The sequence below is a fragment of the Orussus abietinus genome, unplaced genomic scaffold (assembly GCF_000612105.2).
Source record: "Orussus abietinus isolate OABI.00-Male unplaced genomic scaffold, Oabi_2.0 scaffold9, whole genome shotgun sequence".
Classification (NCBI taxonomy): Eukaryota; Metazoa; Arthropoda; class Insecta; order Hymenoptera; family Orussidae; genus Orussus; species Orussus abietinus.
In genome coordinates, this window is record NW_019396004.1 from 1,950,120 (window position 1) to 2,013,192 (window position 63,073).

At 52.1% G+C, this 63,073-nt stretch overlaps 1 protein-coding gene across 1 annotated transcript; it reads right to left on the bottom strand.

Annotated features, from left to right (window-relative positions):
• Positions 1-46,547: 46,547 nt before the first annotated feature.
• Positions 46,548-49,543, bottom strand: LOC105701066 (protein hairy). Its single transcript, XM_012427487.1, has 3 exons — positions 49,137-49,543; positions 48,225-48,320; positions 46,548-48,061 (listed from the first exon to the last, which is right to left on the bottom strand). Exons 1-3 carry the CDS (start codon positions 49,290-49,292, stop codon positions 47,219-47,221), a joined length of 1,095 nt encoding a protein of 364 aa, XP_012282910.1. The 5' UTR covers positions 49,293-49,543; the 3' UTR covers positions 46,548-47,218.
• Positions 49,544-63,073: the final 13,530 nt, after the last annotated feature.

Below are 63,073 nucleotides of genomic sequence, written 5' to 3' on the forward strand. Positions count from 1 at the left end.
AAAACCCGCGGCCAGAATGTCGCGGCCGCAGCCGTCGCGCCCGTAATGTAGGTCTCTGTGTCTCGGGTCGCTTGCGGTCTCGGAGGATCCGAGGACGGAGCGACTCCACCGGACGCGATCGCTCGGAATCGATTTCGAGGGTCGGGCACCTGCAGGATTTTTTTAAAAATGCACCTCTTCGAAAATGGCACAGGCGGGACCTTCGTTAGGTGTTCAGCGATTCGGTGGGTCCACTTTGGAGAAAATTTGTAGCCCTGGAGGTCGCTTTCACGTAAACGTATCGAGAAAAATCGACGGGCTGCGGTTCGGGTCCTCGACTTGGGGCAATGGTTCCTGGTCAGAGGTGAATCCCATTAGGGAAAGCGGCGCCGCTCGAGGTAACTGGGTAACCGGGCGACTAACGATGCCGGTTCCGCCTGATGTTCTCCGCTGCTCGTTGCCGGACCCCCCGATAATAATTCATCGGGAGACCCGGTCTCTGCGGTTTCACCGGTTGGGCCGTGATAGTCCGGGCAATTCCGCTTAGCCCCCGAGCCGAGTCCTCGCCGTTATTGCCGGCCGTGATTGCCGCTGCCGTGGCCAGGACGCGTGACCAACCTGGACCCGAACGTCTCTCTCTCCTCTCCGACTCGTAACCCAAAGTGCATCTCCATTTTTCTTGAAATTCTTCCCAGCGAAATTCTCAATTCCCATCGGCACGGATCTTAATGGCCATTTCTGGCAAGACCCTCGTTCAATGAGACCATTTACCACGTGAAGATTGGTACAGGTTCCGATGAGTTCCTGCGTCCATCAGTGTCCTTTGCACACCCAGGACACGATGGTATCCTGTCCGGGAATTAAACACACCATCGCGCCCCAAGCTTCCTGGACCAGATTCCGTTCTTCATTAACCTCGTCCATTAATCGCAAAGCGGCAGAGATCGATATCACGCGTGTCTTCGAAGCTCCTCCCGATATTTGCTTGTCGGCTAATTTGTCCCGTCCGCGAAAAGCATAAATATCGCCATTTGTCGGGTTTGTCGTCGAAGTAACTCACCGCGGGATTTATTAACGTTCCGTCTTCCCCGCTCGCGACCCGGTGAATCGGCGCGGTCGGCGGGGTTTATGGTCTCGTAAATAAGGGGACGTAAAACCAATACGTCTGCTTTTTTACGCGCGAAACAAAACCATCCGTCCATCTGCGCGTCGACTCGCGAACCGCATCTGCATACGAGACCGAGCTTATGCGCGAACGACCATCGATAAGACCCCCTCCCGCCATTGCGCCTAATTTATTACTCTTTTTCGCGGTCGTTGCACCTCTCCGTACCTCTTTTTAGCACGCCTTGTCGCCATTACGGCTGCGGGTAATTCTCCCGAATGTCCGGCGGTAAACGGCGCTACCGAGACGTCCCGGGACGTTTTATCCCGTTCGTTATATTAAATATGAGAAATACGCGTCATTATTTTATATCGGTAATCTGCAGAAAGGGGTACGATTGTGGCCCCCCAATAAAACTCGTTTCGAATGTGGACACGCACGATGATATCTTCCTCCGTGCCTCTCCGTACATCTCTCTTCCTTGGATTATGCCCCGCGTCGGGGCATTTCTTCCAAACGTCTCGGCGCTTGCGCAGTAACTCAGGGAGATTCACGACTGATCGAGCTCTCTATATTAATATTATGCGCAAACATTCGGCCGGATAGGTATTAATGTCCTCCGCCCGGAGTAACAGTAGGAGTTACGGACCCGGAGGTCGGCATCTGCGCCGAGTCGGAGGATATCTCCCGAGCCAAGGCGGATGACTTCGCGACCAGCAATAAATCGCTTCGGATTGCTTCCTCGCTATCGAGTCCCGTCCCTGGGCTCCGTGAAAAACGGCGGGCGATACCGTCCCCGATGCGTCCAGGACGAGCCTGGAAAAAGAGTCCTGCGCTTCACCCCACTTTTGCACCCCCTTAAGGTGATATGAAAGGGTCATTCTATCCGCTTAAAAATATTTATAAAACTTTTCTCCAAACTGTACATTCGAAACTCCAGGGCGATTATGAAAGCCCCTCGGAAAGAGCGTTTTGCTCATGAAATTTCATTAAAAGAAAAAAAATGTCCTTGATTCCAGTCTGGAATAAATTAACAAATTCTTCTTAAAAAATGAAATTTCACGACCTCAGAGCCTCCATAATCACATGCTGAAGTTTTCAACGCATCCAGTTTGGAGAAAAGTTTCATAAATATTTTGACAGTTTATATATATAGAATGATTTTTTTTTTCTTTTTCATATTCTCTTGACTGTAAAGTTAGTACATCTGGGGTTATATGGCATATCCCTTTTAGGGACTGGCGCCTATTTCGCGAGTTCTTTTTTATCAACGTACCCAGCGAGCGCAGAGTCAGTCAAGACTCGAGTGTTCTTCGCTCTAAGCGGACCACTCGGAGCCGGAGATTAGAATTATCTCGCGCGTGCTGACGAGGGGAATCTTGAGACATGCTCTCTCAAAGGGGTGCGAAAGGTCGGTATCGGAATGCTCGGCAGGGTTCTGCTTCTCCCGCGGTAGACAAGGTCGCGCGGCCATCGCGATCGAGCGTCGTTAATGCGCACGCCTATCGCTGCACTCTCGTAATAAGCGCCGGAGCTGCGCAATCCAAGACCCCACTGCATCCGTGTTCGAGAGTGTTCAACGGTGTTCGAGAGTGTTCGAACGCCCGTTCAGCTTACTCCAGGGGGCTTCAAGGAGCGCCTGAATGCCACCTCGAATTTTTCCCCGGCGAGGTACTTCCACCACCACTGAAAAAGATCAAGGCCGCACGTCCGCCGCGGAACCTCCGCGGGGTGTTGCGTTTTCTACGTGCCAGCCGATAATGAGAAGCGCGGTCGTGTACACCGAGTTCGTTAACGCACGTTATGCATATCGCCGTGCGTCGCGCCGTACGTACGTACCTGCGTATCGCGTTAAAGAACGCAACATACGCAATGCGTCCGCACGTACGCGAAACAATAACGCGTAGCCGGGATATACAAAGCTACCGGAGCTGATAAAAAGTGCTGTTTATACTTCCTGCGTCAGCCTTTTGTGCCGACGCGGCTTGCGCACGTTGCGAGTTTCAGCGGCCGCAATTCCGCCCCCTCGTATGGAGGAGAGCGATTGCGTTTCCGAGACGCCATTTTGGAAATTGGGGCGCAAAGAATTCTGAGATAGACCAAGGTCTTCTTCTTCTTCTTCTTTTTTTTTTAATCGGGTTGCCGATTTACTCGAAATTTGTCCACCGCGATTGGGCCGCAGTTTCGCGTCCCTCGGTTTCGTCGCTTTTTCCCCGGGCTACATGCAGGGCCCAGGATAATTCCAACCAGTCAACGTTGCTCCGTAAGTGACGATACTCGCGTTCTCACCCCGACTGATTATGGCCACGGGCGAGTGGCGCTCGTTAACCGCGGAACGAATTACTGCCGCGACTATTCCGGGACTCTCGTAAGCGGCCGCTTGGCGGATTCACGCTCGAAGCGGGAGCAATGCTTGACGTCTAGATCTCGAGATCTGTTTTTTTTTTCTGCCGGCACCATTTTCCCAAAAATGAGACGCCCCTTTTCCCACTGATTTCCCATGCACCGGTACGTGGTGCGATATGGCGATAAGCTGTTTAACGGAAAGGGAGAAAGAGCCGTCCACGTTGAGAAAAAAAAGAATTCTCAAGGAAATTTTTTTTCTTTTTCAGTGATATTTCTTCCCTATTGCGGGATCGTCCCGAATTTGCCCTCTTTTATTCTCGCAATTGGCATGAGATTAACAAGGGAACGATTCGTGGTCCATATATCCCACGTCCATGGACAAGCTCGCGCGCATACGCTCTGGAGGACGCACGCCTCGAGATAGGCCGGGCTCGAGGTCCGTCACTCGCGCGAGCGCGTTTGCCCTCTCGCCGATAAATAAATAAGTTTCTTTATTGCTAATGAAACGTCGACCGCTCGCCGAGAGACAATTGCGACAGGTTGCGAACATTCGTTCCCGCTCCCTCCCCGGCGTTGGCGGTGTGCGCGTGCGCCCCGGCGTGCGTCCGCACGTACGCGTGCGCCGAGGCCGAATCGAAGGCGAGCTCGGCACCGCTAACTGGAAGTCAAACATAACGGACGGCCGAGGGGACTGCGAGCAATCCCGCCGAAGCGACTTCCGAGTAAACTCGTTCCGAGTGTCGAGGCAGTAACGAGACGCGTAAACCGACCCGAGGCCGTAAGTTATGCTCGAATTGATGGAAATCCAGTCCTAGACCCCTAAAAATGCCGGCGACCGTCCTGAGAAAACATGTCATTGAGCCAATGAAACATTGTATCAAGTCGAAGAATAATTATTTCACGGGAATGAATCCGAATAAATCGGGGTCCTTGGGGTCCTGGCGAGGATCGCGGCGTGAGCCTAGACGTTCGACGGCGATCGCTCCTCGCGAGCTGCCGATCTATAAAATGGCGATTCCATCCCGCTCCCTCATGATGGAGCATGTCGATACCTCGACCTGGCGGTATCGACCGTATCGAGTGCTGGCGAAGACCGGGAAGCCGAATAAAACGAGTTCTTATCGGGCCGACGTGTCGGTAGCGCTCTGTTCCCGGGGCTGCGCTACCGGGAGGCGTGCCCCTTAATGACGTTGCCAACGCACGGAGGCGTCGGGAGAAATTAAATTAGATCACCGACACGTCCGGAACGTACTTAGGTGCGCGCACGTCTCCGCAAGTGGTACCTACGCGTGCGTAGCGTTGCGTACGTGCCTCCTCGAAATAGATTATCGCGAGGCAGGCTTTTTATTCGCCGCGGCATTATCGGAAACGAGGCCACGTGTCGACGGGTCTGATACCCCGGAGGAGCGATTGCGAGCCTCCGCTTCCGAATTTCTTATACGCAGGGTTGCGACCCTCGGTCCGCCGTAATTGCACCATTTCGCAATTGCGAAACCGACATTTACAACGGGCTTAGTAGAACGAGTACTTAGATGTACTCTCTGGGATTCTTGGGAAATGATACCGGACGTGGCGTTACCAGTTTGTTACGTGACTGCATGCGATTTTTCATTACGTTAAACCTCCGCCTGCGGGGGCGATTCGTTTTAAAATGGAACGCCGCGGTCCGCTTATCGATGAATTTCGATTAGCTCGAATCGAAGCCGACGCGACGTCCAGTGGACTTTGGATGTCTCGCCGGTGGCGTCGGCGGCGCGACTATTGTCACTTTCCTCTGGGCACTGTCGCGTAGCGTTTCAAAGGGCTCCGGGATATCTCATCGATCGAATCTTCGAATAAGAAGAAACATCGAATCGCTTGGTATCGTCTCCCTTAAAGCCTGAATAATCTGCACAGCGTTTCGAATTCGACGCCGAGGAGATTCCGCGCAGTTAGCCACGAGGCCGCGACGAAGCATGACCGAAAGAGCCTAGCCAAGTGTCTCGTGGATGAGATTATGGTCTCTTATATCACGAGTTAATTCGTCGTCGTCGTCGGGATCGGAAAAAAAATCCGCTGAATGCAGCGCACGAGCTACCGTAACCTTAACAGCTCGTCCGCGGCGTAGCGCACGCGCGTCATGATTTCAGCATTCTATCAATCCGCTGACGAATGGACATTCGCCGTACACGATTATCTGAAATTTCTTAAAAGCCATTTTTTTTCACCCACAATTCGAATCCTATTTTTCGTCCGACTCCTTCTCCATTAATCTTATCTCTCCGTCGCGAGGTCACGAATACCTCGTGGTCGAGTCTGGAACCGTATCAGAACCGTCGTCCTAAGTTTCGAAATCCGTATCGACGAGAAAGAGTTAAATCGGACCTAGGGTTCGTTATGCGGTGACGTCCAAAAAGGGGATCGCGATGGGCCGGAAGGAAGCAGGGCGCGTCGAGCGTGTCACGGGGTGGGAGTCGAACTGCTTTGTTATCGTCGTTATCGTTGCTCGCGGGCCCGTGTAATCCAGAAATCAGATTAAACGTCGGATATCCTGCCTGGGGTCGTCCCCGTTGCTGTTGGACCCCAGGAAGTCATTAGCGAGCTCGTTGCAGCCCACGATGCGACCGGCTCGCCGTTTCTCTCTTCCCCCGAAAGCTCCGTCGATCCGCGTTGCGGTCGATATTCCTCAGATCGGAAGATCCAGTTTCGGACAATGATCATGTCCTCCGATCACGAGATCCTTCAGGTGCACCTGGAGTTCGGCCGCCCCGGTGGGATCGTTAATTGTCCCACGCTTAATTGAGATATTACGGAGCGCGCAAGCGGTGTCGATCGTTCCAACGGCGCTATCGCGTCGGCGATATAAAGCTTATCTTAACGACGTCGTCGTTTATGGGGACCCGTGACGTGCGAATTATTACTCCCGCTCGCGTTAAAGTGTCTCTCCTCCCCGTGGGACTCCCGGCCGGGGAGACGTCGCCGTCCATTACGACGATAAGGGACCGCGTATCTTCGGCGAGGCTTCAGATGACAACCGCTTTGTCTCCGGTTGCCAAAGACCGGATGAATCCTTCCGGGTAAGAAGCGCCCTGGTCGATCGAAAATGTCCTCGATAAAGAGAGGGTCTTCCATAGGCTGGGGCACCGAGTGTTGGTACCCCTCCGATACAGGGAACTGGATCACTTCGTGATTTCTTAGCCGCATTATCAGGGCTATCCGAGGTCGCTATCGCTATCGCGACAGGTTGTTTGTCCTGGTCGAGGGGAGAATTCCTACCAAATGTATGCGGCGCGTCAACATTCGGCGCTCGCTGTTTGCTTGTTTGACTTTCCCAGGGAAAAGAAGAGGCGGTGGGCGCAGGAATATCTACCTGCAGCTCACGTTCTAAGGTCTCTCAAATGTTGTCTCAGGCGGGTTAGATACGTCCAACCGCACATCTCGAGCCGGATAAGAGAGGGTTCTAACGAGACCACGATGCAGTCTTGGCCTCCCTAGGAGACTGATTAAATATCCGCACGATTCACGAGGAGAGCCCAACCAAGGAGGTACGTGGCTGCAACAGGTGCGACGTCTTTTCTGTGTTTGGCCATTCCGCTCCTATTTGCTCTACGTGTGTCGCGCATCTTCCTTAGGGCCTGACTAAACACTGCATCTCGGTCTGCTGGGAAATCGAAGGAACGGAGTTCCAGGCTAACCTCATATCCAACGACCACCCCATTTCGCGAGGAATCCACGGAATGCTCCGAATTAACGAGAGCCCGCGGTAGCAGCCATTCCGTATCCCATCCGCGATGAGAAACGACCCTAAGCCTGCTCCTTGTTAAGGAGGCAAAGGCGGAGAGTCACCTCCGCGGTGTCGCGGAATACCGCCCCACAATTACGAGCGGCGATAAGCTAATCGCGGCAATAAAATCCGCGTTTACGATGACGCCTTGTCGCTGGGAATTCGCCACGGGAGAGTCCTCGTTAAAGACGCCATCTTTGGTGTCCCGTAATCGCGCGATAAAGGGGAAGCAGCATTTTGCACCACGCTGCAGCGTGGAGCTCGTCCATGGTGGTCCTGGCTCCCTCGAGAAGAGTGTCTAGTGATGAGCGAAATCGGTCCTGGTCTTGCATGTATGGCATCTACGCATTTTTTGCACGGCAAAGAAAGTATGGCCAAGACCGATTTTGCGGTAAGGGGAAGGAAGAGCGTCCTTGGCGACGCCGCTTCTGGGGGTTCCTTTGGCTCCAGCGAGCAAAGTGTCGCAAGAAGATCCGGGACGCCATTGTCGGTCGTAATGACCGACATTTTCAACGTTGTCTCGTCGAAACTCTCTTCCTGGGCCGGTGAAAGGTGTCGGGCAATCTCGACGGGGCTCGCAAAAATTTCTTAATTCGGGCGAAACGATCGGGATGGTCCGCCGTGGAGGATGATGAGGCCGCAACCCGGGCCGCACGGGTGGTCCATTACGCTCCTCAATGACAGCAGATTATCCGCGGCCCAATGGCCTCAAGGTCCGCCACGAGAGAGTATGCAACGGCAAACTCGTGTGCTATCGCCACACCGTCGGCTTACCGCTGAATTACGTCGCCCCTAATTTCCGTAAACTAACGTTTTTATCGCGACTCTCGGACCGCCTTCGAGTAATTGGGGACCGTTCGCGAAAAGTGCCGCACCGCAAAGCGATGAAGAATCACGGGTTTTTTTTTTAACGTCCTTTTCCGACTCGTGAAATAATTGAAAACCTCTGTCCGAAGCTTTCGAAATGTCTTGGCCCTGTTTTTAAAATTTCCTAGGACGATTTTTAGCTGATTTGTATTCCAGATGTGAGGTTGAAACTCGGACCACTGGGTGGAGGCGAAGGCCACCTCTGAGAGACGCCGGGTGGCGAGGCATCACAATTTCGCACAATTTAAGATTAGCCACACTCACCGTACAGGGATCCACGGAGACCCCTAATCGCTGTCAACTATCTTGTATCTCAATTCGCTGTAGGCCCGAACATTGATTTTTTGCCGGAACCTTAACGACCGAATATTGCCTCGCCGAGACGACGAGACCCTCAGGGAGCGGTCTCCAGGACAGGGATTCGAAGCAGCTCCTGTAATTTTGGGGGAATTTCTCTCCAAAAAAGGAAATCCGATTCGAGTGCTCCCATGTTTCAAGCATGACTTTATCCTATGCTTGTACCCGAGGTTTGCGTCCATGTATCCTGGACCGGAGGACGGAACCCTCCAGGGATGGACAAACTTCCTGTCAGGATTAGTCCTCGCTTATTCTTAAAATACCGATCCTGTGCCAGGTAACGACTCGTCGTTTAACGCCCGAGCTTGGAACGGAAGCCCGGATAGTCCTGAGAAATGACGGAGACTAGGTCAGCGTCGTTAGAGTAATCGTCGTCTTCCAAAAATAAGGGAAGCGCGGAATACCCGGAGGCTCGAAAGCCTGAAAAATTGAGCGAGAGTGTCGGACATCCCGGTTCACTTCGGTTGACAAATGAACCAGGGTGGAGGCGGCATCGAGGAAGCGGTTAAAACGGAAAACCACAAGGTTTGAGCGATTGCTCGAAGACAGGATCGAGGTCCTGGGGAGCTTGAAAGGAGGTGCCGCACACGGCAGAAATCGGTTGCGCCGCTGTTCTTAATGAGTGCGCGTGGCGGAACGCCTGCGTGTGGTGCGTACGTAAACTGGCCGGATGGAGGGTTCGCTGAATCGAGGGGTGGAATTCTTCCGGTTGTCGTCGCATCGGTGGGCATTAATAATAACGCTTCTTCGGTAGAAATCCGAAAGAGCTTCCCGACACCCAGTGGAGGCGAAAACAGCTGGGCAAATCTGACACACAACACATCCTGGTCTTACGAGATGCATCATCACTAGGGGGAAAGAAAAAGACACTCCTAGTAAAGCCGAAAATTGGTGGGAACATTTTTTTCTTATTATGGGGATAATTGGATTAATAGCTGGAATGTTTGAAATTCTGGCGGACGTAGGTGTGATCCTAGGTGGTGGACGTGGAACCTCTGATGTTTGGGCCGAGGTTTGCAAGGAAAGACAAGGGTTCCACTCGTAGCATGCGAAACGCTATGGGCCTTCCTTTGGTGGAGATGAAATCTGCGATTCATGAACCGAATCCGAGCCTCAGGGCCGCCTGCGGTCCGCAGCGTGGGCGCACGCAACGGCCTGGCCCTGCCGAAGAACGCACCGATGGATCCTCTCCACATTCCCACAATTACCGAGCGCCTCACCGGCAATCGACCTGGTTCAAATTCCGTTTTAACCAGGGATGATCACGTTTAATTGGTCCGCCGCGAGGGCCGCGCGTTGTCTCGCGTGTACCGCTTCCATAGCTCTGGGGTCCTGGCAACACTGAGAAAAAAATTTCATCCAACCAAGGAAATATACCTCTGAAGAGTACTGTTAATTCTGTTAATTCAAAGAAAAATTATTCAACCCGAACTCAAATAAATTCATGCAACGTTTCCCTCGGAATTATAACGAATTTATTTGAGTCTGAGTCAAGTAATTATTTTTTCAGTTGCCAAAATATTTCTCTGGTTGAATGAAATTCATTTTTTTCTCTCAGTGCATGAAGAGGGCATGCATGAAATTATTTACAAAACCCGAGAACGGAATCCTGCCAACAAACCTACATACGTTAACGCTTCTATCCTCTGAAGTGCTCTGCAAGCCCATCACTTCTAGATTTAATTGAACGGTCTCACGTGGTCTCGGAACCGTGCAATATGGCGGCTCGGTTTCTTTTCGACGAAATAAAGGAAAGCGAGCCAAAGAACGGCGTCGTTTTCTCCCCGGGATACGAATTATTTCCCTAGAATAAACGTCTCCTGTTTCTGTAAAAACGACACGACTCCTGCAGATGGTGTGGCCGATTCGCGATTATGGCCGCCCCGCGGCCATTTCGCGAGATTCTCGCTAATTGTACGAATAATCACTGCCATCTCGATCTCCCCGCGGTACTCTACGATTATGTCAACTTCTTAATGACGATGCAAATCGAGTGGATAGCCCTCACAGTAGGGCATCCGAGATCGTTCGAATTTCTTTCGCAATTCTTCGTCCCTGCGCGATGGTGATCATCGGACATTGCGCGACCCTGCCTTCGGCAATTCCGCAATTGTTGCCTTAGACACTGAAAATGCATCTTATTTAAACCCAGACACGTCATATTAAACTCAGACAATGATTGACCACATTTATCACAAATTTATTTATCGACTCCTTCCGCTGGAGGATAGAGCCGATCCCTCTTTTTTCAGGCGGGGAGTTAAAAATAGTCGTGTCCCGTCGATTCGAAAACAGGTCCTTAATTATTCTCCAGGATTCGCGAAACCCGGTCCTGAATCTTGTCGGTAGGGTTACACGCGTGTACAGGATGGGTGCTTCGGTCGGTCTTGCCGAACATGGTCCAGGTTCTTGGGCGTAACGGCGACAAATATTAATTAGCCATAAAATCTAAGGATAAATCCCCGCCGTCGTCCCCGGTGTAATAATAAATAATCCGGGAAATATGATTCCGCGATAAGGACTCGGTAATTAAAGGGCCGTGCGATTAAGGGCTGCGGTAAGCACGCCCCGGAATCCGCGCGACGTTCCTTCCTGTCTCCTTTCGAAGACCCGGCTCTCCTCGATGTTAATAAAGTCGGGCAAAGTCCCTATTGGGTTTGGATGATCTCCATAAATCACCGCGACGTGCCGTGACCGGGCAGATTCGCGCCTCTCTTAAAGAGTTAATAAAACCACCGGGTGAACCGGCGCGACTCTAACGCGCTCTCGACCGAGCTCGAGTATGTAGTGCACGCGGTAAATAAACCACCGTAAAGGCCATAATTGAAACCGGTATCGGAACAAATGACCGACCGCCACCGTGCGGACAAGGCTACGTTTCATATTTCCATACAATCATCATTAGCCGGGGCAAAATGACGAGTCGTTCCCTCTTAATTATTCGCCGAGAGTACCGTGGCGAATATTCCTCCGCAGTCGCGCGTGCGGGAGCGTGGCCCACCCAATTTTCCTCCTGTAGGTCCGCGTTTCGATTTCTAGAGATCGAATTATTATCAAATCGGGGATTATTAGAGAGATAGAGCGACCGATCAGGAGCTCGGGGTAATTGGATCGGACAGGGTGATCAGGCCGCATTGGCAGCGACGTAACTTTGCGAACAACGAGCCACGTAGGAATTATCGATGATTTATCGCGGGGCTGATGGAAATGCGGTAATTACTCGAGGCGATAGACTGCCCTTTAATTGCTCAATCCCGATCATCCTGGCAAATTGGCCAAACGTTATTCATCATCGAAATTTCGAGTGGCGCGGGAGAGAGGGAGCCGGTTTTAAATTTACGTACTAGCCCTTAGTCCCGCAATTAGCCTGCCTCGATAGAGTCATTAATATTCTCATTGAAGATTCAAGGCCGCGGGTGTAATTTAACGCAGCCGTCGCGTCCTCCGACATCGCGTCGATCGATCTCGCCGAAATCGATCGGCGCGCCCGCTGACTTTTCTGGGACGGGTTTCGACCATCGACCGGACGGTGCGACTCTCGAATGGCGACATCGAAATCGACCGTCAACCGGAACTTGGCAGAGCTTGCCACCTGTTCGTCCATCCCGGAAACGAGAGCCGGACGTCGCTTATGCGAACCGATTGCAGCGGACCGAGACTCGCGTGGGGAGCTTAACCTCCTTCGTCCGGGGATGATCATAAATCCGGGGGATCGATTATCGGACCGATAGATTGAATCGTTGGCGTTATGTTACGGTACCCCGAGGAGGAAGTTCCTGGTGTTGGCGAGTGGTGGTAATGCGGTTAGGAACGGTTTAACTCTTCGTGACCAAGAGGTCTATTGGAACGACCGCAGTCACGCTTCGCCGGGGCCGGCACTCTTAACATTTAACATTTAACATTTCCTGCACCAGGAAACCTCGGCCGAGTGGTTTCGGAGGGTGGACACCGACACGTTACGCAGCGCTCCTCGCACTTCCGGATAGCAGGTGCGTCACTTCCTCCGCGACTCGTTAAGGATGCGACTCGGGATTCGCGCGTGCGCCAAGGTGCGCAGGCAAACGACTTTTAACGACCGCCGCGTCTTTTTCGTCAAGCAGGAAGCGGAACTAGCGACAGGAAAATCAGTCCTGGTGGTTAAAAAAACTGCAAGACTGCGTGCAATAAATCTTGGACTTGCTAAAAAATGCCAAACCAAGACTACGACCAAAACCGATACTGCTCATCATTAGGAGTCGTTTATTCGATATCCGGAGATCGGGATGGAGAATTCGAGTAGATTCGGTAAGCTTCCCTCGATCGCGACCCCTCGGTTAGGATGACCCCCGTAATTGTACCGATTAGGCCTCTTTATTTGCAATTACGCCCCTCTCGAGGGATTCCTGAAGCACGGAACCGGTCGGGGAAAGGAATCGCAGGATGTGGTTAATTCCTCTAACCAACGGCTTGCCGTAAATTTCCTCCAAGCGTTTATAACTGGGATGAACGGTGGACGAGGTGTGCCCAGCAGGAAGTGCTGGAATCAACATTTCAATGGGCGTCGATAGACCGAACTAGATACCCAAGCGTACTCTGCCACTTCTGGCGTCTCGAGTTACCAAGAGGTCTCGTACAACCATGAGCTCTCCGCCAAGATAAAGGTTGGCGAAGCAGATCCGGGGTTATCGAGGCAGAGTGGAAGATGCGAAAGAAATATCGCCTCGCGATTAGATAAGCCTCGAGCATGCGAGGAAAGTCCGGAACGCGGTATCAGGAGTTCGAATGACCCTTCGTCGCGATAAGGGGGCGGAACTTCTCAAAATCGCGGCGGCCTTCGCGCCCGTGCATTTGTACTTGAATTTATTATATATTACATTACCATTATCAATAATTTAACTCAGATGCTGTATATTCCAAGCCAATGTCATTTTATTCCCATTTATAGTGGCATCAAAATGACCAATGGAGTGTTGTACATTTGCCCGGGCATTTTTATCAGTGCAGCTCCTTTGAGCGTTTCCCGGGCAGAGATCTCCGAGTTCTCGTCTGACCGTTGGCTATCTTAAACGGCGCTCTCTCGCACTTTCGATTCATGAAGCGGCGGAGTTGGCCGCGAAAGTGGCGGAGGTGCCTATCAGGAGAGCGCGGTACACGAGGCGGCCTTATCAGCGCTTTCGAGTCAGCGCTCGAGGCGGCTTGCGTGTGTCCGTATCTCGGACCTTCGACCCAGAGCCTCCTATTTCTCCGAGACTCGAAAAACACGGCATAACGGTCGGTGTTATCGCGTGCATGCAGGGGGCATCATCATGGCGTCTACAGACGGAGGCCGACGAGGGTCGTCGAGAAGAAGCCAAATTCTGCCCTCCTCGGTCGAACCTGACATTTCTGACAGACTTAGGAACGAGTAAAATCAATGTTGGGTGGTAATGCAATTTTTACAATTTTTTTAAAACCCGGGATTGCATTTTTGCTCGTCCCTAGGTGCAAGCAGTGCACTTCGCCATGCGACAGTCCACCAGTGGAATAGGAATGGACGCAAAGATGTCGCGGAGGCTCATCGATCCCAGCGATAAGTTTATCGACGGCTCGATCGAGGTATTACCTCGATCTGTTTGTTCCCCGTCGCGTCGTCGACGGCGAGGATGATTAATCGAGTCGTCGCCGGCAGACACGCGATCCGCGGGCGCACTTTGGATCTCGGAGGATCCAAAGGCCGCGGGGCGATTAAAAAGCGAGAGTAGCCAAGCGAAGGCGAAGGGGCCGGCAAAATTCGAAATGGTCGTCGCTCGCAAGTCGGGATATCTGCCGGTGTGGCCCAGTGGAGCGAACACCCGGAGGAAGCACGCCCGCCGGAACGTGGCACGCTCTGCAGTGCGTGCTACGAGCACGCATGGTCGCGGAGGAAGCCCCCAGGAAAACAAAGGGGAAGGCCGAGGAACGTGGAAGGACGATGTATCGTTCGGTCCGATCAACGAGATCCCCGAAAAAAAAAAAATAATTCTGAACGAAACCACGAGTCGACCCTCGGGAGGCGTCATGGACACATAGGACACCCGCTCCGTATCCACGTCACGCATTTCTCGTCCAGTGCGTTCACACGCCCGACCCTGTCACCTTTCGGGTTCACTCCTTCCAGGGCGAGGTCGCGAGTTAATCCCAAGTTAGAGATAGAAGAGGTCGAGACGTCAGGGGGTCAGGGGTCGAAAAAGAGCGGCTGCTAGACCGAGTGTCCGCGAGGAAGTAGGGACAGCTAGGACACTGACGACGCAAATCTAAGATTTGCTTCTCTTTAATGAACTCTAATTTCCTTCTCGAGGAAGGAGGAAGGAGCTTCTCGTTGTCCGATAGACGGATCTTGGATTTTTTAGGCGAAACAATGGACACTTCGACGCGCGAATGGAAGCTGGCTCTTCGATGGGGATGGTTGATGGACTCAGTTCCAGGATCGGGGTGGCGTCCCGAGGTCGAGGTCGCCCCGGAGCGGCCCTCTCGACCTCGGTCTCGGTGATTTCGACCGGTCGCTTTCACGACCTCCGATTAGTCGAGTCAGCCGAGCGGATCGCAGGGCTCCGGAAGGCGAGCGCCACGCTCGTCGACGATACTCGGTCGTGGCCGCGTTGCGGCGCACCCACGATCCTCGGTGCCCGAACCGGCAATTACTCGCGCATGCCTCGCCGGGAAGAGGAAAGAGGGCAGACTTCGCAGGGGGGAAGGAGGGCAGACCTCATGGTTTTGCCAAGGTGGGACGATTAACCTCGGTTTAGTCCGAGAGCCGGAGCACGTCGCGCTCGCGGATGCCAAGGACCTCGGGACTCGGCGTGGCGAATCGCTGTGAAATCCGATGATTGGACTAGAAACGGTTCCCCCAAGTCCCTGGAAACCCGCCGGCGTGCATGTCCGCCGTCGACACGGTCTCCAAAGGCGAGGCGAAATGACACCGTGCTTTCTCGAGCCGCGTTATTGTCTCGGGGACAAAAGACCAAACCGTGAGGGACCAACATCCTTGATAACCGTTCGCTCCTCAGCCCCGTTTGATCTGGCCCTCTCCATCCTCCCCAGCTCCCAGTTTTGGGATCGAACGATTAAACCCAATTTTACTCAATACTATTACTGGTTGCTGGTCGCTGGCGCGTGGTATCAGCTGGTATCAGCCGCTGTCAACCGGGGTCCGCGTCCAGCGCGACGCTCGCGTTGTCCTTCGCCGCGCCAGGCGATCCTTTGTTCTCCGAGGTTGGATAAAAAGAGAGGAATGGATGCATCCTGATTTTGAGCCGGAGCCAACGGTGCATCCAACCGCCACATAGTCTGGGGGTAATGAACGCGCCGAATGCATCGGGCGTTTGGAGGGCGCACTCGAAGCGTCACCGTGACACACACCCACACATCCGCACACATAGACGCACCGGAACGAGATCTGCGCCACGTAATTGCTGCAACTCGCCGAGTCGAAGTAACGCCACCGAGCACCCGAGTAGTGGGCGCAGCACCAGCCAATTAACCTGAATGTTAACGAGCCGAGCCCGAACTGGCCCAACGATCGATCGATCCTTGATCATCCTTGAGACGGATTTAGATAGGTGCATAGGTTTCCTTTCAGCGGTTTCTTGCCTGTGTCCGTTAAAAGGGTCGTTCAGAAAATGATTGCGGCTTTCGGTTCAAGACTCGACTCCGTTACCGCATTAGGTGATCGAGTGCACCTTGCACTTTGTTGCTCACCTACTCTATGTGTGGCTGACGTCCAAGTGCGTTGGCTTCGAACAAGAGTACGTACTTGCTCGTTTGGTGTGTGCACCGGTTGCATAAGTCGAACCAACTACCCGCAACCTGTTCCCCTCGTGACCGATTACCTAACGCACGAGTATGAAGGTTCGACACGCGGAGGCGTACAGTGCATCCGCGTGGGACTTTCCAGTGCGCGATTCGGAGCAGCAGCTCCCACACCTCTGCCGAAATCCGACTTCTTCCTGGAAAACTGGAAATTAACACCCCTAGGACCCGATCGGCATTTTTTCTCACGAGAGGCGTCAAACTCCCCGGTAATAACACGGTGCACCGACTAAGGTGGACGGCTGGGAAGACGGCGTTAAAGCGGTTAAAGGCTTAAACGTAATTAGTCGCCGGACGACTGAGGCCTTCCCTGGAACGATTGAGAAAAATGCCCCCGCGATGATTATTTTCACCCTAGACTAATTATTGTTATTAAGGGCCATCGACGCGGAGCGCCGCTCGCCGCGGGTTCTCCTTTGCTTCCGATATTACGATAGCGGGTAGCTCCATTAAAATCCCCGCGCGAATGCCGATGACTTTTTTGCGAGCAAGGAATTTTGTCGGGTTCTGATAGAGTCGGTGATTAGGGAAATGCCCACTGACTTTGCCAATGGCTGGGAACTCCGATTGAAGATAGGGTTGTAATGAAATGATACAGTTGTACCGCTAGAAATTTGTTGGTAGGAGGTGCTTCCGATTTTTGGCTAAGGGTATCAGGGTACCAAGATGGCGTCCTAACCTAGAATGCACCCTAACCTCTCGTGGCCTCCAATGCTCGTAATGGCCACAGTTGGGTTAGGTTCGCAAAGTACGGTCTTTCGTGGACGACAGCTTGCCGTGACCGCAACCTCCGGTTCCCACCGTGAGCCTAACATATTAATTACGAAATCCTTAGGGTTAAATTTTGTGGAACGAGCGGACTCGTAACGATCCCCGATGACTGCAGGAATTCCTCCCGACAATTATGTTGCGACCGCAACCTCTGCCTTGAGCACTTCGTCTCGAATTTCAGCTCTGCCTCTTCCAGGGGTTTGCTCCCCTAGCCGAGGTCTCGAAACTGTCTTGAACCATCAGCTAATTATTCTTAGAAATTTGCAAAATTTTTCAAACTACACCCACACAGAAGCCTGCCGCTCGTGCGTAAAAAGTCCGCAGTCACCGCTGCGGAATTCCACCAGCTTCACGGTATCGCGAATTCGTTCTTCCATGGGTACGTAGTTAGTGGGTGAAGAAGACGAGTTCCCCTTTTTCTTCGGAGAGAAACGCGTAAAATTACCCACGCTTCGAGGGTCGGACAAAGCGGCGTTTTGTCGCGCCTTTGTTGCTGATTAAAATAATCTATCGGCACCCGGCTCGCATCACTGGGTCCCTATTCTCAACCGACCTTAACGTCGAAGTGAATCTCCACCAGGAATAAATTCCCTGGTCCAGGATCATCGAAAATGAGAGTCGCCACTGCTTCCTTTTTTCCGAGGTTCGTGGTATACAACGCACGGAAGTAATATTTCCTCCGCGGATTTGTCAAATAATGGCGCATAAAGATAAAGATTCTCAGATTATTTAAGAATTATTTTAGTCGCCGGGGTTCCTTGGAATGGCGCCCGAACGTTTTGGGTTTCGTGGGGAAGATGGACGTCCTAAATCACGTCCAGGGAGTCTGGAATGGTCCGTTTAATTCGATGGGTTCCACCCTTTCGACGCTATTAGCTTTTGAATTTCCAACCTACGAATTCATCCCCAGAAATTAACAACCCAATTAAACTGGCTATTAACGTTCGGGCATCTCATTAGGCGCGGGCCGTTCGCAACTTTTAATGGAAAGGCCCCCGGTTTTTGTGAAACGACCGGACGGATGGATTCTCATTACAGAGAACTGCTTTATGATCGCTTCTTATCGCATCTTTGGGCCGGGTCGCATAGGTCCTGGTATCGTTTTGTTCATGGGCGACTCTTCTCAGGAGCGACAAGGATCGCCGAGGAAGAACCGCCGTTCCCGAAAAGAGCCTTCATGACGAAAATCTCTCCAGGAAATCGCTACCGGCTTCCAAACGGAGACTTGGAAGATATTCACCAAAGGACTATTTTTCAAAATGGTCCAGAGTGCGCTGGAAGCCGGATCGGCCATTTGTCCGCCCTAGACCCATCGCATTGTCTTAGGCCGAGCTACTTTCGCCCAGCCCTCTGGACCGTCCTCATTTTCCTCCCGGCTGCGTCGTTAAGCAATATTTCACCTCTCGCCACCAATTTCGCGATCCCTTCCACACACCACCCTGGGCATATTCGGTCTCCATTGCGGCGTGAACACTCTGCCCGCAGCCATTGTTTCGCTTTTACGGCCGATTTAGGAAATTTTCTCCACCCTCCACGCTCCAGCCTCCGAAAGACCTCAGGGATCGGATCCCTTCGACCCGAAGGTGAGGTCTGAGACCCAATTCCCGATTTCATTTGGACTTTCTGCGCATAAAAAATGTTGCATCGCGAGGTTGCTTCATTGGTAAACACCTGAAATTCCTATACGAAACTATGAATATTGATTGTGTAAACTCGAGAATCGGGTCCCTGAGGTCCAATGGTCCTAGGTCGAGATTCCGCAAATCGTCTGTCAGGACCAGACCTGGACCGGTCATCCGATAACGATAACTCCAGCTAGTTCTCATTAACGGTATCCGAGAGCGGTCAGTCCCGAACTCGATAACGCAAAGGGCTCGTTAGGTCCGCCTACGAGAGCAGAACTCGATTCTCGGCCGGGCGGTCGAATCGATTAGAGTGATGGACTGCTAAGTGGGTCTCGTGAGACTCGGACCTATCCTCGGAGGATGTAGTCTCGGGTGTCTCGGTCCACGAAATAAAGAGCGCGCGTGCACCCGGGCAGCTCATTTTCGGGACAATGCATCACCGGGTTCAGGGTGAACGCTTCATCACAGCGCTGCGTAATGAGGAATGTCTCACAATAGGGAGCCCGAGAGGTGCAAAACGGAAGACACGACCTGGACGTCGATTACTCGCGTCCGTCACGATAACGATCCCGAAGAAAAGCACCAAGAGAGTCCGGCTTTACCGAATTTTCCGTGGACCTCCAAACAACCAAAAAGCAGCAAAAACCTCATCGAGGTGGCAAGGACAGCATGGGCGGTTAGGACGGCTCCGAACACTCCGGCATTGTAGCCGCCCCTGCAGGAGGTTCGACACCCCGCGGTGTTCTCTCCACGCTAAATCACTTCGATTATACCCGGGTTCGACCGATTAAAGCTTGATAATTAAAGCCGAGCCCTGGGGACGAGGGTCTGCGTGAAGCCGCTCTTCGTCGTGGTGGACGTGTGCGAGTGCGTCGTAATCTCGGCTTCCCGTCTCCGGTTTACATGGTTTCCCTGGTTTCCCTTCCCGGTTTCGGTCCAGGGGACCGACGCAAAGTGGTTTACGGTATTGGGCCCCGTGTTCCGTGTTTTTCATTTTTCTCCCGGTTTTTCTTCTCCGGTGCTGACCGAAGAGTTCTGCCTAAACAATAAAGTTTACGGCCAGGGCCTGTGTCAGCGCGGCGTGGAAACAATCGACCTAAGGACGGAAATATCAAACAAAACTCGACAGGGACCTTAGTAGTAAAAACGGGGGTAAACAGACTCGACATTGACGCCGTTGCTAATTTTCGGGAGGAGAACAAAGGGTCTAGCATCTTAACGACGACGAATATTGGGGGAGACGTTAGTCGGTGATTAGAAGGACCCTCTAATGGAGCAGTGGTCCGGTGGAAGATAGCGCTTTCATTAGCGGGCACCTCTCACGCGCGGGAACGGATCGGAGTGGTTGATGCTCTTCGAAGGGAGATACCAGAAGGAGACAAAATACTCCAGTGGATTTTAGCTCCTCCGCAGGTCCTGAAACGATCCAGGCACGTGTCTCCTCGTAGCGGCAATCGGGGCCTTTGGAATGAACGGGACCCGAGGTATCGCTCGGGCGGAAGGTTCATTTTTGCGGGCGAAACTTTATCCAAAAAGGAAGAGGGGAAGCGCAGCTCCAAAGGAGTTACGAGTCGCGTGCTAATACTGGTTCTTTACGAGGAGCCGAGTGAAAAGGACCAAGCCGGCGGAGCTTTGGACATCCTCGGACACACCGGTTACCAGGGACCAGAGGGAGTCACGCTGGGCGCGAAATAAAAAAGACACGCGGCCAAAACAAATTGTGTGCCGCGCATGTGCACCACCACGCCCACCAAATGGCCAATTCGTGTTTGCAGATTGGCTTTATCTCGGCACCCTGTCGTGCCGGGGAGATTGCCGTTTCCTCTTTCCGCTCTGGAAGAAACAAGAGACTCAAGACCGGAGAAAGGAGATACTTTCGATTCGAAAAGGTGCTCTTTGATGACCTACTGATTCCCTTTTGGGGGGCTGCCCATGTAAAGAGTCTAAGAGATAACTTTGAGTGATCATTTTCATGAGTTTAATATCACTAGGTCCATTTCTGGCTGGCAATGTTTTAGGGGATGGAAAGAAATACCGGTGAATGACGTTTGGGGTGGGTCCAGACGCCGGGCGTAACGAGTCGCGGTATTTAGACTGCATCGGGACTAATGAACTCCGCGATGTGCCCCGGACTAAGCCAAAACGATTCGTGAAATATTTCTAAACACCCGGGTCCCGTGCCCTGCGAGCCAAAGCACGCGTATAATAATAGCTAATAAAGCGGGCCCTCAGTAGGGCCGGCCAGGGCAGGTGGACCCCTCGGCATGGGCGCACTCCGGTTACCCGGGCTGAAAACGCTCCAGGCACCGGCGAGCTTTAAGGCTGCAAATAGTGGGTTTTGTCTGGCCCGGGAACGACAAAAAATAACATACTGTAAAGATCATGGTCTTTTAAGCAAGCCCTCGCAAGTGCCTTAACCCTTAGGGCCCCGCGGTCACGCGACTCTCCCGAAGCCAGTGCGCAAAGTACGTCTACTTTGCTCTACTCTTCTCGACTCCTTCGTCCTTTCCCATATCAGTGGGCATAAAATGAATTTCCCAGATTCATCGGGATATTTTTTATAGGGTTTCGGTAAAATGCAGCCTTGCCACGCGACAACCTGTTGGTCGGTCGGTGGTCCCGATGGCCGCAAAGGCGCCCACGCCGCTTCGATACTTAGCGGCTCTCTAACTTAACCCAAAGCCGGTTATTAACGGTTATTACGTTACGGCCATTCGTCGATTAAAGCACAGCCTCGCGCGCCCCTGGTAGCTGGAAATCACCTGAAGAAGAGCCTCGGTGTTTGGCGCGAGCGGATTTCGACCAGAGGTCGAGGCCTCCTTGTCCTCTTCTCGCAAGAAGAGGACGCGTCCGCCATTGTTGGCTCCGCTGTTGGTTTTATGCTTCCCCGAGCCCACCCAGCCCATAAATATTATCGTATTAATATTTTAATGTCCTCCGGGAGGTATAAATTCCCAGCCGCGATCGTTACCGACTCCTCGAGTCTGCGCGGCGATTCTTCTACACCCTCGAGGGACTATTTTTAGAGCCGGAGTCCTGGCGAACGTGCAAGGACTGCGGAGGTGTTGACACTTTATATTGTAATTAGGGACCAAGGGATGAACGCATTTGCGTTCTGTGGCACAGGTCGACTCCTTGGATTTTCCCTGCCACGTAGGGGCATCGAAAACCACCGTTCTGCCGCGTGTCCTAATCAAGAAACTCGGTAGAGTATAATATTCTAAGTTACGAATTCTTCGGTGAATTCAGGGTCCTTTGAGGCCATTCCAGAGGAATCCCCTCGCTCTGGTCATCGTGTCCAGGGATGAACGGACCGTGTCTCGCGCCCATCCCACCCTTTGTTTCCATAAATCACCCCATGGCGTCGCTCCTCGAGAATGGGCAGGTGCTCGCGCGAATGCACCCACTGTCACGCTTCGTGCACCCGTGGCCGCGATTCTCCTCTCTCGTCTCGTCTCGTCCTTTCTCTCCTTCGTCTCTTCCTCTCCCCTTTCTCCCCGGGTCTTTCCCTCGCGCGGTCTCGGGCACCATTCTCTGCCGCCTCCTCGTCCCCTCGTTCCTCCTTTTAAGTACTTTTTTATGTGTTTTAAGCTTTTCGTTTTGACTTATTCCCCCCGCTCGCGCCGCGCCTTCGCTTTTAGGCCCGCGGCGTAATTACCGCGTCCTGTGGTTTGCTGGTGGTTTCGCCGAGGTGCCTACAGGTGGTCTCCGGACTCAGTGGTCCCTCCAGGATTTCTGTTCCCTCCAGCGACCGCACCCGGAAGGCCGATCCCGGGAACGGTCCCGGAAAACTCGCGGCTAATAGTTCACGGCGAGATCCCGCGGGTCCGTTCTTGCGGGCCGATTCCTCTCGGTCTCGGAACGCGATGCGCTTTAGCGGTAACGACGCCCATAAGAAATAACGACGATGGTAGCGATAATACAAAGGCGATCGTCGACGGTCGCCGGGAGGAGTTTCGCTCGTGCAAAAGGGGGTAACCCGATCCAGCGAGCGCTCGACGTGGAATGCGTGGAAGGCTGTGCGTTTCCACCGGGCGCTCTTGTGCGGCAAAGTAATCGGAGAATGCCGCGTCGGCGAGGCTCAAACTGGTTTGGCCTCTCCGGGACTTTCGAAAATCTGGCCGAGCGAGAGATTTCGAGAAATCCGCGGACTCGCCGATTACCTTAATCCGCTAACGCCGGACTTTTCGCGACTCCCCGAGGCGGAGCGAAACGTCGCCTCCGACCCGTGCCTCCTGTTCCCGAGGCACGGTAAAGACTCATAAAGGTCGTTTGCGATAAATCTTTCGCCTACCGAATAACGAGGCCCTGCACTTTCACATTCTGATCCGCCTTCCCCGTAACGCGAGATTCCTGTCGCAATGATTTTATGATTAACGAGCGATCGCTCGGTGTCCACCTCGGGAGACCTCGATGCCGACCTCGTAGGACTGTTTCTCACCACCTGGCGTCGTTTCGGCGGGCCAGAAAGCAAGATCGCGTGGCTCGCGAAAGGGCATCGCCGATTTATCGCCCGCCGGTATTTACTGCCAAACCGTATAAATATTCAGCCGGGTTTATTTTACGTGCTCGCCGCTTCCTTATGCGCCGGCATCGGGTCAGGGGTTAATGAAACTTGGCGAAAAAAGAATGCAAATAAGCGGTGCGCCGCGTTACGCGGCCGATAAAAATACCCACCCGGCCGTGAGAGAGGTCTCGCGACCGGTGGATGTTGCTTGAGCTTCTCGAAAGCCGATCGCCAAGGAAAGTCGGCGACGATTAGTCGAGATTTATCTCCGGTGTCACTTTGGGCGAGAACGAGGAGAGCCCCGACGGACGAGTGTACGTAACGCGGTAGTTCGTTTCCATCGACTGCCATATGGCGGTTTCGCCTCCTTCGCCGGAAATGGGATGTAAAGTGATGCTAATGAGATAGTCGAGCCACGTAAGGTACCTCGGACCATGAAGAGTCGTAAGACGAAGGAATGTAATTTTCTTACCGGATTCACCGGGAAAGCAAGGATCCCCTTGTTGTCCGGCGTCCACGTGCCCCCCTCGAAGATCGAGCCATTTCATCACCATGACCATGGCTTCTAAACTGGAGTCTCTGTAGGAGACCTCTTCTATATCCATCGATGGTGCCTAACACTCTGCGTTTTCGAGGTTCCATTAATTTACGCGGCATTTTGGTGCCGATGGCTCATCACCCGACGGACCCAACGTCTGCCGGCAGCCGGGAAAATTTTCGGTGAGACGTGAAATGTCACAAATAAGAGGGATAAATTCTTTTTGAGTTATTGCCTCGGGAAAAAGTAGGCCTCCTGCGCAAAGACGAGATGGGTAATCGGTTTCGGTAACTTCGGCTCGCTTAGCGAACCACTCGTAAAGTTCCCAGCTGGCCGAACGTTCGACAGCCGTAAAAAAGGGCTCGAGTCGGCGGTAATACGCCTTTTTGAGCAAGCATAATTTTCGGACATTGGTTTTTTCCACGATGGCCGAACCATAAATAAATGTTGTTTTTACGGCTGCCAAATTGGGCATTTAAAGTGCATTCGCGTTTTACTGGCTCGCGTCTACGCCAGGAGAGCGTATCCTGGCTGGCGAGAAAGTTTCGACCCGTTACCGTGAAACCCGGGCCGTGAAACCGCCGATTTAGGGTGAACCTGCTGCATCCCCGGGATTTCTATCTCGTCTTTTTCTTATTATATGGCATTACGCGCGGTGTACCGGAATAGAGTCAGGATTTATCGCCTAGAGACGCCGTGGCCATAGAAGCGGCCAAGGAACTCGTCGGCCACATCGGTAGGGGGCAAACTACGTGTGTTGCACCTGCGAACCACGGTACCTTCGCTGCGTTTAACCTGGCCAATGGGAACACCACTGACCCTTGAAAAGCATAACCATGGCATCCGAGGCATTCATGGTTTACGAAGTTTGAAGCCCGTAAAAGTCGAGGGGTAATCGCGTCCCCCAAGGCGCAGAAGGCGCCGCCATGTTTAAGGGCGGCGCACGCTCCGTTGCCCTCTGCCACGCTTCGACGTTCCCACTCGTGTAATTCACGTTGCAAACTCGCCGGATACTTTTGTCATTCCCTGTCGACCAAAGAACGACCAACGGAAGACCTTGGCCACTTTTGATACGGACTCGATTTTCCTGACCACCTCAGCGCCGCAAACCAAAAACGAACGCATCGGCGCGGCGCTGCCGAGCCGACTTTTCAATAGAGACGTTCTCTTTAGACGCGTCCGAAATCACGCTCTTCCGACACGCGACGCCCGAACAGCCGTAAAGGGCTCGCGTGAAAGATCCTTAAAGAATGTAACCGCTCGCAGAACACTGCAGACCGGCTCTTTGCGGGACTAATTTAACCCTACTTTACTCCCTTCTGTCTGCCCAGAGCTACGGGAGTTTCTTTCTTCCCGAGTCGTGGCCTTAGGGCGACCATCACGTTTCTCTAATGTTCCCCTCTTGATTTTAATGCCCCTCTCGTTGAAACTTTTACGATTCTTCATTTTCATTAGGCTTTACGCGCCCGGAACCGTTGTTCCTCCTAGAGTTCATCAGCGGCGGATTCGGTTCCGTCGTTTAGGAAGCATTTGCTGGGAATCCACTTTTTGCGAGTTTGCACCTTGCAAGATGGCCTGGGAGTCTGATCATCACGATTTGATGAGTGGGGTTTCCTTAATGAATTTCACTGTGAGTTAATAAAGAAGGTATATTCGATCCTGGTACCGATAATTGGCAAGACGCAGCTAAAGTACGTATCGATAATGTTCCTGGACCTTACCTGGACCTTCATCTCAAACCATCATAGTCGCTGGACATCAAAGTCCCTTCAAAGGCACTTTCCGGCGTTCCATGTCGTGTCACGAGTGTATAGATCACAAAACGAAGTGTTGGGGAACATTGCGTCTAGAGGCACCAGCTCAAGATGGGCTCGCATTCCCTCCTACGCACGTCGGGTGAGATCTCCGATTCGTTCTGTCCACTTTGCTCGCATCGCCGTATCTGCGAGATGATGCGAAACGCTCGAAAGCAAAAGGAAGAGCTTAATTGTATTCTTGTACCCCGATCCGTTATGCAGCCTTTAAAGGCGATGCCGAGAGATAAGTGAATCTATCGAGCGTCTATCTAGGATTTCCTTTTGTTCCGATAGAAAGCTTCCAGCAAAAGTGCAGATCCACCTTTTCGTCCATCATCAGCGGTGAGTGGCGGAACATTTTCATCACCGCTGATTGCCAAATCACGGTCGAGGCCTGACAAAGAGTCCGAATTCGGAGGTTGGAACGTTCCGTGATGGAATTTTCCTACTTCTTCGGCCCGTTTGTAGGGTCTGCTGCATTCTGGACAGAGGTGGGCGTGTTCGGATCTGCGAGATCCAAAGTGGCGAGCCGCGAGTAATCGTTCCCACATCGTTCGAATGCGAATGACTCGGAATGGCAGGTGCCCCATTACGGGCTAGGGTCTAGTTTCGGTTGCGTGTCGTGGGTTTTCTCCGACTATTTGCAGATTTGGTCGACGGCATTAGCGAGTCCCTCGGGGCACGTCCTGAGGATCCTAGGATTGGGCTTTTTTGAATATTTCGCCGGTCCAAACAGCTCCGCACCTGCCGGCCGAGAGTTCGCCCTAGAGTCGTCTAGACCGCCTCAATAGCTCGTCGTTTTTTGCCCCGCCGGCTAATTTGTTTCGCGAATCGTGTCACCTGCGAGTCCGACGGTCCAAATCCACTTTTTCCGAAGTTGGTCCCATTTCGCTCTCTCAAAGGCCGCTTTTCTAGCGAGCGCTTCTAATTAGGCGCACGCCAAGACCTGGCCCTGCATTCCTGTATTCCCGAGACTAATTGCCAAGCCTGCAGGAATGGACTTTGAAGAAGCCTGTGAAACGTCCCAGAGAGGGCTTCGTCGGTGGCCATCTTTGCGGGATTCGTGGACGGGAACTCGGGATTTGTGGGGTCGATCATCCTCGTCGGATAGCCCTCTCTAGGGTGCACTTAGCATAGGGCTCTGGGGTGGATTCTCTTGGGCTACGCATAACAAAGTGGGAAATCACCCGAGACGCTCTCCCGCTGTGCCAGGAGGTCCGAAACTTCGAGTTTTCCTCGTCATGCGAAAATAGTTCCAGCCGGGCAGGAGACGAGGAGTCGCAACCGACACGTGCGAGAATAGTCTCCATCGCTGGTGGCGACTATTCTCGGACAAACGAAATGCGCAATATTTCGGGAACGGTTGCCTAATCGAAATTCAGCGTTCCCTGCCCCGGCCGGGCTAACGTTCGAAGAAAAATCCCTGGGGCTCCTATTAATCTCGCCGAAGTGGACGATCATTAATATCGAAGCGAGGTCATTCGTGGGAGCCATATCTCGAGGAGGGATCGCCTTCGGACCGTGTCACTCGAGGCATCTATATTTCATTGTCTGCTGACACACTTTGCGGACAAGGAGACGTTCCTCGACCAGGAGATTACCCTGTAGTCGGAAAGCATCTCTAGACCTGGGTTGTGCGTCGACCTTCGTTTTCCTGCTCCTTAAGTGGAAGGTCCAAGAGGTTCCCCATCGCTGTCTGCTATCTACCCTGAAACTACGATCATCTTTCCCCTTATCTTGTACTCCCTCAAATGGCAAACGCAAAAGAGCTTCCGCTGCGTCCTACCCTAGACTTTAACGAGAAGAAGTCGTTCCGAGTCTCTGAAAAAAAAAATTACCCTTCCATCTTGCGAATCAGGAGTCGTCATTGGGTGACGTTAAGATAAACCGCCTCGGAACGAGTCGTAACAGCTCCGGCGTAAGTGCCGAGGGAGTCGGCGCCGACATGATAAACGGCATGCAAATAGAGACTTTCGAGCCGACATTTTGCCAGCCAAGAGACGCCCGAGACAGGCCGGTTACTCTTGGACCGAAAATCCGAACCCAAGTGACCAGGCTGCTGCAATCTTCCTACCAATGGAAGGGTCCTTTGATCCTCGACGCCTTTCCAGCGTCTGTCGGATACCTTTCCACCTCCACCATACATTATCATCTACAAGATTGGGAAATTAAATTGCCAAAGTCGTGGCCGTGTTCTTGAGGTTCCTCCTAAGGGTACCGTGGCATCCTTGGCACAAGTGGGCTTGGACATGTTCTGTCGGAACATTGAACCTGGAACAGGAACGGGATGTCGTGAAAGCGGGATGGTTCCAGGGTTCTTTAAATCGTGCTTTAACGAGAAAAGAAAGTTACGCCTCGGCCATTACCGATCCAGGAGGCGAGTCGCTGCAGCGTCTTCGGACAATTCGTTACGCCGGACGGTCATCGGCGCTGACGCGATAAACAGGATGCAAATAGAGACTTTCAGAGCCGAGAGACGAATGGTACCTCGGATGATAAATTGCGGAGAGGAATTCGCGATTTACGCCCGGCGACAGGCCGGCCGTGATTCGCGTTTCTTCGAAGCCGTTGCGCTCCTTCCTTTGCGATCGCGAGGGGTACCTGGAGTGGTACATCCTGCACCTCGGACAAGGAAAATAAATATCACCGGGAGGAAATAAACGTTTCCGCCGGTTCTACTTGGTTGACATAACCCGGGGGTGCTTATTCAGCGTTCGGTTGATATTTCATTAGCAGGTGTAGAAGACGAGCGACGCCATGATTAGTACCAACATTAATATCCCGGTTGACGCTATATTTTCAACTTACGTCGGTTTACGCGCCAGCGGTAAATTAATCGACACTGGTCGGCTGGAGAGATTAATTTACGGAATTAAAAACCCAGCGGGGCTCGTTCTCCGCGGGATCCCATATAAATTATCGCTGAAATTGGCCCAGATGGGATCGGCCGCGGTGCAGAAAAGGCACATAAATCTGTTTAATTCGCCATATTTATTCGAGCATGCGGTTCGATTACAAGTCGCGCGTTCGGCAAATAGGTGACTTTGATGAGTAAATCGGGTCCAGTTCCCGGAGATGACCATCCAGCCTCCAGGAGCGAGATAGAGTCGCCCGCGAGGAATGCAACCCCATTCACCGATGCTTCTTGCTCAACTTAGTACCGACTCGATGGAAATTCTTCTTTTCTTCCGAGAGCCGAGATGTCCCGTTTCCGCAGGGCGACGCCCCTCCGACGTCTTCTGGGCGCCTTTTCATCGATCCTGTTGCGACGACTAACGAGAGATTCGCGACAGCTGTAATGGGCCGCGGAAAAGAAACCTCGGATCGTGAGCACCTCCACGCCTCGTTATCCGGACGTCGCATGACTACCGGTCCGATACCGTTAATCGTCAATTAACCACCGATCGACCCGATCCTTGGCCATGATGCCTGAAGTAGAAACCTCGAATTCCCCGAAGAGGGTCTCTCCGGCTTTCCAATCCCTCTAACGACCGTCTAGACCGGCGACTGACGCGTTACTATTATCGATGCTATTAATTGTTACCTCCGACAACTGCGAATTAGAGTAGAGAAAGCGATCGACGGGCTTGGGGAGCCGCCAAGTCGATTGTTCTTCGCCTCGCGTGATTTACGAGATACCGGTCTCTCGCGAGTAGGCGAGATTCATCGATGGGGATCAAAAAGGCCACTGCCGAGGTAGACGCAATTCCGGGCCAGGAAGAAACCGGGTGGAGGCTGCGAAATTTCTACTAACGCGTCAAGGTGACGTCTTGAATTTCTTCGAATAGTTCACCGGGCTTTTCTGTCTGCGACCCAGATGAGGCGAGCCAAACGTGACGGGTGCCACGGGAATTAATAAAATTCGGGGCGAGTGGGGCATTAAAGAGCCGTCCAGTTTCTCTCCTGAAAGGTGATATTTTCGTTACGCGGATCTCTTCTCCTCTCTCGAAGGAACCGGCACACGACGAGTCCGATTTCTGAGGATTTCCGCGAGGAGCCTGAGCAAACGAGGGTCCATTTCCATTGCAAAAGACCCAATTTGCGCCGACACCGAGTCTCTCCCAGAGGGCAGGTCCGGCACTCATCGGGCACTCGTCGCTTTCGTTTCGTTAATTACCGCACCGAGTCCGCCTTGTCGGCTGATATCACTTTGGATCGCCAGGGGAGGGCACGACCCGTCACGCGTTCTACGCGAATTTGCACGTAGGTGGCCGTGTGTACTGGTTCCGGTTCCGGACCAGTGTGTTCTCTACACCAATTGAGAAACACACCAATTGAGAGCACACTATCGAGTACGGTCGCAGACGGCGACCCGTGTGGGCCTCCCTTATTGGCGACATCGACACACGCGGTCTTTGGTCATTATTCATGGCTCGCATTAAAGATTCGGTGGTCCCCTAATTCGACCGATATCTCCGTATCGACTGCCCCAAGGTGGTCGTGGCACATCTTCTCAAAGCATTTACTGGGTGGGCGGAATTAAATCCGCGACCCGCGACGCACAATGTCTCGACTACGTTGTAGCCGATATTCGCTTGGCCGGTTCGGATTCGTATGCTGGACCCTGAAGTGGGAAGTGGGACGTGGAAGATGGGCGAAATTTGATGACCGGATGCTAATTTCGTGGCTGCCTCGCGGAATTAATCGAACACATGCCGCGGGGTGTGTCCACGACCAATTTGTCAGGATTTTTTTGCGGCCCGAGTCAAAATTAATCCCGTAATCGCGAGGGCTGACATCTTGCGTTTCCTCCTCGGGCTTTTTTTGTACACCCTGAGCCTAAGGGCCAAATAAATTAGGACTCGCGATAATGTCGGGACACCGGATTTTCTGTCAAATTTTCGGCGAAGGAGTATACTCGTTCCAGGAATCGGGAAATCGATTTTGACCGGCCAGTTCGAGGAAGGGGGACCACCGAAAGGTTCCCGGAGGCCTTCGAACTCGGACCCTGAACTTCTCGGTCTCTCGAGTTCTCGAAAAGTATAAAAGTTACGTGGCGTAACTCGGATGAACGCGGTCCTTAAATCCCGGGCGGAGGCAGCTGGCGAAAGAGCATTTATTGCCACTCGCACCGGTTTACGGGGTCTTAATTCCTCGGCCGGCATTTTCTCGGATCTCTAGGGCTCAAGGATGCCGCCACCTCCGACGTTGAATCGTAACAATCCTTTCAGGGTTCCGAAGGAACGCGGTAAGGGCCTGTTACAGTGCCTGCCGACATGGGCTAGCCCCTTTCCCGAGTGCCGGTTGCTTTTCCTTCCTCTAAAAGCACGGATTTTTTACAAGGGATCCCATGCCGCTCCGGGTGGACTGACAAATATATAACACAGACACGAGACCAAGACCCGATAGAATAATCGGTCCCGAGAGAATAATCCTCCATGTCGTCCAATAAGTCGTACGAGGCAACCCGTGAAGAAGACATTATCGGGAGCGATTTTAGTGCTGGTGTAATTTCAGAGCAGTCTGCCTTCGCAGGCACGTAGGTAAAAGTCCGAGCACGCAACGCCGATCGCACGCCACGGACAAGCGGCGCACAGTAGTCGACAACGCGTCCAGAACCAGTGTAATCGATAAGTATCGGAATTATTCAATTTCGATTACCACACCTCCGTGCAGGGCGTTATCCAGCTGTCGCCGGGACCAGATCTCGAGGCGCGAGTGGAGGGCCTCGCCGCTGCGAGAAAGCGGCTCCGACATCTCCTGCAATCGGCTAATTATCGGGAAAGTAAAAAAGCCCGGATGCTGGGCACGAAAACGTTTATCCAGAAAAATTGGGCCGCCATTCCGGGGGTCGTTAGGCCGAGAGTGGTCAACGCATTACTCGCGTACACGTGCTTTTCTCTGAACGATAAAAGGAACGGTGATTACCGCCTGAAGACCTGGCCCGGCACAATGCGAATTCAATTTTATTATGCCAGCTGCAGCCCGCGGATAACCGCTCGCCGAGCTGCCGTAACTCACGCGGTGTCTTTTGGGCTGTCTTCACGGTGAAACTGTGTCAAATTGCCGAAATCCGGTCTCCATATTGGCGAGTGCGCTCGCATGGTATTGGCGAGGGCAAGGGGCTATTAACTGGAAAATCGGACAAAGCGACGTCCTTCTTTGAGAACCAACAGTCATTGATCTCGTATGATAAATACTGCAATTCAGTAGTACACTGATAAAAATGCCCATGTCAATCATTTGATCATTTGATGGCAGAATAAATTGCAGTAAAATTACATTGTCTCTGAAATCTCGCATTCAGCATCTAAGTTAAGTTAATGAATATTATAATGCAATGTCGCATTTAATTCGAGTGAAAATGCGCTAATACGGTTATGTGTATTTGTACATTTTCTAGTTTGTAATCTTTCCCCTTTGCGTTATTCTATGTGGAACTTCACTTATTAGGTGTGCAAAAGTGCATGCAAATTTGCAATCGAATTTTTATCAGTGTAAGCAACGTGGCATTGAAATTTCCGTTACGTCCTAATGATTTCCTGCTGATTTTATAGATATACGGTTAAGAGTCAAGGGGTGACGTCGACTGTCAACTGGTCCGGGTCGCTGTCAACCTTGACGATCGACACAAGTGGTCCGTCAACACATATAAGCTCTTCCGGGGTGAATGCGTGAATGGATGAACGGTGCAAGGGAAAGTGCCGAAGGCGGAGTGCGCCGACTCGCATTGCACTTTTCACCACTGAGATTCCAGCAAACTGGTTCGTCGATGCGGCCAAGCTGCGGCCAGGTTGTGGCGCTTCGTTAGCTCGGCATCCTTGGCCGGTGCACTCTTTCCGATGTCAAATCACCGCGAGGATTAATACCCACCGCTGGACCACCTGCTCCGCCTCGTAATGGGCGCCGCGAATACGCGAATACAATAATAAATAATTAAACCGCACCGGCCCTGTCGTTGCTTCTCTCCGCTCGAATTACTTTCCCCGGTGTCCCGAGGAGGTCCCGAGGAGGTCCCGTGTCGCCCGAGTTAATTACTTCGCATTACTTTAATGGAAGAACCGATTCGCCATTTATTGCCTTTCGGCAGGTGGCTGGACCCGGACCCGTCAAATGGCTTCCGATTTCCTCGGGCGATCGACCTGATGCACGGTGTCGGCTGTCGCCTTCTAAGATTGCATCCCGCCACCGGAGTCCTCCTAACGCAACCTCCGAAACGCAGCAAGCGAGTTTGTGTGGTGCGAGGCGTTATTTCACTCCCGGGGTACAGAAACGGATGAACATCCGGACCAACTTTCCTGGGGCGTGAGGGGGAACAAATCGAGCTTGAGCAAAGTTTGGGGCGTGCTCTGGACTGCCCACTTGTATTTTCCTGATGGTGGAGTAGCCTCCTCTCTCCCTTCTGGTTGCAGAAGGTGGGTGTAGGTCTGCTGGTGGCAGATCCTGGAAAAGTGCCGATAGGCAGTCAGGGTGGTCTCAAATTGTTAATGCAAACTATCTCAGAGACTGCCGGTGTACCTCGCGAAAATCACCCGTGGGCTTCGACGAGAGCTTTGAATTGATGATCGCGTCTGCTCAAAAAGTGTCGGCGTAGAGGCAAAACGGAGCGAGGACGCGACTCGAAGCGCGAACCATCTAAGTACAAAGCCGCCTACCCACCCACGCTTTGGCCCACGATAAAAAGAGAGGCCGCGACTGGGATTTATTAATACGCTAAGTTATTAATAGGGGACACGCTCTGAAATAAAAGGATAATAAATATGACAGGGCCGTGTGGGTGTTCGGTGGCCGCCCATGTCGATTGGCGTGCGGTCTGCCCCGAGTAACAATTTAATTACAGCGCCGACCTATATGTATACCAGCCACCCACGATAAATTGATTTTGCCACGGAATTAAGGCCGGACGTATCGCGATTTATAGTATACGACTCTGTGCCCGCCAGGGCTAAACGGTAGTCGAGGAATAGAGTTCCCCGACTTGTAATTAAGAAATCCTCCATAAGGAATTCGATTAGACGCGGACGGAACGCAGTTGATGCCGCGTTATGGGGCCCTGGGTTTTGGGTTTTACGGGGAACAAGAGCGCCGACCAGTTCGGTTCCTCCGAAAGGGTTCGAGTTAGGAGCTGGTCATTGTTTCGTACCCTGCCTTAGGAGACCGCCACCCATAACGCGCAACAATCACGCCCGGCGTTGTCTGGGGTTTCAACGCACGGGATTACGTTGCGGTTCCGGGCAGCATTGACCTCGCGTGCCTGTGAACAATGAACATCCGTGCCAACGAATACAAACGACGCATGCAGCCAAAATGTCTTCCCTTCGAAGAAGACGTCCGTAGCTCGTGCCCGTTTCCTACGACCACCCAAAGTCGACCGCATTATTCAAGCGCAGCTCCGAGCGATATCTGCCTTTCCTGCACGAATTGGCATCGCAAGCCATCGCCAGTTCGAAGTTACCTACCCTGAACTGACCACCCAAACTCGACTGTGTTTCGGTTTTCGAGATCTCGTGGGAGTCGTGGGCTGGTCCCAAGAGCTGATATCGGCAGTCATTGTGAGGCGGCCAAGAATGCTGTCCAGGGTAGAGTCTAATCCCCGATACCGGTCGGAACGATGCTACTTGCTTAAAGGGACCCGAAACCGACCATGTCGGGTCTGGGCGTCATGACACGACTCCGAGACGCCTGGAAAAAATTCGGCTCCAGAAAATAGTCGTTGTAAAATTCTAGTTCAACCCATGTCTGATCGCCGGTGACCGGAATCGCATTTCTAGCGCTCGTTTTGGGGGGGGTTTTCAAATTGGTCATGGGCCATTCAGGCCGAAAAGCGACGTCTCGGGCCGATCATTCGTTTCGCTGCCGACATCGCAAACGGAGAAATTACAGGTAATTTCGGGAGGGCGCCAGGCTACTTCGAAAGCTTGCTGGTACATTATTAGGCCCGGATGGGTCGGACTTAAGATTTTAATAAGCACCTAACCGCCGCTCGTCCGATGAGCCCCGAGACAAAACAGAAATTAAGCAATTACACGGCATCGCGATCCTATTCACGGGGCAGAGGGGACATTCATCAAGCGAAAGCTCGTCCACGTTAGCCGGAGTGGAACGTCTTCATCCCGTTTTAATCGCGGGCCAAGTCCAGCCCTCTCGTTGATGGAGCGAGTTAGTTTGTCTCGAGATGGCCACGCGAATCATCGATCTTGGCTTCTGCTTCACCTCGCAGACCCCCTTACGAAATTGCCTGCAGATACGGTGTGCCTAACCCTCCGGTCCAATTAGAAAATCCGAGTCCAGGCTCGAAGGTTGATCGGTCCAAGTGCTGCTCTATTTTCCACAACTTTCCGGACCCCGTTCGCAAGCTCGAGGTTCCTTCGAATCGCCTATCCCACGATCGAGTCGCGAATAGAGATTTCTCACGATCCTGGGATCGGCAGTTATAGGCGGATCGGGTCGGCATCCGGCATCATAGGCCCCTGCATAACCATCGACTTGGTCCGTTTGAGGGGAAACGTGATTCCAACTCTCGCGTAAAACCCTTCGTCGGTATCTTCGGGTGAGATCTCGAAGGGCCTTTAGCGGAGTCAGCGGTAGTCGTTTAACGATCCGGAAGATCTAAGAAACCGTCCTGAGCAGGTCCGTAACGCGATATCGAAACCGTGACTGGTTGGCCCCGCCGAGTGGTGTGCACCTAACGGACCCCGGAGATACGTCCTTCCTCCCCAATTATTTCTCGAAACTCTATACCCTGTAAATTAACCGAGGGGATGACCCGTGCGCCACCAGCGACCAAAGTTACCGTATACATTAATCCAAATACAACGGGCCAGATGCCTCCTGGATCCATCGGCACTTGTGCCGGTCACCAGCATCAGACGGGATTATTTTTCACCTTCATATTTAAATAACGACTCCTAGAATATATTCCGCAACCCTGGGTGGAAGTGCGTCATTGTAGGATATGTACAAGTGCGAGGAAAATTTCATTCGAGGTAAACCAACCAGGAATATCGGTGGACACCTGATTCCACAAAGAGGGGCAGGTGATCGAGTCGGAGCGGAAAGGTCGATTAATCGTTACGCGCCGATAATGCGATGATAATCCGCGTCGAAATCCGCGCGTCCGCCTGCTGCGCGATCGGCCATAAGACGTTAATTGGATTTTAATTTATGCCCCATGCAGGCCCGTTCCTTGAGTTGTTACGACGAAGAGTATGTAATTTCGTTAAAATCAAATTCTAATTTCGCCGGCCATTCCGCTCGCGTCGGCTGACCTTCAATTGCTCGTAACTGGACCTGCCCAAATTTGTAGCAGCCATTAAAAGAGTGCCATTAAGCGCGTTTCCGAACACTTAGCCTGCAGAGCCCGCTAAATGCTGACTAAACTTCGTTTAAAACCGTTCGGATTATAAGGCGGCCCAACAAACCCATAAAAATTACGTTTTCCATTTAATTAGCATATCGGCGTCGGAGCTGGTCGCGGCATTAACCGCTCCTTATGAACGGGGGCCTTGTTATAACGGCTTATCGTTAAAGTACCAATGCGGTGGATTTTTAAAAAAGTGCCCGAATAAGGAAACATTTCTGATAACTGCTCTGGGGCTCGACGATATAGCCAATGGCAGCTAAAGGACCACTTCAAGAACTGGGGAATCTTCGTGGCCAGAAGAGGATGGTGGTCCTCCGATTATCAACTCCCATACGGATTAACGCGCAAACATTTAGTCATCTTTATCCGTTTTTACGATAAAATTGAAACGAAAATCCGACTCCGGTTATAATGCTCGGCGAGCGGCGACTTCGAAGGAAACTTTGCAAGGGGAGTGAATTCAGCAACATTTGGAGGAAAAAAGGAACGGAACTTGAAGAAGGACCTACAGCGTCGCGATTCAAGTCGTTCGAGTATATTTACGTGTTTTCGGGCTTTATTATAAGTGGAGGTGCAGGGGAACTCTGGCCGGTAAGAAGGGCAAGTCGAATATCACCGGGAATTCGCCGAGAATTCGCAAAGGAATTCCAGGCTCCCGGCATCTCGGTGGACTTGCAACCTTCCTCACGACGCAATTAGCGTTTCGATACTCGCTGATTGGCACTTTGCTCGGCCGAGCCGGCGATAAAACTTAAATAATACGATTCGAGCATCGATGTCGACTTGGGCGGTCTCCTCCAAGTGTTCCGCTCGGCGGAGCAGATTTTGGAAACGTTCAGTTCGACAAGTCGGATAATTAAGCCGAGGTTTACACAAATATAGCCGAAATCGGGGCCGGAAATTTCGGGGCATCCCCTAAGTACTCCCGGGCAGTGATTACCGTGTAAGATGCTAATTATAATTTGCCTATACGTGCCGAACTGCCCAGGTGAAGCGAGCGCTCGGGAAACTGAATCGGCGTTTTTTTTAAGAGGACGGCGATTTGGTCCCGGGATTTTAAAATTAAGACCTTCCATTTAGGCTTCCTCCCTGACAGACCGTTCAATGTCCAGGGCCGTCTCCTACAATTTGTCCAAATTACAGGGGGCGAGGCATTGATTAGGGGGGACGATTAAACAATCTAGGCCTCCCCGGAGAACTTCTGGGAGGGCCGGGACTCGTGTCTATGCGCGAAACTACTATTCGCCGAGTGGATGGACGCCTTGGGGCCATTCGCCCAAAATTAAGCAGTTATACGACCGAACTAATAACACATTTAGGGACGGGAAACATCCCCACCGAGCGAACGGCTTGCGACCTCCCAAGATGGCACGCTCCGAGCTACGGGGTTCCGCCGGCCATTCCGAAAAATCGACGAGAGAGACGAACCCAACCGAGAAAAGTCCCGGGGAGAAAGGAGGCAATACACTCGAGTGGTTCACCGGCACACTCGAATCTTGGCTAGGCCTTTGGGAAAGCATCCGTCAATTTTCCGGACCCTAAACGCCCTGTCCAAGCCGACCGGATGCTGCACTGTTGACGGTCCCGCCCTGGTCTAGGTCTGTCGTCGCGACACTAGCAGCGGCTCCTTAGGTGTCCTTTTTTTCCGCTTAGAGCAAATCAGAAACGTGCGTGTCCGACGAGAAGGAAGAGCGACAATGCCCCAGGTTTCCATGGAGCTGGACTCCACAATAGAACAACCCAGGCGCCTTTGTCGGCTCCATCGGGTCCAGCAGCAGACCTGGACCACCAACATGTGATCACGCACGGGGAACACGTGTTCTAGACTTTCGCAAAACCCAGGCGATCGTGTGCCTGCAATTTTCGGAACGTCTCTCTAACGAACAATTAACTGACGAGCCCAAAAGCTATCAAAGGATCGCCTAAATGGCGGATTCGTCGTTTCCACGCGCGCCCAACAAAGACCGAGGTAGAACACAAAGTGGTGGAGTGGCAGAGTGATCCGCTGGAGGCAAGAAGTCGATTTGCAGCGCATCTTAATGACCCCACGAGTCGTGCCACCTCCGTAATTTCTTGGTCCACCCGTATGGAGGGTGCAAGCACCTGCGCCGGTAATTTTAAGCTTCCCGAATTGGGGACATCACGCTGCCGGAACGAATTGTGGGGCAGTTCGCGAGTTGGCCTGCCGTCGATAATTAGGAGCGGGCTGGATATTAGCATAATAACTCTTTTATGGTCTGGAAATGCTTCCCAGTGGTCGGGTCCACTCTTCTTCCCCCGAGGGTTGAGGGATCCGGAGCAGCCTTCGAGGGCAAGGGGAGGTGTCGAATAAATTGAGGTCGCACGGGGTGGACGTCTGCCATGTCGGTGGACCACACGGATGCTGTACCTTCTCTAGCCCGAGGGCCTCTGCGAATTGCGAGACCGTGTCCTGTAAACCTCGCGTTGGGGCGGCACCAACTTTCGTGTGGGCATTGTCACGAAATCTGAGTCGAAAACCCGCGTGCCAAAGATCAGGCACCAGGAACCTGTTCGATCGATTAAAAATTTCTAAACAGACGTCAGAGAACTATATTTGTAAGTGATTAACCCCGTTCGAGACGGGCCAGGATGACGGAGGCCCATTTCGTACACCTATCCACCTGCCTCGGCAACATTCCCACGTGAGTCGCGTTGGACTGGCATTCGTCCCCGTAAGAAGAGCACGACGGAGATGGTCGATCGACCCGATAAAGGAAGAACGACCGCTGGATAGACATCTCTAAGGGACTGCACGCTTAAATCGTAATAATGCTCGCTATCCGATCGAACGGGACGCGCATTGAATGTCAATCAGGGAAAGTGATTTGTAAGGGACCCCCTCAATGGGAGTGGTAATTTAATAGGGGCTCCTAACGATTCCTGAGGGCTCTCTTCGGGGATTATAAAACCAATTTCCGCCCGAAGATGTCTCGGCAAGGGTCGAGGTCAGCCGATGCAACCGAGATTGGGCGGATGCAGCGACTCGCTTTCCTGCCACCGGTATAACTCGTTATGGGGATTAACTATGCAAATAAAGGACACTCCTTTCCACAAAGGATGTTTTTCTCCATCTCTCTATGGGGACCTTGAGACCTTAGGCTCCTGTTTGTAGCGGGATGCTGCAAGACCGTACACCTTCGATTCTTCCATATTAAGCTCTAACGAAAATCCAGCTTATTTTTCCGGGATCTGTCGATGGTTCTTTGATTTCGTCGATGTCGAAGATGGATTTAGGCGACTCCGAAGGGATCAGTCTGGCTTTAAGGCTGAGCTTTAGGCTGCAGAAATGGCAAAAAGTGGATCGAGAGGCTCGCCGATCGGGGTCCTTCGGGTGGGGTCTTCGAGTCCTGTGACGCAGGAGAGCAGTGCCGCACAGGAGCTATTAAATTCGCGAGTGCTCATAAATATAAATCATAGAACAGTCTTGTTGCTCTTGTCGAGAATCGCGACCCTAGGAAACAGCTGTCCGCCTAACCGGCTCACAATGCCGCCAAATTTGGTCCCGCGAATGTTGACCGGATTGCAGATTACTCTCTGCCTACGTGTCTCTCCTGAGCACGAGTTTGGTACAGGATGCGTAGGTCTCCCGAGGAATGGAGTGCGCCATTAAGTAACTCCAAGCTCATTCTCTTATTTTTTCTTTTTTCAATTTTTTTATCCCCAATTTTCAAGCTTTTTCACGACACGAAAAGGCGCTCTTCCAAGCGTCCTTTTAGACTTATTAACCCGCAACTTCAAAACGGAATTTCTTACCGAATGTTTCCTTTTTGTTATTATTTTTTTCTTTTTTTCACGGTTAAAGTTACATGCCTAAGCGTTATAAATTTGTCGACAGCGATACGCTGGCTAGTTCGTCGGTCCATTCGACGATCGTTATGTACGATACGACCGAAATTCGCGGCGGTCTAATTTATCGAGGTAATTCTTATGGCAATCTTTACACCGCTCCGCCATATACGATCGTCCCGGCGATGCGCCTCGTAAAATATTAGGCATCGGAATTAACGTTCGGAGGCATAAATATTCATAGCGCATCGTTCGTTAAAAGTTTGCGCGAAAGTTTAGCCAAGGCCAGCGAGTGGCCGCGGCGTGACTACTCGTTCGGCCAAGTCATCGCTTTTGACTTTTTCCGAGGTACCGAAATGCAGCCAGTTGGGCTCAGTTCATCGTCGGCGACATTTTAAAGAGTCGTTTTTAAATCCAGTTGACTGGCTGCACATATGGGGTATTAAATCCTTTCCCGTGGAATCTGGAACAATGACGAGATGCGATCATTTCCCCCCGATATCCCGGAACGAACGACGTTCTTGCCGCGCGCCATTCGGAGCCTCTTTGGCATTCTAAACCTCCCGTGGCAATTACATTCGCTACCGCGGCACCAATCGAGACTTATAAAAATGTCCCGAGGCATTTCGACGGCAATTTTTCGGGGGCCTCCACTTTTTACGCGGTAACGACCGCGCAAAAGAGTCCGCGCGACCGCTAGTCCATGAGTTGGAGGTAAGAATAAATCTCTACCACCAAAGAATCTTATCTCTTATCGCTTGCATCGTAAAACCCTGATCCTCTACAGGGAAAAGAAAATATCGATTCGTTGAATTTATTAAAAATACATCGCATTTTAGCTTCGTTCCGCGTCCTCCTTGGACGCGTCTCCGCCGCCATGTTGGATACAGGAATCCCCACTCGAGATCCGTCCGCGGTGCATAATAACTCACTCGGCTGCTTATTATTACAACCGAGAGTCTGGTGCTCGAGAAGGTCCCGGAGGACCGTCATTACGTGTCCAGGGTCCTCCGGGATGACAGCGTTGGACTACCCCTAAACCGCGTCCCGACCCCGTTTTGAAAAATTGGGGGCCGGGACCACACCCGAGCTGAGAGGCCGTGCCTTCGTCGGAGACAAAGGGAAAAAGTGCCGTGACGTTTCCCGCCGACTCGTCGATCCGCGTCTGCGGCCACGCGTCTCGGTGAACGCTCAAGGCCGCGCGGCGGGCCGCTTCGGAGAAGCGCTCTTTCGGCGGGTGCGAATGCGCGTGGGCGTGCGCGCGCATGTGTGCGCGCGGGCTCGCCGCGTCTGGTGCACACTCGCGCCGAGATACGGGGAGAGACGGGCGACGCGAGACGGCGGGACACGAGTCGGCCGCCTAGTCCCACGCGACGGCTCGTGGCTCCGCGTGGCCGTCGCGCGCACCTCTAGAGTGGGAACGCGACGCTGCGGCGCACGCGTGCGCGGCCAGCGCCGAGCCCGCGCCGAGCTCGCGTCGAGCTCGCGTCGAGCTCGGCCTCTGAGGGAGAGAGAGAGAAAGAGCCGAGCCTCTGAGAGACGCGGAGACCAGCGAGCGCCTCGAGACCTAGTCTGCGCCTTCTCAAGCGGCTTCCCAACAACTCAGCTGACTTTCCACTTTCCGCATTTCCTCTCCAGTTAGAATTACCTGGGACCCTGTTCTCGAGTTCCTACGATCAATCCTCGCACGCGAAATAGAGTTTCGTATACGACTCTCAAATGTAGCTGAGTGACTGGATTTCCTAACTATGCAATAATTTTTTTTTTGCGAACCTATTCGTATGGGAAAAAAAAATTTTTTTTTGAAAGAGAACGATGACTGGCTGCTCGCTGGCAAATATTTTCATCCAAGCGACGTTTCCCTCTCGAGGATCGACCAGCCAATCGGCCGCGAGTGTTATTCTCGCCCGACCGAAAGGAGCCGTGGAGGGACGTCCTTCCGATCCAACTCGGCACAATGGCTAAACTAATATTGAAATATTGCCCGCCGATTGGGCCTCGCGTGCATTTTTCAACGTCGAGTGCCAGGCGCGCCCGCTAACAAGTGCGCCTGATTTATAACCGGCCCTATTCAATACCGATTGTTAATATGAAATCATTTATTTACCAGGCATGATTACGTGCCGGGGTCCTGGCTGGTCCGTCTGGTAGGACGAGTAATTGCGACGGATAATATTTACCGCGGTAATCACCCGATGACAACGCTTTGATTCCGGACTCCGTATCCGTGGGTGCGTCCGGTGCATTCCTCTTTAATCGGCTGGAAGGAGCGTTTTTGCCGGCATATTGAAGTCGACGTGTCGTTGCCAAAATCCCATTCAAATGAGAACGGTCCACTGCGGCATAGAGATGAATGCGCCTCTCGGCGAGTCGCAATTTGGAGGCTGGATCTCAACCACAGAAGGAGGCAAGACTGGATCGTTAAGTAGAATCCACTTCCTGTCGGTGATGCCAAAAACTGGACCTTCCGTATGCGGCGAAAGGTACCTTGTACCTTGGGAACGTTGTGCCCAACCTCGCATATCCTGCCATCAGAACCCGCAATTAGCCGCGGTTAGACACGAATCTCCTGCAGCAGAAGCTAGGAAAAAGCTAGAAGAGAAGATTTTAAAAGGTGCGAAGGCCCGCAACGTGGCGTCAAACATCATAAGCGTGGAGTCCGACGCCGCATCGGCGAAGACGGTCGGAAGAGCCGACGCTTTAGCCAAAACGGTATTCCGGTCACGGAGTCGCTCAAAACGGCAGTTTCTTTCGAGAAACAATGGCCGGCCCCCGAGGCTCGTGCTGAATTCCATTTTTGGAAAAGCCACGCAATTATCTCCGGGCAAATCTGAGCGGCAGCTGTGTACTCCAAGTTTGGGCCTCGCGTTCAACTTCCCGATGCAGGATGAGTATCGGTGCGGCATTTACTTGCCGCATTTAAGGAATTTGACGTCTTAATTGGATGTCCCGGGTCCGGCATCAATGACGAGGGCTGGGATAGAGGGTACCACTCGAATCAACCGGACCCTCGAACGTGAATCACCCTACTTGATGCATTTGTCTTGATACAGGCGGGTACCAGCAGCAAGTACCGCGCGATGGATCATCGGCAGAACTTCTGGGGATTTGAATGGGGCATTTAAGAATTTCCTAAGCCCTCCTCGAGAGGTTCTAGCAGGAGGGACCTCGCTTTCCACGCCGAGGGTGGGTAATGGGTCACTGGGGTATGATGGAGAGCCGGGTCATCAGGAGCTCGGCTTGTCCGCTCGAACGTGAATTCAATGGACCAGCGTGACGTCCACTGGGAGAGGATGACTGTCGACAGAAAACGTGGGACGTGTGCGTGGACTCGGTGGCCCACGACACGCGTGGGATCGGTCAGACTTAAAATGGTCACGCGGCGAGAGTGCATTCGCCTAGTTGGCCGGCGTCCACATTGGACGTCAACTTCGTCATTGATCGGGTAAATGGACACGTCCGTACTCGGGCATGTCACCGCGGCGCAAAATCGAGAGTACGTGGTGCACGGGTTGGCTCAAATCGGCTGGAAGGAAAGTGGAAGTCATCGGGACGTCCAGCTCGACTTGTCGCCTCCGGAACGATCCCTGGCGACTACTCGGTCCCTGGACCCCTGGCAAGGTGGAATACAAAGAACGGGCAGCTGCGGCGATCGACTCAATATTTGATACAGCGACTCGTCTTCCAATCGATTCCACTCCAGCGGGAGAGGGCGAAGTCCCACCCCGATCGAGTCTCGGAGATAGCACGTCGCGTTCCTCCCGGTTTTTATCGAGCGTCGAGAGGCGCGGCGGGGATGCCTCGATCCGCCGATTCCATTCTAGCCCCACCAAGGAGCCAAAGACAGGTCCAGGATATGCAGCTTCATTTTTTATTTATCCTTAAAATTTTGGCAACGTGAGATCCATTAGGGGGTAGTCCCTAGCACGCTTTTTTGTATCTCTAGGTGGTCCATTCAGCGACCGTCTTGATGACCCTTGGTCATTGGCGATTCGCGTCCCTTTCATTCGGCGTTCTTTGCCTTCGCTGAAATGGTCCTCGGTGATGTTTTAATGGTTCACCACGAAAGGGAGTCTTCCCCAGGGAGACTACCTCGAGTTCACGTCCAGCTCCGGTGTCCCCGGTATCTAGACGGTGTTTTTTAACAGGGTCCCCCCGAACCGTGGGATACCAACGCTCGCGGGAGCCCACGCCAAATATGTCGGTTTACGATTCCTCGTGGCCTGGCGCATTTTCATTCGGCGCGTCCTCGCCAAATCGGCACTTTTTGCCGACGATGAGTTATAGATGGGCCCGGACCTGGGACCGAGGACTTCGGACGGAGAGAGTGATTTACGAATCCTACGTCGATCGCGCGGGATCGCTTTCTTCCTTCCACTCGGCCTATCCCTTAGCCGAGGTCCTGTATACTTGCGAATACAGTGCGCGGTATATTAAAATACTTGGGAATATGACCGAAAAAAAGAATAACAAAAAATACATCGACTCGTTCGTTGGCACAGATCCGACGAAGGGTGATCATGCACTCTGTTGCTTTTTAAGGGGATTGGAAAGTCTGGAAGCTCCTCAAGTAGTCCGCGACATTGTCGACTGCAAACCGGGCAAAAAGTGAGAAAATAATCCTGCCCATGTCTCGGTGCTCCGGCAGTTAAGCAGAAACATCCTTTCGGATACTTATCAGCGTCAATATACGGCGATTACAGACGCGATAGCCCCATTTAAATCACGTTGACGTGTCACCTCGGTAATTTGGCGAGACCGAGCCCAACCGTGAAACGCGGTAATGATGCCAAGAACGAGGTCTTGTCATCGGCAAAATGCAATCTTTCACTTCGCATCGTTCGCGGTCTCAGGCATGAGCTGGGGATCGATTGGACAGCATAAACATCCCCGAGGCCGCTTGCAACTCTTGCTCGATATGCAAATCGACGGCTTTGTGAATTCTCGCGGCTTGTCAAGGGTCTGCACGAGTTTGGGAGGAAGTTTCCGAGAGGAACGCACTTTTGGATGTTTCTACAGTTTACTGATAGGTGTGATGCATAGGGTATCTTTAGTTCCTCGCGGAGAAGGTGCTGGGAGCGTGGATGCCCTAGGACGGCCCTAAATTTAGCGGGTGGTTTCTTGGACGGATGACGCTAATCGTCCGCCATCCCCGGGGCCCTTAACCGAAAACTAACTAAGCCAAAACACGCCATTAACGTATGTAAATATCTCGCTCGGACAGAAATCAATTACCCGGAGGCCGCACGTCGTCCTGCATCGCTCCATGCATAGCAATGAGCGAGAGATCCTCCACCGGGCAATATTATAAGGCACTTAAGGCGCAATTATACACGAAGCGCGAACCTTCCTTAAGGATCGACTCGGGATAAAAAAACAAAGACCGGGAGGCATAGCGACAACCTGATGTTCCGAGAAAATCGGAATACCCATCGGAGCCCTTCCATCAAAGTGGGCTTCGGTTTTGCGGGTAATTGCGAGTTCTGACTTTTCGGATCGGCTTGGACGATCCCTCGCCAATCAAAGATCGATCGGCTTTAATTACCGTAACGATTATATGACATCCTCGCGTCTCGACGATCTCCTTTCGCCCGAATTGAATATTTTATTGCCGACGGCTCGGGTCGAGCTCTTAATTAACGTCGATGTTTTTACGAGACCGAGCCGTGATCGAATTCGCCGTTTAATGAACTGCTGATCGGAACCGGTGCAAATTACCGACTGCTCGGAAATTATGCACTGGGTTTTACGAGCCGTTAAGTAGTTTAGCAGGGAATATTTACGAAACGTACCCCTTGGTCCTCTTTGTCTTGCCTAACTGCCCAGAGACACTTTCGATCGGAAATCTAAGGACCTCGGTGTCCCAAATTTCACGTTACGTAAATGCAAGATTTTCTTTATTTTTTCGTTTTATATTGGAAATTATTTTTTTTTCAACTCGACCATTGTCACCAAGGACGTATTTTCGAAATCGCATAGCACTTCGCGACGAAATCCGCCCACTCAGCGTCTGGTAGATTCTACTAGACGCAACGTCAGTTTTTTCGTGAAATCCAAGACACGTTTTAGCGAAATCCGCGGGTTAAGGAATTAAAAACTCGTGAGAATTGCTCGTACCACGAGGAGAATTAAACGGACTGGTATAGGGATGGGCTCTGAGAGCGAAAATCACCTCAATTTGTCATTTCGGATGTTCCGTGTGCGATCGTGAAACCTCTTGCTCCCCTGCGCCCCAAATTGCAGTGCCCGCGGTGAACATTATGGTAATGTTGGTTCTGGTGGATTTCTCGCTTCGGCCGTGTTACAACGTCTTCGCAAAGATCCCTTTTCTCGACGAATACCTGTAGGTCGAGCCACGGACCGAAATGCGAATTAAATTGGGGGGACGAGATCGCGTTAAATGGCGGCAAAAGCGGATGTTTTTGTCGTAAGCGATACGGAGCACTGACTCTTTGATGGATCTTTCTGACGCGTCGGTTCAAATGTCGACGTTTAATCGATATCAAGTGGACATTCGATGGAAACCCGTTTTTAATTTAGATGGGTGACTATTGGCGATGAAGATAGAGCTTCCTCGGGGAAAGTGATCTTTGGTCGGGATGCAAAGGCTCCAGGGGGTTTAAAAAATGGCCGCTAGGTGGCGGCAGGTTACAACTTCGGTCTCGGGTTGGAAGGGCAAGGGATTCGGGCCTCGTTGAAATTCAAGGAGGACGGGACGTGGTCCGAACCGGTTTCAGGCCTCAACTTACGGAATATCCCGCAAGGGCGCGGTACGTGTTCGACGGCACCTTGGAGTCCCATAGATCCCGTCAGAGACGGGCGAGAAGCGAGAATCCCGACATTTCGAGAAAAGGGAAGAAAGGGGAAATGAAGAATGAATTAACCGAAACATAAAATCTCGAGACCCGAGTCCTCGATTTTATCCAAGGCTCGGAAATGCCACCAAGGGGATCAATTTCGAATGAAAACTCAACATGTTCGTTCTAATAAGGAGATCAATATTTATTCAATATTTCTATAGTATTAAGCGTGGTTTTCTATCTTCACAATAGAGAGGAATTATAAACTCGACCGTTCCCACTCATACAAACATAAATAAAACATTCTTCCTCGATCTCACTACCTCCGGGCAGACATGCGCAATCTTCCTTAAAACTATATGGTTCTCTTAACTACTCGGAAATTAATTACAAAACGCCGCGACCGCCGATCAGGTGGGGCGCCGCGACGTGGAGTGACTCGCGTCCACGTATAAAAAGATACAGAATGGAAGACCTCGGTGATTCTTGTTGCGTAAGGCACTTAAAATACGCGCTTAGCTTATGTACAATGGATGTCTCCGAGTGAGTTTCCCGAATTCGAGAGGAGATAAAACGAAGGACTCTAATTCCGCGCTACCAAATGTACAAGGCACGGCATGGTGTAAGGCACTGGCAGGCTGATGGGTCGCCAAAACCGACGAGATGCTTGACAGACTCAGTTTTATCAAGCCGACTATGTGGGTCCATCTTGACCCGGACTACGATGCAGCATCACTTACAGAGCATCTCAGAAATGATTTGCAAGATCGCCGCAGTGTCAATCGGCATCACCGGGCGTGGATGCTGGGCGAGGTCGCCTTCAACGATTTTCCCCAAATCTCGCGCCGTTACCAAGGCCTCCAGGGTTTGTCCTCGACCTCCGGCAATACGCTCTTCCTCATGACCAGGGCCAATGGTTTCTGGAGAGGTGGACTGTACACTCTGGGGTCGAACTCGGGGTCACTGGTGTAGCCGTTGGCCGCAGCGGGTGAGGTTGCAACGTCCCTGTGACTGGTCCCGGATTGGTACCCTGAGGTCTGCTCCCTGAAGGCTGCTGGGGGAGCCTCGAAGGCTACTGGACTGGCAGCCGAGGTGGACGTCGAGCTGGCGGAAGACGAGGAGGACGACGCCGAAGCCGTGCTGGCCGGTCGCTGGGGGATCGGGATAAGGGTTGGTAACGGCGAGGTCGGTGCCGGGGACGACGATGGCGACGTCATCGGCGTTGCCTTCGCCCCAGCTGGCAGGACAAGGGCTATATCTCCGTTGGGCAGCCTGGTTGGCACCAACTGGAACCCCGTCCCGTTGGCGTTCGTGAAGAAGATCCCGTTGGACTGTTGGACCTGAATCCTCGGCGTGGAGTCCACTTGGGGTAGGATGTGCACCTGAAGTTGGGTCGTCGGCGGCGCTGGCTGCACCGGCTGCTGCCCTGGCCCGGGTTGGCCGGCGGAATTCGTCTCGACGGGGCCCAGGCAGGATGCCAAGTGGGCCATCAGACGGCGCTTCACCGAGGCGTCCAACCCGGGAAATCTGCCAACCTCGCCCGCACACTCCGTGAACCCGGCGCGGAATTTGTTCAGCACATTCGGGTCTGTCGCTGCTGCCAGCGCGACCTGCTGACGCTGCAGCGTCTCCAGGTGCTTCACCGTCATCTCCAGGATATCGGCCTTCTCCAGCTTCGAGTGTCTCGCTGGCTGTAAATGGATAAATATGAAGTTAGATATGCTCTCCTCAGGAATACACTTTTAGTGTAATACCAAGATAGCATGGTAAACACAACGCTGTGAGGTTCTCGCTCAAAAATGTATTTGGCTCGAAACTCTACCGAGTTGCTTAATGTATCGTGAAGATACTTACGTCTTTCTTCATAGCGTCCAAGATGAGGGTCTTCAGGTCGTTCAAGCAGTTGTTTATACGAGCCCTTCTCCTTTTCTCCATGATTGGCTTGTTACTCTGTAATCGGAAAGGGTAAACCATCATTAGTCCCGCGTGAAATACCCTGACACCTAATGAATTAACGGCGAGTCTTAACATTATCTGACCATGATGTAAGTGATTGTTAACCGTCGACCTGATCTCTTTTCAATGAAAACTAAAATCGAAACCTACTTCGTGGAACTCCGAGATAGCGTTACGTTCCGGGCGAATGAATGAACATTTAGTAGAATTAACAATTCATGAAACGACGTCATTGCCAAGTGGTTAAGAAATTCCCGCAGCTGACAATTCCAACAGCGCGAAGAATAAATTCATATCGGCTGACGACCGCTACGATATATGAACATCAATGCGAAGTTCTAACCCCGCTTCTTTGTTTTTCCACAATCTTTAGACCCTTTAAAATAACAATGACATCGTTGAGAAGTTAATTTCCAGTCAAGTTCCGAATTAATGTTTTTCCGTGTATATCGGCATCGGTACATGAACCACAGGATATAATCAATTAATTATCATGAAACGAAGTTCCGGATCTTAAGAATGGGTTAACTGTCTATAACACCACGTGATCAAAGTCATCTCAATAAATTTGACATTTCCGGCAAAACTGTCCGTGCTATACTACATACATCCTAACCAATAAATCAGCATATAAATCCACGCTTTATCGACATTTCGATCTGCAAATATGTACATACATTGAAACATGTAAATAGTCAATATCGAAAGGTTGATATTTACTAACTCCTCGTAGTTACGTATCTTTTAGGTGGTAGAAAAAAAAAATTGCTTTTTAAAAAATTAGCCGTCGACGACGGAGAGGATACCGACCCGTCGGTTTTCGCCGGATCTCCTGGTGGTGGCGACAGTGGCGCCAGTGGTAGAAGTCGGCGGCTGTCCAGCCTCCTGAGGTCCGTGCTGGACCGAAGGAGCGGACCCGACGGTCACTCCGCCGGTGGGCATGGTCGCACCGACTCCGGTCACCATGTTTGTACACGTATTTTCCCCCTCGGCGTCGATCACTCGTTCACTACAGACGAGTTCGTCTCTAGACTCGCACTTCACGGTTAATCCAGGCAAACGGGGAGCGCACTTGATTCCGAAGACCGGCGTTAATAGTCTGGTCGCAGTACTCGCGCGACTCGCGAGGCTGCTGCAGAGTGTCTCAAGTGGTCCGACCTCTCTGTGAACGCGTCGAACCTCGACTGTCCGAGCGCGACTCGCCTCTCTGTCGGCGCTCGTCGAGGGACCGACGGAATGCTCGACCGAGGGCCTCGGAGTGGGGCTCGGCAGTGGGGAGGGAGCGCGTGACGACCTCCCCCCACTCCCGGATTCCAGACCCCCACCAGCGCGCTGGTGGTCGTGCGAACCCCCGCGGGGCTCGCGCGACTACTCACGCGTCTACGAGCACGCGCGAGCGTGCGTCACTGCCTCGAAGTCAAGATCGAATCCGCTATCGGTCTGCCGAATAACCTACATCGAGTTTCCCGCTCATTCCATTCCATACGACTATGAAAAAAAAAATATATATGTATATAATATGTATAGGACCCTTATATATATTGGAGAATAGTTATCGCGTATCCCTCGCGCAAGGTCAGGGGGTAAAGTCGAGGTCACGACTTCGGTTGTGTATAGAGAGATGCGATAAAGCTTCCGAGAATAGGAGCGGGATCCTAGAAATGGAACTCTGGGTCCTCTCGCTTTCAGGGCGCATGCGGGTACCGAGAGAGAGAGGGAGGATCGCTGGCGCCCTGCGTACGAGCGGGATGAAAGAGGCCCGGCAAAAGAGGCAAAAGGTCGACGGAACGACCGCCGAGCGAGACGGCTCGACAAGGACGCAGCAGACCGGCCGCCAATCCCCGGAGTGGGATTCGACGCGGCGTGCGACGCGCGTCCCTTGATTGGCTCCGACCGGCTCCCTGGGCCCCCCACTCTCTCGCCGAGCGTGCCGCGCGGCGCGCTTAAAATCGGAGTGGGGGAAACTCCGCGCGCCGAGAGCGGGAGCGCCGCTCGGGCCTCGTCGGCAATCTTCGGCCTCGGCTGCGGCCGAACGCCGGGCGCGTGGGACTCGGGACTTCCGAGGACTGGCGGAAAGTGGGGGCGCTACCTGTTGGGCCCGCGAACCTTCGCTCCCCGATCCTGCGGCCACTTCCACGAAAGAGCGAACTGCGGAAACGTACAATTTCATATATAATCACTACTATGTAGGTAAAATATATCCTGACGATTTGAACCGCACAAATGATTAAGCGAATTTACATACAAAGGTGCAAATCCCGTTGCACTGGAAAAACTGCAAGTCGTTTTCATTTCAAACATGATATTATGTATGGAGGTACCGTAAACGAGGTATTGTAACTAGTATCTTGTGGTCACCTTGATTAAACCATCTTGCTCAGGGGTTAGGAATTATGACGAATGCGTTTCTCCTTGCACTGATAATTTGTATTGCGCAGTTCGGATCTCGGTAACGTTCCGGTTGTTCTTTCTTCCTACCTGTTGCCGTCGACGGGGGTCACACGATTCCGTGACTCGTCGGGTTTACGAGGTGGCGGGTTAGGACGTAAGCGCGGGTCGCGGATACGTATATAGGACGGTCCCACGGGCTCGAAATAAATAGCGCGTTATGTTTCCTGCGAAATTGTTTCTCGCCCGAGCGGCCGTAATCGCGAGTCGCCGCTTTCGGCACTATTAGCTTAACGGATAATAACGCGAAATTGGCGGCCTGTCAGCCGAGGGACCCACGAGAGAGGCATGCGTGCCTGTTTTACGGGCCTCTCCAGGCGACCAATTGGCTCGCACGAACTCGCCGATAAGACCCGGCTCGATTTGCGCGATTTATGCGATTCACCTTCCCCCTTTCGAGGAACTTATCCCCATATGGCGTGGTGAGCCCCTCGGTGTATGTACCGGTACTTACCCCGAGGAAAAAAAAAATTCATTCAATCGAAGAAATATTTTCTTGACCTCGAGAATAATTATTCAAAGCACATGAATTCTGATAGTTCCGAACGAACGTTGCATCCAATTGATTTCGAGTTTGAGTTAAATTATTATTCTTGGGATTGAGAAAATAATTCCCTGGGTGCTCTTCTTAGTATGGCGGATGTTTTTCCGATAAGTTCCTTCCTAAGCCGACTTAGGTGAAGGGCGATTAAAGATTCGCGAAAATCTGCGAATTTGGCGGGACTTTTAAACGGGCCTTTTGGAAAGCCAGGAAAGGGACGTCCTTCCTTTCCCTCCTATGTTTCCTGGCACGCTCGTGACCGAGTCGGCGGATAATTTTCGACTCTTAACCCTTTCGAAAATCCGGGTCTTATTTACTGACCGGGCCGGTAAGTAGGAGGAGTCCATTGTTCGAGCCCAACAATGCCTCGGCTACCTCGTATGCCAAAGCCGGGAGTCCGGCTCTAATCACTGGACGGGTTAGCGCTAGCCACTGTAATGATGATTCGCCAATATTTTGGGAAAGGGTTGGACTCCCGAGAAAGTTTGGGAAGTACTCGAAGTTCCGAAAGGAAAGGCAAGGTTGACCGTTGCTCGGCCATTTTGGTGGCCGGCATTGGCCCTACGGTCTGGCCAGGTGTATAATAAAAATTGCGTTGCACTTTCCCGTGATTACGGGGTGCCCGCGATTCAATCCGAATCTGAATTCAAAGCCCGAGAGGGAGCTGCAATTGCACTCTTGATGAAACGCGCTGACCATCGGTTTCGGAAGGCGAAGACGTGCGCTCGCCGATTGGACTTTGCCGGATTCACTCGTACGCATGCGTTTGCACCGTTCGCGAGTTTAGCAATGTTTACGGTGGTTCTCGAAGACTATTCGGTACGGATACCGGGGTGTATTGTTGGCCATCGAGAGACAAAGCTAGGAAAGTGTCATTGGAGGAGCCGGGTCGTCGGGCCGATGCACAGACGTACCTCTTTAATTAGGGTTAAATCATAAAACGCAGATGCCCGGCCTTGGTCGATCCCCAAGGCGAAAGGAGAATTTGCAAACGGTGGTTGTAAATTTGATGGATTAGGGTTGGCCGCCGACACCCTTTACGGGATGTTGACCAAGACGAATCGCAGCCTTTCATTTGAGTGCCGGGTACCGCAATTCCCTGCCCAAACCTGGGCCGTCTCGACGCTCTCCGTCATGGTGGAGTGACGAAACGTTCATTTATTCTGCGAGCACCGATATTCCATATTTCTCCGCCACACGGATTTCGGTAAACGTCGACGCGCTTTGGTCAAGGAGACGGACTCGCGAGCTGACAAAAAGGTTATGCCGTCGTAAAAACCGCTATTTTGGCTCGTGGGCGAAAACTCCATTCTGAGCCTCGGGGCAAAGCAAGGGGACGGTAAAGACTCATTGTGAAAACCGCAGGATTTTTCGGAGGGACGCGATTTCCTTATTGGACCTCTTCTGCCGAGGCGGAACCTCTTCCACCGACGTCGACCCTTCGGGGCTGTAAAGGCATAAAAAGGGATGCGACTTGGAAGGGTCAAGTTCGCAAGGATTGTAAAAGGGTAGAGTCCCGAGAACGTTCGAATGGAAAATCCTCGTAAAACGTGCCTGGACATCGGGAAAAGAAAAAATCATAAACCCTTCTAAGGATGGCCGGCAATTTTTAGGATTTTTCTGACCATTCCCGCAGCTTAAACGGCGTCGTAAAAAATCTCGGCATCGAGCGTCCTCGCGAGGCCGAAGAACTTTCTCCTCGGTGCGAGAGGTTGGGCTTGGAAATCCCATTGGGAGGCCGGAGACTCACAAAGGGTTTGTGCATTTCACCCTTTAGCGAAAGGGGAATTCGGGGAGAGCTTTAAGCCGTGTGGTTTGGGCCTCCAAAGACTCGGGGAACCCTTTTATTGGCGATCGGGGAATCCCTTTTATTGGTGATGAGCGACCCCTTCTATGCCTAACCCACTCCGGCCGAGGAGCCATCCTTCCCCAAAGAGTTGTATTTTTTAAAGGGTACGACCAGGCACGCGCAGCTCATCAGGCCAATCGTAAAGTCCCCGATCACGAGGACATTGTTGAAGGGAGGCCCTAAAAAGACGAGACCTGGTCGAAGATACAGAGCACCCGTAAAACAAATCGCCGGACTCGTCTCTTCGATTCGAGTACCTCGCCGATCCAGAAATGGTTTTTTTCCAGCCGCCCGATGCGACAGGGGCTGATCGACGAGGTCGATATTCGATTTATTGGAAGAAATTCGCGTCTAACGACGGCGTTTCGTCGGCGACGACGGTCTCGCCATGCCGCAAGGGTATCGCGTTGCGTCTCACGTCCGATCGAGTTATTTATACATCCTTGTTGCTCGGCCGAGCAGACTTTTGCTTTCGCGGCAGGCCGTGCTCAATTCGCACTTGATTTCTTCCAGATCGGGTTGCCATCTTCCCGGGCACGTGCAATCATCTCCGGGTCTTCCAGACCGAAGAGCGACCGAAAGGATCGGTGCTTTTCCCTGATAAATGAGACGCGACGTACCCAGTCTAGGGCCGCTCTTCTCGAGTGCGTCGACTGTCCCCTACCCGACATATGGCTCTCGAGTGCCATACTCGAAATAAAGTATAAACATTTTTAGATGTCTAGAGATCTACCGAGCACGTGAATACGCCTGCCGCGGTGCACCTCGCAACGGCCTCCAGGCGCGAGATGAAACGCGCGGGCATAATACCAAAGGAGTGCCCTCCGTAAAATGCCACGGTGGCCATTTACATTAGTCCTTATCCTAGCAAAGTCTGAAGGATCTTATGGATAGTCCGCGGAATGCCTAACCGCGTTGCAGAATGTCCGTCCGAGGGCCCGAACGGCAGTGGACGTATCGCCGGCGGTAATTCACGCCCACGCGGCCGCCGTGCGGTAATCGCTGCGGCTTTTTACACCTCTGCCGTGGAACGCGGCGCGGGGTGCAGAGAAAATTCACGGGCATCGATGAATTCTTCGAGGTGACAACACCCCTACATTTAAGAATTCCCGGTAAATCAAGATCATCTCATGCACCGAGAAAAAAAAAATATAACCAAAGGAATATATAATTTAATTCAGAGAATAATTATTAGACTCAAATAAATTCCATATAGTAATAATTCCGAATAAACGTTGCATCAATTCGATTCTTTGAATTAACAAAATATTCTTTAGATACTATTCGAATATTCCTTTGGTTCGATTATTTTTTTTTTTTTCTCAGGGTGGATCCGTGAGGAAAGGATGGACTTTATGCCCTTTCCGTTCCTTTTCTTGGATCCGTAATCCCGACGTTTCATGAGCGTCATTCTGGAAGCTGGAGGATCGCGACCGAGGCTCCCTCGAGACGGGCAAATTGAATTACGCCATCCCCGGCGAGACTCGAATTTCCGAAAAGGACGGCGCACGTCACGGGTATATTTAGAACCGCGAAGAAGAGGGTCTCGGGGCTCCGGTCAGGCCGCGATCGCCGCGAGGGTTCCCACGTCTGCTTAACCTTCGACCTCCGTGGAAACGGTCGCGTGGGCCGCCGCTCGTTAAGTTAAATACGGGCTCACCGCGCGCACCCGCTTATGCACGCTCGCGGCGCGCGCACGCACGTCTGCATGCACGCACGCATGCGTGCGTGTGCCCTCTCGAGGATCGCGCGCCGAATCGACGATGGTCGGTCCCACAAAGGCGCCGACGCGACAAAGGTGATCGTCACGACGATCGGCACGCGTGTATCGAGCCGCGTGCCGGTCTCGCCAAGAGGAATCGTTTCTGTGTCATGACTCGACGCAACCACGCGCCGTCACGCCTCTCTCCGGAGAAGGAATATTAAATTAGCGACGGTGTCGATACTCATCGACCCGGCCGGAAGAACGACTGTGACGGCCAAGGAATGGCGTGAAGGTTGGAGAAGGTTGGAGGAGAACCCGGAGACCTCAGGGTGCGCCATCTCGGAGACAATCAGATGCCGTTATCTGAAATACATCTTGAGATATTGATAACTGGCATAATTAATATAAAGTGTAACGAATTAATCGGGTTATACTGGACATAGAAGAGAGGGAGGAGGGGCGAAATTCGCATCTAGCGAAATTATGGAGTCTGCAACCGACTTCACGGGACTTTTTCTCGACTTCGATCAGCTCGTGTCCTGAGGCGCACGCTTAAGGATCCTAGCACGCGTAAGCGCGCTGACTCACGACTCGCGACTGGTCGCGACCTCGCGACCCGGCGACTCGCCGTGACGTCAGGGTGACGCCGGTGCCCCTCCTCCGTCGCACGTTCCCACACTCGGCAACCTCGTCGACCTCGCCGACCTCCCCAGAGGCACTTCCTCGAGCCGGTTGCGAACTACTCCCGGATGCGTCCCACTCCTTCGAGGTTGCAACAATGGGCCGTCCGTTGTCACCCGCTCCCAAAACTCGAGGCTTCGGACCCCCTAGATTTCCAGGAGGCAAGGGCGGAAAGAGAGCGACTGGCTGTAAATATCACTTAGAAAGTTCGTAATTTCCGGCATTATCATAATTCCCGTGGCGAAGAAATTTATGTGGACCACCCAGGGTGGGCGCTCCGGAATCGCCAGGGCGGACCTGACCGCGACCGTTCGCCAGAAGGGGCGTCGGTCGTTAAAAACGCTTAAACTGGGAGATTACACGAATTAGGGATGCAAATTGCGGTGTCACCACCCAGCGATGTATGACCCGTCGCAGGCGCTACCGTAATCTGCATAATCTTAAGCAGGGTGCGCACCGGCCCTGATTGTAGGTGGCGAGATGGGGAACAGGTGATGAAAAGATCGATTCGCCCCCTTTGATTCGCTCTCGCGCCCTGGTCTCTTCGATTAATGGAGATTTACTGGACGACGTCTTCTTCTCGAGGCTGTCGATCCGCTCTGCGAATTCGCGATCTCAGGGAACCCTCTTATTGCGAAGAAGTTAGGGGAGCACCTGGAGTTCCCTGCGTTATCCGGATTCTCTCCCAAAATCGGGACCGTCCTCTCGTCGACCTCTTTGAACGGCTCTCGATGTACTAGCAACATTTTAATTTTTCTCCGGACAGAATCCACTGCGACGCCGTTGACATTCGCACGGGGAGTCAACCGCTGGACCCGGGTCTCCCAATATTTACTCTCGGGGATGAATACCGGATTCCACCCCTCCCGGGGTGGAGTTGGGCACGTCCCCAACGACAAATTAGCATATTATTTCTATTAGATACTTGGCTAGTTGCTCTTAAGCCTCTGCACGGAATTAACGAACCCAGACCGCGCACCTAACCAACCCCCTATTTCTTTTTTTCTTTTTCCATAAAAAAGCCCGAGCAACCGACTGTGAGAAAAAACGTTTCCTCTCCCTGACACTACTACCGGGGACACGCGGTATAATCCCACGAGCACGCATTTTGCTCCAACGATTTTTCTAAATTAATACCGAAGACCCCTCCAAGACCTACCGTGGATAATTGGGATTATGCGAGAACGGGTAAAAACCAGGCACCACGCGATGGGCGTAATCGGTATCCGCCGTCTCGTGCAGACCGCCTAATTGAATTTATGCACCTCCTGGGTTCCTTGGAAATTTCTACGATATCTCGAAAAAGTCATCCGAAAGAATGACGATCGCACCTACCCGGTGGGACGAGACGCAGTCGACGACGCGTTTGGGGATCGAGCTTTGGATCCAACAAATGGGTTGCCTTAACGGCATTTACGCCCAAAACGATCGGACCTGTTTCCCAAGCGATGGCACAGGTGGGTCGGATAATTGATCGATTCCCATTCGGCAGTCGAAGACGCACCTCGGCCGGTCGCGTGGGACACACCTGTTACGTAGGTAGTACCTACGCACCGTAACTCAGGCGTCCACTCGCGCGGCCGCGTCCAGATAAGTTTTTATGTCTCGGCATCTTGTAAACTGGTCGAAATTAACATAACCCATCGGTGCCAGTTAGAGGCGCGTCCCTCGGGACCGCGGAGAGTGGTACATAGTTTCCGAATCGTGCTTATTATTCAACGCGACGCCTCCGCACACGAGGAACCCCGTGAATTACTGCGGCGTAAAGTCAAGCGTTTAGGCGAACCGTCGTACCGTTTCCGTATACCCCGACACGGCCGAATAGTTTTACGGTAACCCATCCTCGACTCCTCCGTAACTTCCCGCCCGTAAAACGCACCTAAGGCCCTCCGACAGTTTCTCCGAACCGATCCCAGGTTCGTGACCCTCAGGAGTCGGATTCTGCTCTCCGCTTCCTGGACTGCTTATTTTTTTTTTTTTTTTTTTCACGCCGCGGACCAATCGTTCCTGTGCAGATTCAAGTCTTTTGGACCAAAGGATCAAGAAACGCGTCGATAAGCCCTGGGAAGCGATTTTGAATTCAATAAAGGGAACTTTAACTGGTCTCGAGCGAAAGGGTTTTGTCGAAGGATTCGCAAGTTGGGAGCTAATGGGTCCCAGCATCCCAAAGTGCGATTTTCCAGCGCCTTCTGCCGCGTGTGCGGTCCCGCGTGCGTGTGGCCCCGGGCTACGATCCAAAACGGATTGGCCGGGGCCAAACGAATTCCCGGATATTACTTAATAATCGGGCTCGCCCTTGATTTATTCTGAAAAAGTTTCCACGCGCCCGCCATAAGCGCCTGGACCATCCGGCCGCGTCGCACGGCGCGGTTTCGTTAATTCGTCGAATAATTGCCGCGAAATTTTATTTCCCGTTTTATAGCTGTCGTCGGGCCGTGAAACTTTCTACTCGAAAGGACCGGTGAAAAAGGTGTCCCGTTGCAGTCCCGATTCCCGCGTCCACGGTACACTTTGGTACAGTCGAAAATCTGGACCTCTGGGTTAGAGTACGGGAGTGATTTTTTCCTGCGTTTTTTTCCTCCGCTTTTTCTGGTGTTTTCTTTTTTTTTTTTTTACCTAGAAAAGCCGGTCGAGCAAAACGGTACGCGAGGAGCCGTCGAGGCGGTAAAAATATAAAGTCAGTGCCTTTATGGGGGGAGTTTTCAACCCTTCCGAGTCGGGAGTCCCGCAAAGGGTTGACGCACCCCTGTAGGGGCACCAGCCAAAATATTGCTTTATTGCGGAGACCCCTAATCGTGATTATCCACGGTAACCGGAGGGTCTTGAAGGGGTTAACTCCGGAGTCAGTGTAAAAAAAAAAAAACCCTTTTCGACTTTTCGGTCAGTCCGGCCCTCCGTTTTACCGTTGACTTTAGCGTTTTACCATTCGTTTCCGCGAACAGCGGAAAGGGTTGCTGCTGTACAGTTACGGGACAGTCAGAAAAAGGCTTAAGAAGCGTTGGGAAGCTGTCGCTCGTAAACTCCTAGACTTACTTTCGCCTCGTTTGCTCTTTGTGCCTGGTAGTCGCAGTTTTATTGCCGGTGCCATCGGCACAGTCACCTCTAGGAAGGATTAGCCGCATGTACAAGCTGCGGGAAAATGGCGATGTTTTCGACGGCGTGTCTTGCAGGACTCTCTAAATTCCGATCACGAGACGCGATCGCCATCAGGATGGATTTTGAATCGACGGGCTTTGAGTTATTCGCTTGGGTCCGGCTCCTCCTCGGATTTTTCTTTTTTTTTTCAAAATTAGATAGGGGAGCCGAAGAAGCGGCAATTTGCTCCAGGAATTTCGGGCCCGGGATTCTGGAGGAACCTGCCACCTCGCAGCGTCTAACATTTAATGTAGTTGAGGGCACGGAAACGCCCACTGCACAAATTACGCGGCTACCCGTTCCTGGCTTGGCAGCGCATGGCAGCGCGGAGATGATTTGACGGCGCATTAACTTTCAGTTAGCCGCGATCATAAAAGTATCGTAATTTTAATCGTAAACTCCACTGGTTTTGTACGATGAAGGGGCCCTTAACGTGACGCGGATGAATCTGTGTTGGGACCACCAAAGACGCCCTGGAGAACGGCGGCAGCCTGGCGGTGGGTGCACACAAACGCGCCGCACTCAAAAGCGCATTACCGCGGTCCTGCAGCCTCTCATTGGTGCTCTCGTAGAATTTACATCGAATTAAGCCAAGACGGAGGCGAACGGGCCAATTGGAAAATAATCGACCACCGTGCAGGGGGAATCTAGCGGCGCACTTAACTGCACCAGCTGGGATGACGCTGAAAGTGTCAATGAAAGGAACGCTGCACTCAAGCGCCAGGTGGTCCCGTCGGCACTTTCGTTTAATTTGTATTTCTCGTTCCCGGCTCATTAAGTCGGTGGGAATTAATAATTGCGTAATATTAAATACTATGGTTGTTCCGCAGATAAGCCATAAATTAGGGGATGCACTCGCCTTGTCCAAATAGCCGATTTAAACTGTAACGGTAGGACCCGGAAACACAGTCCGCGTTACGGTTCGACGCAATAAATTATTTTCCGCCGGAACGGAGGGCTGTAAAGTGTTAGGTCAGTTCCGTAACTGTACCGAGAAACGGGTTAAAGGGACCGAACTAATTGGGCGGAAATTTACGGCAGGAGTGAGGCAAAAGCGACCTATTTGCGCAAGCAGTTTCGGTAACGCTTGGCCGATATTTAATTTTAATAGGGATAGTTTTGGGGGGTGCGGCGTTTAGAGGTTGGGAGAGCTGGAGCGGCAGGGGTGGACGACGCAGGACGCAAGGATTTGGGATTCAGGAAAGGGTCGACCAGGGTGGATCCTAATTCTTTGGGGGTAAGTGACCGGTTGTCCGTTAGGTCTGGGCTTGGTCTCGTTGACGCTTAAACTGGAGCGGGTACCTGGGAACGGTCGAATTTGGGGTGAAATCAGTCCGACCGTCCTAGGCCGAATGGGTTTCCGGAAAAGGGTTTTAACCTTCGGCTTTCTCCTCCAGTTTATTATTTTATGCAACTGGAGCGCGCCTCGTATTGTCCGGCCGGCTCGACTTTACGACGTAATTGTAGGTTAGGGTTAAAAATGTTCACCCTTTTCGTGAAATATGGACGGGGCGCGATTGTGCCTCTACAGCTTTATGGGGAGCAATTGCGAGACGCGAGTCGGCGCTTTTGCGGACGCACAACTCTCGGCCACGCTACTCGAAAGGGCAGCTCCAGTTCGGCCAAGGGTTGCTTTTCGAAAGTTTCCAGGGAAAGGCCGGGCTCTTCGTTCCAGACCATTGGCCACTTTCCAGGGCGTATAATTTGCGAACGATCCGTGAAATAACGCTGGTTCTGCGCGCGGTAGGCCACACACGGTCACTCGGCACAAAGGGTTCCCTAGATCGAACGAAATTCTTCGGCTAGGGCTAAAATCCGTAAAAAAAAATTCCTGAAAAATTCCCTCGCAAAATTCGGACCCTATATTTGCATTTTACGTCGCGATGCATTTTCCAGCGTGAACGTTTGGTAGCTTGCAAATCGCCATTCATGGAGAGACGCAGGACACCGGTCCGTCAAATTGGGACCAGAAATCAAGGTGCGAAATATTTTCCAGACGTAGGGGGATGGTTCGACCGTAGAATGGCTGCGTCGCCTTGGGCCCACTTTGGGCCAGTCCAGGGCCCGACCTTCGAAATTAATCCAGGGCCCAGCAGTAAACCAATAATGACCAGACCCTGATACAAATACAGGCAAATGTAATTCAGACCGGGATCCGGCCTGGCCCGGGGCGACACGGTTTATGGTAAAAACTCATTTCCAAGGCGTGTTTTTACGGTTTTTGCGACCGTCCTCTTAGTTTACGGCGAGCCAAGACCATAAAGGTTTTTGTTGCTCGGTACCCTGATTTTTGGCCGACCGCTCTAAAATCCCGGGTCTAACCTGGGCTTCGTTACGAATATTTTGGGGACCTTTTTCGGTACAGTTTCCGCGTTATTACGATCACCCAAATAAACCGACGCGTCCGGCCTATTTTTAAATGAAATGCACTCATAACGTTATATTGGGGTGCGGCAGAAACGTCGCTCAAAAGCGGACCTTCGTCCTGCACTTCTTCCTTCCCTTGGAAAAATTTCTCTCCTAACGGGCACGAGGTAGTCGTAAAACGCAGCCCCCAAATTTTTCCAGGAATCGCAAAATACACCAATGCACCTCCTACAACACCAGTGAAAACGCTCCCATTATCTCCGCGATACTCCAGTTTTTAGTGTTACTGGAGCGTTTTTCGTCGCGTGGCCCATTTTTACGCTTGCCGGCCACGCGCCCCAAAGAATTGCCGAAAAACACGATTTACGGCACCTAAACCAGGGCGGTTTCTTTTTCTTCTTTAAACCGCGATTTACAAGTCCAGATCATCTTCGGGCCCGACTTTGGGGCACGGCGGTATAGACGATGCCCTAGATCCATATTAACGTCGCTCGAGACTCTGCATTGATAAAAACGCCCATATAAATTTACATATAAATTTACACAGTCAAGTAAAAATTCACCAACGCGGTAAACATACGTTATCTGTATTTGCACATGTTCTACTATCTAATTTTTCCATTCTACGTTTTTCTACGCGAAACTTCAGTTACGAGGTGTGTAAAATAAGTATGTTCCGTGGATTTTTATCAGAGCATAGTGCGGCAGTGGATTAATTAACGATCGTTTCACGTAGAGCTTTACGTTTGGCGAAACTTGCGCAATCGAAACCGCCGTTAAATCCACTTAGTGCAGCGGTAAAGTGTCCAGCACTTGTTTGGTCAGGAACCCTACGTCGCGCATACACAATGTCTGCGAGTTACCAGCCGTGTTACCATCGTATGTCCAGCGTTGGGTTTCAGTCGAGGCATCCAACGGCGGCCGTTTAACGAGCAAGCTAGCTCGCGCCGCGTGTGGCAACCCGTGGGTTACATATGGGTTGGGTCGGACATTCGTTTCCCTCTTCTGGGGAAACTCCTGGTACGTTATGCGAACCAGATGCAGGACACGTCGCAGAGGGAATAGTCGGGATAGTCTTTCGAAACGGCGCTGCTCGTTTCGGGCGCCAGCACGTGGCTCCCCCGCAGCGTCCAATGACCATAACTCCGAACCGGCGCAGTTTCTGTCCCATTTATCGAAAACAGAGCTCCGAAAAGACGGTCCTTCGGCATCCCAAACTTGACCCTGCACCTTCGGCTTCCGCTCTTCTCGCGGGGATTTTTAATTTACATTAACCGCATGCGTACGATTCCCCCTCGCTATGGGGTATCGGTGCCACCTAAACGGACGACAGCCCATGATTTATGGGAGCTCGGAGTAATGGGAATTATCGCCAAAGTGCCGCATCATTGGATTAATCGGTGCAGCGTGAAAAGCGCGGTGCTCTGCTTTTATTTTTTGGAGGGGGACCTGAGCTTTTTAACTTCATCGACCGCGACTCCATCGACGTGCCTTGATTTTTAGCCTGACAATTCTGCATACCGAGAAGAAAAGTGTCATTGATCTAAGGAAATATTTTATTATTTCAAGGATGAGTTTACTCAAATTCTCATAATTCCGAATCGTTGTGGGAATAATTATTCTTTGAATTTACACAATATTTCTTTGGTTCAATGATGTTTTTTTCTTAGTGCAGGGCTGATGATCAAATCTTCTTCAAATCAAATATTCAAGTAATTTATTTAAAGTTTCGCCGAGGATTTCGAAGAGTTTCGGGAGGTGTGCGAACGTTCCGCAGACATCCGAGGGCGTTTCCGCAAATCCTCGAGGTCGAAAAGCCAAGACTGGCCCCACGTTCTGAAAGAATCTGGCGACAGACGGCGAGCTCCCTGGGCGGAGCTCCCGGACGGTGAATCGCGCTTCCTGGTCGGCAGAAGGCCGAAATTTAATTCAAGTCGGCTTTCCATGAAAGCCCCGACAATGGGTCAATTTTTGGCGGCGTGACGTCGCTGACCCTGGAAGTACGGGGTGTTTTATTATGG

Excerpts from the sequence above, each read along its gene's own strand:
- LOC105701066 (XM_012427487.1), bottom strand. The coding sequence starts at position 49,292 with ATGGTGACCGGAGTCGGTGCGACCATGCCCACCGGCGGAGTGACCGTC. Across the intron at positions 48,321-49,136 it reads GATCCGGCGAAAACCGACGG|AGTAACAAGCCAATCATGGA; the intron begins GTCGGTATCCTC and ends TTCCGATTACAG. Across the intron at positions 48,062-48,224 it reads TGGACGCTATGAAGAAAGAC|CCAGCGAGACACTCGAAGCT; the intron begins GTAAGTATCTTC and ends ATCCATTTACAG.